Consider the following 72,089-nt stretch of genomic DNA (forward strand, 5'->3'; position numbering starts at 1 on the left):
CACCACTCTTTATGGTATTAGGAGAACTCTACAAAAGATAAGTTTCACCAAGGGATTATACTTTTATTACCTTTCAAATTCAAAAAGCCCAACCAAGTTCCAAAAGTAGCATTTGAAGACAGGACTAATGTTTAGCTTTAGGTCCCCAGAAGCTTTTGAATTTGTATAGGAGCAAAAGAAAGGGGGGAAAAAAGTCCAACCTGGCATCCACATTTTGAAATATTGCCAACCCCATGTATTTTCTGACAGTTTTATTCTCCATTAAAAATTTACATCTGAATTGTATAGGATTGACATAATTAGTTTTAAAATGACACGCTAGCCAAATTTTAAATTTACATTAAGTAGCTAGTTTATTGCATACTGGTCAATCCCACAAGATTTTATTTTCAGTTCAATTCAACAAAGGGATTTAGAAGACTTATGTTATTGGAAGTTATACAGCTTGTATTCCCGTATGAATTGAATGTATTTTTCTTTTATAAATCTCATTTAAACATTGTAGGAAATAAGCAATATCTTAAAACTGATTTGGACACAAACCACATTTTGGACAATAGATGTACTATACTTACTACATGCAAAATTTATTTTTAAGTACCTGAATTATTGTCAGCCCTTAAATATTTACATATCCAAAGTAACAAAAATCTTATAGATACAGAATTTTAAATTTTGTTTACAAATTGAAAATCACAAGTTAACTATTTAGACTAAAGAATAAAGAAAACTCAAATCTGAAAATAAATACTGCTGTGGTTAGTTATGTTTTTTTTTTTTTTTAAACCTCCCTAGTATAGTAAAACTGCTCAGTTCCTCAACAGAAAAATATTAAGAGTATTATAAACATACTAGAGAAAACCAAAACACTTTGGTTGGCTAATTATCTTGAATTTCCTTCTTAATTTGATAATAAACTAAATATATGCAATGAATTACCTTATATGGATTACAGAAATTTCTGAAAAGTTTAGGCTGCGTGTGTGAAATTTTTGAAGAATCATAATGAGATTACAGACAATATGAAACTAGTTATCAGAATCCATTTGGGGGGTAGGGAGATCTTATTCCCATGAGAAAAGTGGCTGGAAAAAATAATTATGGAATTCTCTTACAAATTCCCAGAGGGTATGTTCTAGAAATTCCTGAGAAGATAGTGCTGAATAGAATTTTGCAAGAGAAAACAGCTGAAGCCCCTTAAGAAAATCTAGGAAAAAGCACAAAGCTTCTAGCCTACTTAATAGGAAACTTTTAGAAAAAATAACTTTCCAGCAAGAAAATTCACAAGTGGATCAAAAAAAAAAATTGTGGTAGTTAGAAAAGCAAAATTAAGCGTCTGTCTTTCTGTACCTTTTAGCTACTTCCTGTTTGATCCCTATGGAAGAAACGTATAGATACTGGTGGTGAGAAAGCTGGTCCTAGGGCTTATTAGGAGAAAAAAGTAAAAAGTGAACATCTCTCTAATAGCAGACCTGTCTCAAATAACCAGGAGAAGAACATTCAAATAGGTATTTCTTAATATGCAGGAGCTCTATGCAGGTAATTTTGAAGAGGGAGAAAAAAGGAAAGAGCAGCCAAGCAATTCTAGTCTGTAGTTCCATGTTTTTAAAAAAAATATTTTTAGAATGTTATAAAAAGTATTATAACAACACAATGTATAATAAGAGTCTACTGAATGTAAAAGTGTCCAAAGTTCATTTATTCATTTATTTAAGAAAGTCTGATTATACTGAATGGGAAAAGAACTGTTATTTGAGGTTATTTGAAACCTCAGAGGGTTTTCTATACAGGGTTCTATCCAAAAGTGGCTCTTAAAATAGTGTATTAAAACCTTTTCTTTTTATTGTGCTAAATAATTTACATTTTATGTAATCACTCAAAATTGGGTGTTAAAAACTCACTTCAATTTAAAAATTAAAAACAATCTATTTACTCTGAATGGAATTGCAATAATTTATAAAACTTGACAAACTGCCCACAGCTTAGCAACCTGGAAATCTTTCAGATTCCCTCACAAGTTTAATTTTTCTTAAAATGTCTTCTAATCATGCTTTTAAAAAATCTTTTATCAGCAAGAAAATCAAAAGTACTATTTCACCTTTAAAGCTATGTTTAAGACATTTTTGGTATAAGCTGACTAAAATATTTTTGCATATGTTTAATATTAACATGAAAAAAGGCTTTGAATAAAAACCTCAAAAGAATTTTTAGTGATGAGCATTAATTATACACCACATGTACCAGGTAATTTATGATGGTCATTTGTGTTTGAATTAGGTTTACCATTTGTCAAATATTTTTGTTGGAAGATTTTCATTTTAATTTTGTACAGATCACTGGATGTATATTATATTGTCCTTAAGATACATGTTATCTTTTATAGTTTGAAAGATGGTATAATTTCACTTGTTATTAAATAGCTAAGATTAATAATTTACATAAGATCTTAATATGAGTTTTCTGCATTTCTCAAAAAAAAAAAAAAAAACCACTTAAGATATGAGTTTGAATCCCAGCTTTGCCACTTTTTAAATAGGGTACACTTGAATGAATCACAGCCTTTTTGAGCTTATCTTTTCATTAGTAAATGGAGATAATATAATTTTAAAATACTATCTACTTTCCCAAGGTTATTATGAGGAAAGTGCTTTGTATATCTTAAAAGCCTACTTTGCACTGAGATATCATTTTTCAGTGATATCTGGAACTAACATTTTTCTAACTCCTTTAAAAATCCATCTCATTATTGCTTTATTCTATTTGGAAAAGTTATCTTTTCTCAACATGTTGATTAATCGCAGAATGCTAATGATATCAACTACAAATACTAAAAATCACAATCTTGGAAATAAATCCATAATTTTTATTCCACTAACAATTAGCTATAGATATGGCTAATAATTTTTTTAAAAAGGGTACAATACACTTCATTACAATCCAAGACTATTATAAAAGAATAAAAGGAAGACTCATTAGATTGCTAAGGAAGTGCTTTACTTTCCATCAAAAATTATGGTTACTACCTCTGTGACCTGAGACAAGTCCATTCACCCTTACAGGGCTCAGTCAGATCCTCTAGTGAGTAGCACAAGGCCTGGCCTATAGCAGGTACCACACAAATGCTAATTAATTAAGTTAGGAGTCCTAATCAATAAGAGAAGTTGCACTAAATCACCAAAGGGCTCTGATAGGTCTAGAACTAAAATCAAACAAAGATGCTTACCAAATAGTGCAGAAAAAAAAATCTGTAAATGGAAGAAAATCTTAAATTTGGTTTTTATTTTTAGATATATTTAGCATAGAAAAAATAAAACACAATGAATATGTGCAAACTAATATTGTTTTAAACTCAATATAAATGCACAGCATAGTACAGAATCGACTCATGGAAGATATTCTGAACTCCAATTTGGAAAAGCTACTTTCTCATCTTTAAAAGAATAGATATCAATCAGTTCCTATAAATTTTAATGGTTGAATTGTAATTAACAGATTAAATTTAGACCAGTTGCCACCCAAGGTCTCAATCAACTGTGAGCTGCAGTAGCTATTATTTATCAAAACAAAAATACTTTTAAGGCTACTCCTGGGTACACAGTATAGATATTGCATTAAAATCACCAATAAGTTATCCTGATGTTTACATAGTGATTTCCTCATATATGAAATTTAGTTGTAGGAAATGAATGTTAACTTAATTTCAAAGGAAATTAAACCTCAAGTATAAAAAAGTAAACGGAATAAATGACAGCCTAATACTGCTTCCAAGTTTTATAAAGAAATAAAATTGAAAAATTATAGGATCTGGAGATAGTAGTAACTACTCTCTTTTAAATTATTTATTCTGTCTTAAGTTATCAATAAATGGATTAAGCCAGAAATATTAACACTATCAACCACAGGCCTTGGGGAAATAATTTAAGAAGAATATTATAAATGAAGCTGAGTTAATGTTCCACTGCCTAGATTTCAATTACATTTCTCTCTGCTAGAAATACTAACCTGCAATACAGTCAAGACAATGTGCAAAAAAAAAATCTCCTTCCTGTAATTTATAAAGCAATAACCAAAAAATCCTATAGACTACATAATCCATTAGCTGTTATAGTCACTGAGAAAGTTTAGTTCATTTTATTTATCAACATATAAGCTACCATGTATAGTTTACTTCTAAACTCCTCAGAATTTTCTCAACATAAGTTAAAAAAAAAATTCCCCTAATTATGTCATTGAAGATAGAGTTATCAGTCCTATTTTTATATCACAGTATACATGGCATTTCTTAATTCAGCAACAGAAAGGCACAATTAATAAGCAGTAAAATACAGTACCTGAATCATTATAGAGAAATCTAGAATGAATGCAAACCAAAATACTTTAAACTGTACACAGAACTAAAAGAAAAAACAAAAAAGTTTTTAAAACCAAAAAATTTTGAATGCAAAAGTTAATTTTACTTCAAATTTGGTCCATTAAATGTAGATCAACAAGTTTACCATGAAAGGTGATAAGAGGAGGCAATAAACAGATAAATGGTTTGCATACTAATTTTGTTTTCATTAACCTTGTAATTAAATTAAGAAATGGCTCACATTCTAGATAAAGAAAAAAATTTTTTTTTGCCAGGCTATCACAACGTACCTGGATTAAATCCAAATACAAAGGCATAACTGAAGGAATATTATTTGTTTATTTATACAGCCCCATTGTTTATTTAGACTCATATATAATATATTAGGTACATAAATATATAATTACATACCTTAAAATATATTATATGTAGATCTACAACCCAAATGTATAAAATACCCCAAAACATCATACTTAAGGGATGTCCATAACGTTCTCGATGTTGAAACTTCTCGGCATTCTCCAAAACAATATCCAGATGCAGTGGTAAAAAGCACTCTCTCTGCTTTATGTTCACTTAAATACTTATTTAAGTAAAATTCCTGCAAAAGCATTAACTGACTTTTGCCTCAGAATTATTCTCACATACTGCCTTTCTCATAAATGACAGGCCATCAGGAAAGGCCAATAAAGAAAAATAAGCAAGGAACCAGAAATGTGATAGAGAAGCCAACCATTCCATAGGTTATATAACGATAAGTAAGTTCAATTTCCATGCACTGTCTTGCTTTTCGAATATCATCACTTTTTATACCAAATATTTTACAAGCCAATGGGATGGTGATCTTTTTCATTACAATTCTAATTAGTAGCAAAAATACCATTCCTATTAGAATCCTCAATATGACTTTTCCAAAACGAGTCACAGTGATGAAGGGAACAGTTAATGGCAATGTATCAAGAGGAGGATCTGACATTAGACCAATGCAGTAAGCAGCATGAGATCCACATGCAATTCCTGCACCACTGCCCAGGATCTGAGCTGTATCTCCTCGTGATGTACTCCAAGTGTCAAGGGTGAAGGAAAAGATCCCCAAGGCTAAATGTAAACTGATGATAATTAGCGGAGAATATTTGTAAGTTTGGTTGAAGTTATCAATCAGCTCCACATATGGATAGAAGACAGCTAAGATAAAAATTGCATACAGGAATCCAGCAATAATGTCCTGAAGATAGAAAGAAAAAAACAGTTTTAGTCAGGTGTAATTTTGCTCTTTTAAAGTTAAAACTTTTTAACATTCAGAAAACTAAAGGACTATTAACTTTAGGAAAACAATAACACGAAGAAAACAATCTACATAATGGATACAAAACAATAAATAGAAGATAAAAAAATTCTGCCATTTTTATATTAAACCAAAGCTTAAGAGATACACTCTCAAATAAATGAAATCTTCTCTAAAATTTAAGGTGTAAGTTGTCATAATAAAAAAAAAATCATAGAAATATGAATTGTAAAGAGTTCAAAAAAAGATGTTGTTTACCTTTTAATAAAACATTCCGATAAAATTTCTATAGATATTAGTCTGGATAACGCAGTAACAAATGAAAGACTGAATCTTTGAGCTATGGAATGACTAGAGGAGGGATATGTCTCTTTTGTCAGATCTGGTCTGAGATTCAGGTCACCCAAGATTATGGACAGCCTTAATTAACTTCACTAAAAAATGTTAGAGATGAGATGAAGAGGGATTAATTACTATAGGTATTCATTATCTTATATTAAAGTGATGATTTCTGTCATAATTTTTTTTCTTAAAAATATATCAATTTCTTTTAAACATTATTCAATTCCTAATAATCCTCCTCTGCCCCTTAAGAATTTCCCTTTATACAACTAGGGGAAAAAACATGTGACTCATCATTCCCCACTAATAAATGGTGAAGGAATATGAACTATAGTTTCCAGAAGAAGAAAGCCAAGCTATTAATAACTATGAGAAAAAAGTGGTTTAAATCACTAATAATCAGACAAATGAAAATTAAACAATTTTGAGATTCTACTTCATATCTTTTATTCATTCAATGATTTTTTATTAAATGCCTACTATGTGCCAGGCACTGTGCTGAGAACTGAGGATGCAAGAGGCAAAAAGGCAGTTCCTACTCCTCAAGGAGTTTACTGTCAGACTAGTAAAGGCAACAAAACAGAAAAAGAGCAAATGCTAGTGAGGCTGTGGGAGAATAGATTTAATAATGTGCTGTTTGCTTGTGGAGCTATGAATTTATCTGACCATTTTGGAAAGCAACTGGGAAGTTGGCTCAAAAAGCAATTAAACTGTGCATACTCTTTGACCTAGCAATACCACGATTAGGACTTCTGCATAACCCAAAGCTGGAGTAGCTAGGTAGTTCAGTGAATAGAGTCAGGGCTGGAGTCAGGAAAACCTGAGTTCAAATTTAGCCTCAAGATACTTTCTAGTTGTATGAACTTGGAAAAAGCACTGAACTACTCTTTTGCCTTAATCCTATAGAAAAGGAAATGCCAAGATCTTTGCAAAGAAAACCTTATGGCTGCTGCACTGGCATGCTAAGGTCTATAGGATCAAAAAGCCAGGTCTGAACAATAACAGCAATGTTTAAGAAACAAATGTTTAAGAAACTCTGATAAATACAGAGAAATATGTAAAGATTTACATGAGCTGATAAAAACATGATGTAAACAAAGATATGGAAACAATCTAATGATGACAATGGAAACGGAAAGAACAACCATAAAATAATCAAAGATTAATGTTCAGAAATTATAAACAACAAAATAAATAGAAGACATTTTCAGAGCCTAAGAAAGTATCCTGATATGTAATTGGCATTAACATTTTTTATTAATGATTAAAAGAATTTCCATGGAACAGTAGACATGAATGAAAGAAAATAGCAAATCATCAGCCAACTTTTAAAAGGCTTATTCTGTTAAAACTTTTAAAAAATGAAAAATTGCAAATGAAAAATTTACAAAATCTCATATCCTTAAGTTGCCTTAAGAGTTTTATATGAATAAATTTCAGAGTAAAGATTCTACTGTTATAATAATTTCAAACACTCATAAAACTTTAATCTTAAAAAGTACTTTACCTATATTAACTCATTTGTTCCTAATGACAGCTCTGTAAGAAAAGTACAGCAAGTGTTAAGAGGACTAATGATCAGTGTTATCCAATCATGTCTATTTTGTAGATAACAAAACAGGCTTAGAGAAATAGACAACTTGTCCTAAGATACACAGCTAGTATGCATCATACCCGCAATTTCTAGGCTTCTAAGTTTAATGGGCTGTAGGTTTCCATTATATCATGCGATTTATCGCTTTATTTCAAACACAACTTTATCTGACTGCTATAGGAATCGGAGAGGGAAATACTAGGTAACATAGGGCTCTAGATCTAGTCTTTAAACCTCAGACTTCAGATACTAAAAAACAAAAAAACAAAAAACAAAACCAAAAACAAAAACACCCCAAACCTCCAAAGTTTTATATCAAGTGGAACTATGTGATTTTGTTCTCAAAAATCAGGAAAACCTGGGAAGAAATGTATATTAACTGTGAGGCCTGTACTTTGTAGCCCTGACTTATTTAACAAGCCAGTAAGAGCAAAGTAAACTGATAAAATTAGCCTAGAATTAAGCAACAAATAATGAACATAATGAATATGAAGGACCCTGTATTTGAGCCAGTAAAAAGTCCATCTGATGCCAAAAATTAGCACGAAAGTATAAACTAATAATAAAAAGCTCACTATTTTATTAAATTTAATTAAGATTTCTGCAAATAAGCACTCCAACAATTAAATTTATGATTAAAAAAAATTTTTAAGTAAAATATATTGCATAGAGTTAAGGTAAGTATTGTGGAAAACTTTTGAGCTCTAAAAATAATCAGAGGGGTCACAGGATGAATGAGCTAAAAAGTTTTAGAAATAATTTGTCCAAACTATGACTCATGAACCTTCTATATGATATACTTGACAAATTATCATTCAGCTTCTATTCAAATATCTTCAGAACACTAATGACCACTATAAAATTTATGGTATAATACTATTTCCAAAAAAATTCATAATGTCAGATTCCTAGAAGACTCATAGAATATTGGAGCAGGGAAAGATCTGAAAATCATCTTATTTTACACAAAAGAAAATTGAGGCCTCATAAGATTAATATGTTGCTTTTTTCTGTCTCAAGGAATGAAATTTCTGATAATAAAATATATTGTTACAAGACAGCTCTTTTATTAATAGAGGTACTGCCATAGCTTAATAATTTCAATATCCATCACTATTTTCCCAAAATAGTTGTATAACTACAAAAAGACTTTTAAATATTCTGTAGTTGTAGGCCCAAGATATAATACATTAAAACATTAAGCAGTAATATCACAAATGCATAAGTACAAAATAATTCTTTAGAGATGATTTGATTCAAATAATTTTAACATAAGGTTTGATTTTTTTAAGTAATTAAAATTTGAAAGTTTGTTTTAAACAAAAAAATTATATTAAAGCTTTCTACTACTTTCCAGTAGACTATGAAAACTATTACAACTAACAGCAACACAGAGGAAATATAATAAATTATTATATGTTGTTTCCCCCCAACAAAATGTTCATGAGAAAAAGATTCCTTCATTTTTGTCTTTATATTTCCAGTGACCACAGTACTACTTAGGAAGAGGTCAGTCAATACTTTATATTTTAATTATAAATTATATTTTATATTATATTTTAATAAAAAAATAGAGCACAAAATAAATGCTGAATAAAGTTGCCATTGTGGAATTCAGAGTAGATTTTTACAACTCCTAATCATTGAATTCAGATAACTGCTCTAAAAAGTCATATAGTCATTCATTCATAAATTATAGATAAATCACTGCTTGCTCTTCCAAACTAATTCTAGAGTAAACACTGAGGAGAGTAACACAGTATCAAAGAAACTGGCTTGAATTAAGAAAGATATTAAAATTTAAAGTATTAGCAATTTAGGAAAAGTTATCATTTGTGGTTCTGTCAAGTGCCATAATGTAAATAAAAAGGGTTTATCAGTAACAACTCAAATACTGAGTAATAAAAATTGGTAAGATAGAACCTTGCTGATTTTGCAGAGTCATGTGTACACAATTATAACTGATAATTCTTTCCACTTGTCCTTGATATGAACTTTTTAATGTCAAGAAAACAAAGGGCATGTTCCATTAGTGATAACACATAAAAGCCTAAAAAAAACAGTAGCTCTTCTGAATGATAGTCTGTTCTGTAGAACTGACCCTAAAAGTCAAAGGAGGAAGATGGTCAAAATCATTGATAATGCTATCATATACTCATTTTATTCATACGTCTTTTTTAACTTATTCAAAGACTCAAGATATAAAAAACTTCTTAAAATGATCTTGGATCATAGGATCAGAAATATCTCATACTTCACTAAATAATGTACACACAAAGCACGATCTTAGGGAACTACATCAATGTATATTTCTTTTCTACTTTTCAACAACTGTTGGCCATGTCTGAGTCTCAGTTTTGCCACTTATAAATTGGGAATGAAATTTACATGACCTATTTCAAGTTGTGAGAAAATCCTTTTGTAAATCTCAATGAGCTATATACTAATTGATTATTATAATTACTACCTTTTAATGCAAAATTTAAAGGAGAACATAAAATCTGTGAGGAAACAAATCATTTAATTTTTTTTATTTCTACTGTCCAGAATAGGACCTAGCACATAATAAATGCCTAATAAATTCTGTTACATTTAAAGAGATACAACCACTCAATCAACAAACATTTATTAATATGCCAAATATTAAGCTAGATGTCTGGGAAACAAAGACAAAAAAAGAAGCAATCCCTATCCTCACAGACTTTATAATCTAATACTAGAAAACATGTACATAGACAGGCAGACAAAAAAAAAAATATGCCAAAAAAAAAAGTAATTTGGAATAAAGGCAACTGGGGAAAATCAGGAAAAGCTTCGTGTAGAAGGCAGCTTTTGAGCTGAGGTTTGAAAAAAATAAAGGATTCCTATTTTATAAGGCAGAAGAGAAAATGAGCACATTTCAGGTATGAAATATAGCCAGTGCTAAGGCACAGAGATGGATTTACCTGAAGAGGAGTAATATACTTTAAAGCTTGAAAGGTAAGCTGAAAGAATTTGTAAAGGGCTTTAAAAACTAATCAGAGGAGTTTCTCTTTATGGCTTGAAGTAACAAGAAATCACCAGAGTTTATCAAGTTGGGAATTGACATGGTCAAACCTGTGCTTTAGGAAAATCACTTTGGCAGTTAGTTATGAGGAGGTTAGATTGTAGTGGGGAGAAACTATATTTAAAATGGCAGTTATTCATGAGAATATGTAAGTTTTTAAAACCAGATTTCTTATTTATAGCTAATAAACATGTTTGAAAAATAATTTTCAAATCAAAAAGTTAAAAAGGGACCTTTCTGGGGCAGCTAGATGGCACAGTGGATAAAGCACCAGCTCTGAAGTCAGGAGGACCTGAGTTCAAATGTGGTCTCAGACACTTAACGCTTCCTAGCTGTATGACCCTGGGCAAGTCACTTAACCCCAATTGCCTCCAAAAAAAAAGGGCCCTATCAGTCATTTGTCTATCTCAAAGAAATATTTAAAACGTTACTACTTAGTTAACCTATCCTATTTTTAAAAAATTTTTTTAAACATGTTATAACTGATTTTCAAGAAATCCATTATATGAAAACGTTCACAATTTTCAGAGAAAAACTAAAATAAAGGACATAGGGTATCCAGATAATACATTCACCAGCTGAAACATTATATATATATAAAATAAAAATTATTCTGACCATAAACTTAAGGGAAAAGGATCAGAAAGAAAAATATTCCGGAAATAAAATGGCAATTTAAAGGATTTATAAACAATTACAAGCAAACAAATTTGTCATTAAAGTGCGGTTTGATGCCTTCTAGAAATCACTCAGTAATAGTAAATGCTATCTGGAAATAAGGAATCTGAGTGAGAATTAATGATTGAAATTTTTTATGGTGGCGCAGTAGATAGAGCACTAGCTCTGAAGTCAGGAGAATGTGAATTGAAGTCTGCTCTCAGACACTTAGCACTTCCTAGCTTTGTAACCCTGAGTAAGTCACTTAACCCCAATTGCCTCAGCAAAAAGAGAGAGGAAGAGGAAGAAGAGAGGAGGGAGGAGGGAGGAGGGAGGAGGGAGGAGGGAGGAGGGAGGAGGGAGGAGAGAGAAGGAGGAGGAAGAGGAGGAGGAGGAGAAGAAGAATATATTTAAGAATATCAGAATTCCTTAGAACACAATCTCTTCATGTGCAAAATGAGGGAACTAGACTAAATCTAAAGTCCCCTTCATTTCTAATGTTTTATGATTCTAAACACAGCCATAAAACCTGAACCTTTCCTTAAGACTGCTACAAGCTGAAAAGCACATGCCCACTAAATCACCTGATACTCTGTCACATAAAAGATCTCACCTACTAGAGAAAGTATTGAACTATGGCCAATTAGCAGTAACTGAAATAGGATTTTTTAAAGTATGATACTTTGGGTTCACTTTTTCAGCTAATCACTGAGTTCAGGGCTTTCCTTACATTGCAACTGTCAGTTTTCATAACTAGACCAGGGCAAGGCTTGAATAAGAAGAAAATTAAAATCTGGAAGACTAGGTGAATGTCAGTAGATGGAAGGAAATCTGAAAATCTCTTCCTCATTCACAGGCATTACCCTTCCCCAACTGATATTAGCTGATTGTTACTAACAAATACTTGAGTATCCATAACATTATAAAAAGCTAAAATCTTTACCTTTGAGAAGTTTATATTCTAAATGAGACAAGGCAGATACACAAGTATCAAAAAAGTGCTTTTTCTTCTGTTCCTATTTTTTTCTTTTCACTTAAATTTTCATTCAGTTGCTTTAACCTACAAAAAAATTTGGATATTCAAGGATATGTTCCCATTAGATTTATTTTAAAATTATGTAAATCAAATTTTCTTTAAAACTTTGGCAAGGTTAAAGCATAACTATTGATTGACTTAAAGGTACTGCTAGAACTGATTTATAAGCCTATTTAGTGAAGGGAAGAGATTTTAATTGCTGTATTTAAATTTTGGCAAGCTGCACTAACATGTTGATATTTTTGGAAAACAAATTAGAAGAAATACAAATTATTTTCCCATTTAGATTTCATATGAGTTTATCATTGTGATAAAATTACTTGTTAATTCTGCAAGATATAAGAAGTATGAAGGGCAACATTTTTCTTACCAGAATGGAGTGCATTCCCAAGTAAATCCTACTCAGACAAACCAGAGAACACCAGCAGGTAGCAAAAACCAGTCCATATATAAGAGGATACTACAGGGGGAAAAAAGAGAAAAAGTTATATTTGAATTGAGCTTAATATAATAAATGCTCTAATATTCTAAGATGTAAATAAACTACGGCTCCTTTTTAGTATTCATTTCTAGAAAAGGCTCCAGATCATACTAGCTCATCAGTCTAAGAGGGGATAGGGTAAAAAATAAACAGATACAATAACAAGACTAAACTTTGGGAATCTTTTAGGATTATGACATTGACTTCCTAACTTTGATCTTCCAGGCCTGAATTTTTACCCACCACCAAGTCTATGTGGCCCTCTCTCTCAATCTATAATTTGACCTGGCTTCTCAGTTCATACTTTCTCTTCTTTTAATACAGATTCTTTCTCCCTATTTCTAGGCACATATGGGTCCTCCTTTTACCTCTGGAATTTGCCCAATCACAAGCATTGGTCTGTAATGCCTCAGATGGAATATGACATAAGTAAACTATAGACATTATCTATGATTACTTGCCCAGCAGAAAAATCATAAACACATTAAAGACATGAAGATTTATGTAAGGATTGATTAAGAGAGTCCTTGTTCAATGTGATAAGTTTCTCAATCAATATGATGAGCTTAACTTTGCTAAATGAATTTGTATAACTATGTCAGAGAAAATCTTCTCCTTTAGTTATGGGAACTCTGGATCCTCAAAAAATCCTGCCAATTTGAATCGAGGAATTTCTAAGAACCATATATTTTATGGAGAATGGGAAAGGCAGTCAAGAAGAAGCTAACTGTAAGAACCTCCCCAGTTAATGACAACAATAATTGTTATTTCTAAAGCTCTTAAAAATTTGCAAAGCACTTTATAAATTTCTGTAAAAACCTTGGAAGGCAGATGCTAGTATTGTCCCTGTTTTATAAATGCAGAAACCAAGGCAGAGAGAGGTTAAATGACTTGTCCAGGATCACAAAGCTAATAAGTTTCTGTGGCCTAATTTGAACTCAGGTCTTCTTGATTCCTGGTTCAACACTTAACTAACTCTGCCAGCTAAGGTACAAGGAAGCTATTCTTAATTATCTCTCTCATGGATCATTGTGGCTTAAAGCACCAAAATTTGATTTTCTGGAATAGGAAATATTTAACAGAAATGAGAATATAAAATATAGTGGAGGAAAAGTGTTGGTGAACAGTGAAGATCCTGTTCAATTTGATGAGTTTCCCAACCAAGTTGATGAGAACAAGGGATAATGTGGCCCTTTGGCAGCATGTGAGAAGCACCTTGCCAAGGAGTACATGTGTAAATTCTGGCACTTTAGTGATTAGGTATCAATGAAGACACGCTTTGAAAGTAATGAGATGCCTGAGAATTAGGAGGATTAATTCACATCAGAGGAACCACTCTTTCTTGTGCTCTACACAAGTGAGCCAGTAATTGGTCCTTCTCTCCCTTAAGGACGTGGAGTTTTAGGATTTATGTCAAAATGGTGGCTTGCTACAGAAGTACATGGTTTATGGCCTGAGACGAAAGCTCCTGATAGACTCCCAGCTCAATAGGTGGAAGCAATCAGAAGATATGGATTTCCCATAGAAAAATGTGACAGAAATAAATAGATGTGCAGCCTTTTAGCATATGAGAAGTTCATGAACAATGTCTGTAGCACCAATTCCTGGTGAAGATAGAGGCTTTTGGATTTCCTAGTCAATGTGATTCTAGAAGCAAGCATTTCATCAGAAGAGGAAAATGTTTTGAATAGCACTAGCTTTGGTAATTACTTTGTAGGCAATCCCAAGTTCAAGATTTAGAGGATTTTATATTCAAAAGACGAGAATTTTTTTTGATTCAGGATACACTTCAGAAAAAAGGGAGAAAGCTAGAGTTGTAGCATGGCCATGCACGACTCAGACAATGCAATCCAATGAGAAGGGAATAGTTCAGCAGTCCCTCAAAATATGTTTATGATGTGGTATATCATTTTGGGAGACTGTATAGAACTTTGTGAAAATAAGGACTTTACTGGAATGTCTGCAACCTTTGAATTGCTGATCACCCAGATTAAACTTTCTAATACTTTCAAGTGTCTCTCTGGATTCAGTAGGGCCCTCTTTTCTAATTCCTCTTTTTATTTCTTCATGTGGTGATCTCATAAGTTCTCATAGATTTAAATATACCTATCTTGCCCCTACCTATTGTGGCTGACCTCCAGTCTCACATCTCCAAATGACTTTATAAGACATCTTGAATTCAATGTGTCCAAAATAGAACTTACGTTTCCCCCTAAATCATTCTCTCTTCCTAACTTCTCTATTATCTCTCAGTTTCTCAGACTCACAATATCCACATTATTATGGATTCATTACTATCTCCCTCCCCCCATATCCAATCTCTCTCTCTTTTTAAATAAAGGCTTTTATTTTCAAAATATATGCATGGATAATTTGACAACATTGACCCTTGCATTGCTTTGTGTTTCAAATTTTCTCCTCCTTCTCCTCACCTCTTTCTCCAATGCAGGCAATCCATTATATGTCAAACATGTTAAAATATGTTAAATCCAATATGTATAAACATATTTATACAATTCTCTTGCTGCACAAGAAAAATCACATTAAAAAAAGAAAATAAACGAGTAAGAAAACAAAATGCAAGCAAACAATAACAAAAAGAGTGAGAATGCTATGTTGTGATCCACATTCTGTTCCCACAATCCTCTCTGGGTGTAGATGATTCTCTTCATTACAAGTTCACTGGAGCTGGTTATCAATCTTCTCATTATTGGAAAGAGTCATGTTCATCAGAATTGATCGTCATATAATATTGATGTTGCCATGTACAAGGATTTCCTGGTTCTACTCATTTCACTTAGTATAAGTTCATGTAGGTCTCTCCAGACATCTCTGAAATCATCCTGTTGGTCCTTTCTTACAGAATAATAATATTCACAACATTCATATACCATAATTTATTTAATCATTCTCCAAATAATGGGGAGACATTGTTTCCAGTTTCTAGCTACTACAAAAAGGCTGTCACAAACATTTTTGCACATGTGGGTCCCTTGCCCTCCTTTAAGATCTCTTTGGGATACAAGACCAATAGAGACACTGCCGGATCACAGGATATATGTACAGTTTGATAACTTTTTGAGCATAGTTCCAAATTGCTCTCCAGAATGGCTGGATCCGTTCACAACCCCACCAATAATGTATCAGTGTCCCAATTTTCCTGCACCCCCTCCAACATTCAGCATTATCGTTTCCTGTCATCTTAGCCAATCTGAAAGGTGTGTAGTAGTATCTCAAAGTTGTCTTAATTTGCATTCTCTGATCAATAGTGCCATATCCAATATCTTACAAAGGCCTGTAAATTTCTGTTAGAATGCTTACAAAGTGTTAATTCATTAGAGTTGATAAAAACAATGCTTGTGTTTACACCTTTAAGAGTTTACACATTAGAGCTCACACCTTTAAGAGAATTTACACATTAGAGCTCACACATTGGAGTTCACAAGTACAGGAGATATACAAAGTTAACTTTGTAACTTTGTGAATTCACACCTCCCATAATCCCACTCTCAGAGGAGTTAACCTTTGAGTTTACACCTCTAAAAGAGCATAAAAAGAGCTGAGCTCAGTCAGGAAAAGTCAGCTGAAAAAGATTTAAAGCCAGAAGTCAGTGAGTTCAGGAGATTGATGAGCTAGAGACAGCAGTTAGGCAGAAAGAAGAATTCGGAGGAATAGAACCAAAATTCAGAGAGAGCTGGATGCTGAAACTGGCAGACAAGCTGCAAGAGCTCTTGGAACCAAGGAGGGAGATAGGCCTCTAAAAAAACTAACCGGGCTATTTTGAAGAAAACAATAAAGGACTTAAACTTCTAACAGCTGGCTGCATTTGAGGTGATTATTACTGGGAAATGAAACTAAGGCTGCCTCCAGAAAACCTCCCCAAGAAACCTGCTCCCAAAGAACCATCATATTATACAAAAGAAGAGAACACCACAAATTTCACCTTTGAAACATCTCTCAAATACATCCCCTTCTCAACTCTGACACAGGCACTACCTTGGTGTAGGTCTTCATCACCTCACATTTGTACTACTGCAATAATCTGCTGGTGGATCTGCCTGCCTCAAATCTCTCCCTACTCTAAGCTATTCTATATTCTGCCACCAAAGTAATTTTCCTAAAACTCAGGTTTGATCATGTCCCCCTGCCTCTACTAAATAAATTCCAGTGGTTCCCTATTACCTTAAGGATCAAATATAAAAACCTGCATTTGTTATCATAATGCCCTTCATAACCTAGCCTGCTCCTACCTTTCCAGTCTCCTTACACCTTACAAACTGGTTGATTCTGGCTGTTCCACAAAAGACATTTTTGGTTCTGGGCATTTTCTCTGGCTGTCTCCTATGCCTTGAATGCTCCTTACTCACCTCCATTCACTGATTTCCCTGGCTTCTAAATCCCAATAACTCTTTTCTAACTTTTCTTAATTCTATCACCTTGTCTTTTAATTATTTCTTACTTATGCTATATATGGCTTATTTGTATATGTTTGTTTGCATGTACATCCTCTATTAGATTGAAAGATTCTTGAGGTCTGGGACATTCTTTTGCCTCTTTTTTTTTTTTTTTTTTTTTTTAAATCACCAGTGCTTAGCACAATGCCTAGTACAAAAGGTGCTTAGGAAATGTTGCTAAATTGGTTGATGCACAAAAGGTGTCCTGAAAGAAACCTAAATTCAGTTCCTTTCTTGGGGAACTACTGATGGGTTGAGTAACAAATTACTTTCCATATATCTATCTATTCTTGGGCTTCTCTGGGTCTTCTGCATTTTATGCATTTTATGTTGAATTAAAATAAAGGTTATGTCAGCATTTCCACTCTTTCTATTATTATCTGCTTGCATTCTTGTTTTCCTTCTCAGATTATTTTTACCTTCTTTTTAAAGCTGATTTTTCTTGTGAAGCAAGATAACATATATCATATTTAACATATATTTTTAATAGATTTAAGATGTATTGGACTACCTGCCATCTGGGGAAGGGGATGGGAGGGAAGAAGGGGAAAAGTTGGAATAGGAGGTTTCGTTATTTGCTATTATTTTGCTATTTAGTATTTGCTATTACTTACAAATAGTATTTGCTATTACTTTAGCTATTCATATTATTATCTACCTGATAGAGTTAAGATAAAACATAATATATGTAAAAGTATTTTGTTAAGTATTATTATCTCTAATAAATTTGTCATTCAAAAAGAAACTTTTGATACTTGAAAGATCTGAAATGACTTGATTTATATTAAATGATCTTATATAGTTCTTTGTTTGAGAAGATCTTGCTATTCCTTATCCAAGACAGTTAAATTAAAAATGAAATGGACAAGGAACATTTTTGCTCTATTATATCACTTACCAAAAAAAAATCCTATTTTTCTCCCATCAACTTGTCCCTCTTTGATTTTCCCCTGGATTTTTAAATGAGTGATATATTTTTGAAGTAAATGATCCAAAGTTTATATTTATTTTAATTACATAACATTGGGTTTTTTTTTTTTAAGTTGCTAGTCTCATACTCAAAGCCCTTCCTTATAGTTAGAAATCTATTATAACTTATGCTACATCAGTTTAAGTTTTCAAAAATCCAGGGTGAGCACCTAATGGTCATGCGGCACAGAGCATGGTCCCAAGAACTGAGTATATATGCTTTCTGATGATCAGCACAAGTAAGTATAGTAAGGCTCATCTCACCATAACTTACAAAACTAGGAAAAATATCAGATAGCCCACCCTGAGGGCAAAATGTGCTTAGAATTCCATCTATAAACATTAATTTAGCTCTTGATACTCTTAAGTGTGAGATTCTTACTTATCCGCCCAGCGACATAACATAGCATTGCAATCTTATCAAACTTGACTTCTCTGTATAAATGAAAACAATTGATCAGTATTAAGTGCTTACTATATGCCAGGCACCATGCTAAGTGTAGAAGGGGGAAAAAAAAAAAAAGGAACTTAAAAGCTAAATGAAAGGTTGGTCCACAGATTATATTTAGACAAGTAAATAAAGGACTCTGGATTTTTTTTTATGTGGTCTAAAGACAAGAAACAATTTTACTGGTCACTTGGTTGTCTCATATTGTAATGTTTCAATTACCAAGATCTATAGCAGAGGATGAAGAGGTAGAGAAAAACTATGAAGAAATCAATAAGATTACAAATACTTAAATATTTAATGATTCTGGGCACATTTAGCATAAAGAAAGAAAGCAAAGCAATAACAATTATTATTTATATAGTACTTTAACGTTTGCAAAGAGCTTTCATGTTATCTCATTTGATCCTCATAACAATCCTGTGAGATAATCTCATTTTATAAATAAGGAACTGAGGCATTAAGTTACTTGCCTAGGGTCACAGAGCTGAGGGAGAATTTTAACTCAGGTTTTCCTAACTCCAAGTCCAACACACCGTTCACTGTACCACCTAGATGTCCCACAGAGCAGGAAAAGGAAACCAGAGTATAGTGACTCGTAAACTATACTATAATTGTAACCGGAATACTATTATAAGAAAGTCAAGAAGTACTGGACATAGTGAGCACCAAATAACAGCTTCCTAATTCCAATGAAATAGTTTATATTTTAGTAGATAGGCAATAACTGATTTATATAGGAGTCATTTCTTCATGAATTCATCAAACGCCTAGCATAAAATAGGTAGTATGCTATGCTGCTAGATTCACAGACACAAAGATGAAAGAATCCCTTTTCTCAGGGAGCCTACATTATATGGTGGAAACAATACATTCAAAGAAAAATAATTATAACATACATACAAAGTAGTGACAAAGTAATTTCTTGGAGCATTAGTACCTGGGATAGGGTGGGAAGAGAGATCAAAATGGACTACCCTATCCCATCTGCAGGAGGTGGCACTTTGAAAGGAGGTTGGAAGGAAGCTAGGAATTATTTATAAATTAGCTATCCATGTAACATTCAGGCCACTGAGCCATTAGAACAAAAACCATAATAATAAGAAAAAATAAAAATGAGAAATTATGGCACACAACTGAGACAACTTCAACATGACCTATTTAAATAAGCTACTAATGCTGAAAAATTGTAAATTGTTAACAAAAGACACAAATAATCACCTCACCGTTTTCTAAAGAAATTTAGCCTATATAAGTCAACTGCCACAACAAAGACAGCACTGCTAAAGCAGTCCTCATCTAAGTAACACTTGGTTTTTCAGTCAAGAAGGGTGATGTATGTAGCCAGAACAATATTGGTTTAGAATAATGGAAGAAGAATGAATGGGAGTTAATTACCTCATGAATAAAACAAGAAACAAAGGATGGAAAAAACAAGTCAAAGAAAGTTTGATGAGAAACTCCAACCATACCAAAACATGTTAAGGGAGGAGGGAAGGAGGGAGGGAGGAAGGAAGGAAAGAAGGGAGTGAAGAAGGAAGGAAAGAAGGGAGGGAGGGAGGAAGGAAGGGAAGGGAAGGAGGGAGGGAGAGAGGAAAGAAGGGAGGGAGGAGGGAGGGAGGGAGGGAGAGAAATAAGGAGGGAAGGACAAATAATGAACAGACAAAAAAATGACAAAGATCTTAAAATATTCCTAAGATAAACTTTTCACCGACAATAACAATAGAGGTAATGATGCGGGTTGTAGTCCCTTTAAGAAACTAAATTCATTTATTCCTTTCTGATTCCCAACCCCTCCTAGCTGATGTATTATCAATTCAGGAAGCTAGGACCTTTGATTCACAAATCCTGGTCAAATCCCTTTGAATTCCAATAGGAGATCGGGCTCTCTCAGCCCCTATGGGATTTGAGCCAACTTGGGTTGTCCCAGCCCCCATTCTAATGATCTGCTCAGGTTTCCCAATGCCTACCAAGCAAACTCTAGCCCCCCACTGAAATCCAGCGAGAAGCCAACTTGGGACTCCACCCACGGGCCCCTTTATAGCTAAATCTCTCATTATAAAAGAGTCAAGCTGGAGGCCTCTCTTTCCAGAGGGTTGAAACATGTCAGCACCATATCTAGCACTAAGGACTCTCTGTCCACTGGAATCCTGTTTCCGGTGCCCTCCTCTCTTTTTCCTCACCTATTTCCTTAACTATACTTTAACATTACTTCCAAACCCCATAATAAACCTCTTTTATCAATCTAGGTTTTCAGGCCTGTAAATTCCTTTGCAGGGGACTCTCACTCCACTACTAGACCTCATTTAATTCTGTATCCTTGCGCCGAATCCAAAGGGGTTTCAGGGAGCTCTATTTGACTCCCTGTACCCCAAACCTGCCAATGGACCTCAATTAAACCTTAATTTCAATTAGATACCCCATATCTAGACCTCATCATTACTACATTTGGATTCCAACATCACAATGTTGTAAAGAGGAAGGAAAAATGGTACTAAAAAAAAGAAAAGAAAAAAAACCCCAAGATGGGAAGAACAGTAGAATGAGACAAGATATATAGAAAACAGGTCCATGCTAGTAAATCTGAAGTTCACTTGTGAAGATGTCGCAGGATTAATTTTCAAAGAACTGTATTAAAAGAGGAAACCAAAAAGTAGAAGAAAAAATCTTAATATCTAAAGGTCATCACACACATAAAAGATAAAGAAAATGTAAATAAAGAGAATTTTGGAAGAAAATGGCGGGGGGGGGAGAGAGAACACTCAAGTTTACCAAATGAGGATTTCTTCTATATTTGACAGACTGTAATCTTATCAAGGGAAAGATACTTTCTACAACAATGCAAAACACAACCTTATCCTGTCTATGTGCCTAATCTAAGTCTTTCTATATAAAAAGGCCACTCAGTGTTTTGAGGGCTTTCTCCTGAAGCCCTTAACTTTATATATGTACCACTGGAACACATGACCTTGGTTTTATACCTTATGTCACTATGAGTGGCTCATTTTCTTTTCTAGAAATAAACCCGTGACAGCATCTTTTATGTCTTCTCTTGGACAATTATTTTTTTTTTATCATAAGTTGTGCCCCATACGTATACACACACACACACACACAGCTATACACAGCTTCAGTGACTCGCATAAGATTCTACAAGAAAATATGTTCCAGACTTCAATCTAGTCCTAAATCTAGACTAACACTTTAATCAAATCCTATGCATGGTATACTAAATTTTTCTTCATTAGGGAAATCAATATTTATTATATGCAAATATATATTACATATTATATTACATAATCTAAAAAGATTAACTAGCATGATGTAGCTTTTTTAGTAAAACTATTCAAAAAATCTATGAACTCATAAAATCTATGAAACATATGCACATAATGGGAGAGTGCTATTTTCTATATTAAATTTTTTAATCTAGTTAACTGGCAGATTTTCCACAGCAATATTCCACAATAGAACACATTTCTGCCAATAAACAACTAACTGAAAGATGTAAAAAATACAATATCCTGATTATTTATAATTTTTTTTAAAAAAAGCTTTAGATCTATTAGAGCAAAATGTCAACTTAAAATTATTTCTATATTTCTTCATGCAGACATCAAGATCATTCAAAATTCCTTGAAAGTTATATAAAGTGAAACTTGTTCACTCTTTCCAATTGTAAGGTGAGGCATAAAACAAAGAGATATATTTGTCAAAAAAGCATTCATTTTGTGATGCTCTTAATTAGCAGATAACATCTGGCTGACCTCATCAAGCCCTGGAATTCTGTAGAACCTTTTGGGAAAGGCAACTATAACCACTCAAAAGAGTTTAATATGACTCTCCAGAGAGAGAAAAAAATGCAACTAGATAAAGAACATTTAATATCCCAGATAAGATATGGTAGTATGGACAACCTAAAAAGCTGGCCTATCAGCTTCTTATCTGGGACAAAAGGTACAAATGGCAATGAACTGAGGTCAGAATTAACTACCTGCAGGAGAGCAGCCTGGATAGACTTCAGAAAATTGCAGTTATTTTATTAATTCCAAACTTGTCCCAGAAACAAAGGGCCATCTTTTTAATTGCAATAGTCTAGCAGTGTTCAAAAGGTTGTGGGACAAGAAACACAATGGTTTCTTAAGAACTGAAACTGAATACTACACAGAGGGCAAAGAGGAGAGGTACATGGTAGATGGAAAAGAATAAAAATATATTACAAATAAGTGAATTAGATTAAGAACAACATATTAAAGGATGTCACCAGAAAATGTATGATTGAGAAAGAAGATGAATGGGTCACACTGAGAGGAATGACAGTTTGAATGTTCCATCTTTCAACATCAGGAGAAAACTAGTGTGGCCTCCAGCATGTTGGGCATATTCCCTGGGATGAATTTATGAAGGATGTGAGTAACAATTGGGAGAAGGAAATGGCAAACCACTTCATTATCTTTGCCAAGAAAACCCCAAATGGGAGTCACAAATAATTATACACAACTGAAAAATGACTGAACAACTAGTGAGCAAGAATACATAGAATGGGCAGACATTGATGGGTAGTCATTTGCATCCCAATCTATTGGATCATATAGCCATTTGAATACAACATTCTATATAATAGCCAATTCAAATATGAATTTGGTCAATTTATTTTAAAAGTACTAAGATAAAGAGAGAGAAAGTAGAATTCATGGATGAAACAAAACCTATTACTACAAGTAATTGCAGTCTTTGGGCTATGATTACAAAGCTGCCAAAACCCAAGCTCACTTTTAGCCAACTCTCTGCTTCAAGCAGCTTGCTCATTTTCAGTACCTGACCCACTTTTCAAAACTTTCTTTTTAATTTTACAATCTGAGAATAACTAAATGGCATAAAGAGTTCCTCTGCCAAGATCTACAGAATTCTACTCAAAGGTAAATGAGTGCGAATTATTTTTTCAGGGAATGATGTGCATAAAATCATATAATTACATAGGCAAGAGGTTTTAGTATCTTAATTTTACAGCTGGGAAGAGATCATCTAGTCTATTAGAGATGGTCTAACATTAAATCAGTTTAATATTAGAGACCATTTAGTCTAACCATTTTATAGTTGAAAAAACTGAATTCCAATGTCTTTCCCAAAGTCAAAAAGTCAAGTGGCAGAGTTTGAACTTGAGTTTTCATAAACTGGTCCTCTGATTTTAAATCTAGTGCTTTCCAAGATTTTACATACTAAATAAATTCTGGTTTCTAGGTTGTTCTAATATTTCCCAACATCTAGAAGTAATCCTAGTATCATATACATGGCACAAGGGAAAAAAAAAAAAGAGCAGGTTTTATCTAGAATGGTTGTGAGAATTTCTCTAATATGGCTCCTTAATTAGCTCTTATTTGTGAAATAATTCTCCAGACATATCAGTCTTCTGGTGAGAATAAAGAAGCACAAAAGGGAAGAAAAAAACCAAAACATTTAAGATTCCTTAATACACCTTGGACATCCCAAATCTACAGTGGATGTTCCCGACTCTTAGAGCTCCTAGGTAAGGAGGCCAGTCTGGCACTTCCTTGAAAGCCTACATACTGGAATAAAGTTAAACCACAATACTGTTGGCCACTAGGGGGCCTCAATCTCACATATACTAAATTAGGAGCCAAAAGCCCCGCAGAACCTTTGATTCCTTGACTCAAATTCGTTATATTTTATTTCAAGGAATATGGAAACATAACATCACAAAATGTTTTTACTGAAAAGGATATTATAAGGATCTCTAGCATTAAGTATAACTACAGTTCAAAATAACCCTAATAACAAATTTAGAGAAAAGTCTATTGTAAAATTTTACTAGATATTCGCATCAGTCTTCTGGTGAGAATAAAGAAGCACAAAAGGGAAGAAAAAACCAAAACATTTAAGATTCCTTAATGAACCTTGGACATCCCAAATCTACAATGGATGCTCTTAGAGCACCTGGGTAAGGAGGCCAGTCTGGCACTTTCTTGAAAGCCTAAGTATTGGAATAAAGTTAAACCACGATACTGTTGGCCACTAGGGGGCCTCAATCTCACATATACTAAATTGGGAGCCAAAAGCCTCTCAGAACCTTTGATTCCTTGACTCAAATTTGTTATATTTTATTTCAAGGAATACAGAAACATAACATCACAAAATGTTTTTACTGAAAAGGATATTATAAAGATCTCTGGCATTAAGTATAACTACAGTTCAAAATAACTTCTAACAAATTTAGAGAAAAGTCTATTGTAAAATTTTACTAGATATTAGCAAACAATTTTTAGAATTATATATAACATATACGTATGTATACATATATGTTAGATAGCTTTATATACAAAACATATGCATGGGTAATTTTTCAACACTGACCCTTGCAAAAACTTCTGTTTCAATTTCTTCCCCTCCTTCCCTCTACCCCCTCCCCTGGATGGCAGGTAGTCCCATACATGTTAAATATGTTAAAGTATATATTAAATATAATGTATGTATACATATTTATACAGTTATCTTGTTGCACAAGAAAGATCAGATTTAGAAAGAAGGTAAAAATAACCTGAGAAGAAAAAAACATAAATGCAAGCAAACAATAACAGAAAGAGTAGAAATGTTATGTTGTGGTCCATACTCATTTCCCAGTGTTCTTTCTCTGGGTGTGGCTGGTTCTGTTCATTACAGATCAATTGGAACTGATTTGGATCCTCTAGCAATGATACTTTTTGAAATAGTTTATAATACCTTCCTTAAAAAAAATTACCTAGAGTATGAGGGAGGAATAGAGAAAAAGAATCCCATGCCTTGTAATCCATCTTCCAAAGCCTCACCCTAGGCTAGAAATGCTTTTTTCCCCAATTCAGTATTAACTACTTCCACAAAGAGCCAAGGCCTTTAAGATTACTGGGCATAAGATTACTGAGCAATTTCCTGAAACAAGTTTATTACTATGGCTCATTCTTGGTCTACCCTCTTGGGACTATCCAAAAAGATAGAGACATAGAGACAACCCCCACAGGCCATCATTTTACTTAATTATCCTATAGGACATTACATGACTCACTTGCAGTACAGTAGGAACAAATCCAATTCGAAGCTCAGAGAGCAGCATTCCAGACTCTCAGGGTGCTTAATAGAGGAGATGGGACAAGAAAAATTAATGAACTTTCAAGATATAGAAACAGAAACTATAGATCAAATCTAGCTCCTTCCAGAATAGGAAGTCCGAATGTTCCAAAAGAAGGGGGCTAAGGAAGAAAATTTGCTTTTTGGAAGAAGCAGAGTTGGATTAATATAGGGTAAGCCCTCATCAACTCCTTTTTCCTCTATTTAATCCCATCTTTGTTGGCTATTCCCACTTCTTCTCTAAAACTTCGCAGTCTCTTCCTTCACTTTTTTCAAACTAATCAAATATTTTATTCTATTTGTGTTTAACAACTGTCATGAATGCAGATCCTATGGGAGTAAAGACAAAATTGTTTGTAACTTGTTTTCTAAAAAAAGGGGGCAAATTTAGGCTTAATGTCTGTTGTTATAGAAGCCACCTGTTAATGGCTGCTAGGGATCTAATTATGACCAGCAAAATAGATCTCTTCATGTGAGAGGATAATAACACAATAATAACACAAGGAGACTGAGAGGCAGTTGCATTCTCTGACCTCTCTCCTCTTGCCTCTGATTTCATTCCCAATTCACTAGCAACATTTGAGTCAGTAAAGGCTGGTTTGCAATTCCTTCAAGCCCCAAAAGCTGTGGGGCTTTTAGAGAACTAACCATTCACACTTAGGTTATGTGACAGAGTCCATGAGAGAGAAATTTCTACTAATCAAAGATGCCCAAAAGGCAGAAATTAAAGAACACAAACCCTCTCTGCTAGTCCTCCCTGGACAACCATATATCCTAAGAAAGTGTAGTAAATAGTTTTGGCAACTTGGCTAAGCCAGTTTGAGGGTAACCAACAAGTTTCAAACTAGTCTCTGAGTCAGGGGTATATCTACCCCAAGCGTGTTAGAACTTTTCCCTGGCAGAAGGGGCAGATGAAAATGTCAAGATGTTAGGAAACACCCTATTTTCCAGAGCTAAGGCCCAACAAGCAAGCTGTTCCCTAAGCTTAGTATAACAACTGCCCTTTGTACTCACCCTTTGGATGATCTCGGCCACAGCAAAATCCCAGAATTGTTTCATATAATTACTGTATTGCTTTGACCAGTACCAGGTGTTCCCTGAGTTCAGACATGCGATATCCATGTTCAGGTCATGAAGCCCTGCTATAAAATAAACTTGTCACATTGTTGCTGTTACCCCTCATTGTCAGGACTACAGCTCACTGTACAGCTAATTGGTAGAAGTACTGAGATCTCCCCACATTAAAGTAGGGACCCCCCTCACAAGGGGGAGGACTCCAGCACTTAAGTCCTTGTTTACAAGCCATTTCCCTTACTTTGAAATTAAGCTTCTCTGACTCTTGTCTCTAGCCAGTTCTGAAACTGGTCACAGGTTAGAGCCTGCTTCTGTCCTTTTGATTAGAATAATTTGTTTCAACTGCCAAGAAGGTGGCTGAAGCAGACTCCATGAAGTGCTGAGATCTTAGATCTCCCACTGCACTGAATCCTAGGCTATCCCAATCACCCTAACTTTTGTCTTGCCACTGGACTTCGATGCCTTTGAAAGAAATAGTGAGACTGGTAACTTTGTGCAACTCCACTCATTTAAATCCAATTCATTCATAAGTCAAGACATCTAGTCCTCTTTGAAAAACACAAACAACAAACAACAATATTGCTCCTGGCTCTGCCCTCCAGAGCCAAGAAGAACACATCTAATCTCTCTTCTACAAAAAGCCCTTAAAATATTTAAAAATAATTATTGAATCCTTTCATTAGTCTTCTTCCCAGGGAAAACATTCCTAGTTTCTTCAATGAGACTTCAGATGGTATGATCAAGGCCCTTCATTTTCCTAGAATTTCTTCTGAATGTTCTCCAGCTTATCAATGACCTTCCTAAACTGTGGTGCCAATAATTAAACGCAATACTCTCATTAATGAAAATATAGTCTTTACTTTCAAAGTGAGCATCCAACATTGGATTTTTAAATGTTTTTAAGTTCAGCTCTGGGATAATAATCATTCTCTGATAACAAATCATAAAAATGTAACAAATAGATGGAGATTATTATTCATAATAGTTTTTATTTATATAACATTTTTAAAATACACATTTTATTAATATCTTTTGCTTGCATCAGTTATTTCTAATACACCAAGTTCCCTTCTCCCACCCCTCATGACTGAATCCTTCCTTATAATAAAATTAAGCACAAACTCATAAAATATATAGCACTTATTAGAGCTAGAACCTAGAACATTACTTGCAGAACTGATGAAGTAGTCTAGAAATCACACAAGAAACTGTAAAGCACTTTACCACAGGTCATCAAGCTCTATTGAGTGACTCTGGATATTGTGTCTGTTGGTAGTCCTTGGATTAGAGAAGAAAGAAATGAAAAGGAGATAGATCTGGGTTCTCATGCCTAACTACAAAATTTGATTCTTTATATTATGAAACTATACAACTTAAATGGCTAAAGCTAAGAGGTGGAAATGTATTAAAGAACACTAAAAGAACATAATTCATTGGATGCCCATCAATTGGAGAATGGCTGAATAAAATGTGGTTATATGAATGTGCTATGAAATATTATTGTTCTGTAAGAAATGGCCAACAGAATGATTTCAGAAAGGCCCAGAGAGAGTTACATGAACTAATGCTGAGTGAAATGAGCAGGACCAAAAGATCATTATACACTTCAACAATATGATATGATGATCAATTCTGATGGACGTGGCCCTCTTCAACAATAAAATGAACCAAATCGGGTCCAATAGAGTAGAAATGAATTGAACCAGCTATACCCAATGAAAGAACTCTGGGAAATGGGTATGAACCACTACATAGAATTCCCAATCCCTCTATTTTTGTCCACCTGTATTTTTGATTTCCTTCACAGGTTAATTGTACACTATTTCAAAGTCCGATTCTTTTTGTACAGCAAAATAACTGTATGAACATATATACATATATTGTATTTAACATATATTGGTCAATCTGCCATCTGGGGGAAGAGGTGGGGGGAAGAAGGGGAAAAATTGGAACAAAAGGTTTTGCATTTGTCAATGCTGAAAAATTATCCATACATATACCTTGTAAATAAAAAGCTATAATAAAAAAAATAAATTTTTTAAAAAAAAGAACATAATTCATTTCACTTACCAATCCCCCCCATCAGTAAGAAGTCAAAAGAGTATAAGGTAAAAATTAGAGAGGGAAGGGTATCTACATTTGGTGATATCAAGAAAAACTACATAAAGTAAATGAAGCTACAAAAAACACAATGCCTATAGTTGGTGCCAGAAAAAAATTCTATTCACTTTTATATTAGGCTAATCATCTAAGAGCTTGAATTTCTGTTAATAAGACACACTTTATCTCCAAGTATTTATTAAGACATTTGAGTATCAGGCCTAATGCTAAGTGAAAATACAAAGAAGGCAAACTATGTGGTCCCTGCTCTCAGAGGGCTCAAAATCTAATAGGGGAGATAATAAACAAATAACTATATACAAACAAGTTATTTGCAGGATAAATTGAAAATAATTAACTGAAGGAAGCCATTAAAATTAAAAAGGATTGGGAAAGACTTCCTATAGAAAGTGGGATGTAAATTGGTTTTTGTGAAGGAAGCCAGGGAAGTCAGGAAGCAAACATGAAAATAAAGAGAATTATAGGTAGAAGGGAAAACCAAAGAAAACACCTAGAGCAAAGAGATTTGAATGTCCTATTCCTGAAACAACAAAGTCAGTATCACTGGATCAAAAAGTAAGAAGATGGAGTACTTACTAAGACACTTTAGAAGATATGAAACTTTGGAAGGAAGGGTAGGTTATGAAAAGCTTTAAATGCCAAAGAGATGATTTCATATTTGATCCAAGAAGTGACAGGGAGCCACTGGAATTTATTGAGTATGAGGGTAACATGGTTGGATTGGCAGTTTAGGGAAACAACATGTAGACTATTATCTTGTATATGTTCTAGTCTACAGAGTTCTTGGGGGGAACATTATATTACTAGATATAAAAGTCCTTGATCCAAAGAATGGCTCATTCTTTACTTTCTCATAATTATATCATGACTTTGTGGCAAATTTATTTTGATACATCTTTCATACTAAAAATTCTTCATCCATACTATAAATTCTTAAGCTTCACAATGTACTTAATATACATAGGTATTCTATAAACATTTTAAAAACTGTACATCCAGTATGAACAGAAAATTTTCAGATGATGAAATTGAAACTATTTCCACTCATATGAAAGTGTTCCAAATTACTAATGATCAGAGAAATGCAAATTAAGACAACTCTGAGATACCACTACACACCTGACAGATTGGCTAAGATGATAGGAAAAAATAATGATGAATGTTGGAGGGGATGCGGGAAAACTGAGACATTGATGCATTGTTGGTAGAGTTGTGAATGAATCCAACCATTCTGGAGAGCAATCTGGAATTATGCCCAAAAACTTATCAAACTGTGCATACCCTTTAATCCAGCAGTGCTACAATTGGGCTTATATCCCAAAGAGATACTAAAGAAGGGAAAGGGACCTGTATGTGTCAAAATGTTTGTGGTAGCCCTGTTTGTAGTGGCTAGAAACTGGAAAATGAATGGATGCCCATCAATTGGAGAATGGTTGGGTAAATTGTGGTATGTGAATGTTATGGAATATTATTGTTCTGTAAGAAATGACCAGCAGGATGAATACAGAGAGGACTGGTGAGACTTACATGAACTGATGCTAAGTGAAATGAGCAGAACCAGGAGATCATTATATACCTCAACAACGATACTGTTTGAGACGTATTCTGATGGAAGAGGATCTCTTCGATAAAGATAGCTAATTTAGTTTCAATTGATCAAGGATGGACAGAAGCAGCTACACCCAAAGAAAGAACACTGAGAAAGGAATATAAACTGCTTGCATTTTTGTTTTTCTTCCTGGGTTATTTATACCTTCTGAATCCAATTCTCCCTGTGCAACAAGAAAACTGTTCGGTTCTGCACACATATATTGTATCTAGGATATACTGTAACATATTCAACATGTAAAGGACTGCTTGCCATCTGGGGGAGGGGGTGGAGGGAGGGAGGGGAAAAATTGGAACAGAAGCGAGTGCAAGGGATAATGCTGTAAAAAATTAGCCTGGTATGAGTTCTATCAATAAAAAGTTATTTAAAAAAAAAAAATGACCAGCAGAATGAATAATACAGAGAGGCTTGGAGAGACTTACATGAACTGATGCTAAGTGAAATGAGCCACGTGATACCACAGGAGATCATTATATACTTTAACAATGATACTGTATGAGGATGTATTCTGATGGAAGTGGATTTCTTTGACAAAGAGAAGATCTAATTCAGTTCCATGATGGACAGAAGCAGCTACACCCAAAGAAAGAACACTGGGAAATGAGTGTAAACTGTTTGCATTTTGTTTTTCTTTCCAGGTTATTTTTACCTTCTGAATCCAATTCTTCCTGTGCAACAAGAGAACTGTTTGGTTCTGCACACATATATTGTATCTGGGATATACTGCAACATATTTAACAAGTATAAGACTGCTTGCCATCTAGGAGAGGGAATAGAAGTAGGGAAGGAAAAAGTTGGAACAGAAGTGAGCGCAAGGGATAATGTTGTAAAAAATTACCCAGGCATATGTTCTGTCAATAAAAAGTTACAATTATTAAAAAAAAAAAATGTACATCCAGGCTAATCATGCTATTTTTAGTGAAAGAAAAACATTACTCATAAAAATATACTGCTCAGCATATTTCTTCAAAGATCTATTATTTCATTGGCATAAACACTTCACTATTCAGATAATAATTTATAATTTAGCAGTTGCTATATTTTTTGATAGAAAAATTCATTTATAGAAAATTATAATGCAACCAACTTGAGGATTCCTTCACTTTAACTAGACTGGCCCTTAGACAACATACATACAATCCACCAACTGGAACTATGCTCAAAGCCTTTCCTGTTTGATAGCACCTAATGCAGATTGCAGTCCATAGGCACAACCTTTCAGAAGTCAGGATCACTTCTGTGGTACAAGACAGTAGAGTAGCATGCACTGAGAGCTTGGGAGAAAAACATGACATAATTATGTCTTCAGAAGTACAAATCAGTATCCATAGTACTTATAATGGCTATGTTGTTCAAAATGGTAGGGAAAGGGAACAGATGACAGAAATCCAGATAAGACCTCTTTTTTGTTTGTTTGTTTTGTTTTTTGCTTTTTACTGAGGCAATTGGGGTTAAGTTACTTGCCCAAGGTCACACAGCCAGGAAGTGTTAAGTGTCTTGAGGCCAGATTTGAACTTGGGTCTTCCTGACTTCAGGGCTGGTGTAATACCTCTTTTTATAGACACTTTTCCCATCTACTCCAAACTGATTCAAGAAGCATTTTATTAAATGCAAGGTAGAGTTAAAAAAAATTTTTTAAAAGATTCCTGATCCAGAGTAGCTTAAATTCTAGTGAGGGTAAGGAATAGGATGTAAAAAGATAAGCAATATAGATGGTAATCTTAAAAAGATAAAGGGAGTATCAACAGCCATGGGGAACAGGAAAAGTCTTCCCATATTAGGTAGCACATGGCCTGACACTTGGAAAGAAATTAGTTATTCTAAAAGGCAGAAGAAAGGAGAGACTACATTCTTATGTATGAGAGATCTCCTGTGAAAGAGACAGGGATAATAATAGTAAAATGGTGAATTGAGAAACAAGTAGACCAGTTTTTAAATAGTTCATTCATTGTAATGGTCAGGAAATTACCTTTATTAAATGTAAATAAGCCCCACCTCTTCCCCTAAACATTGAACTCATATTTCCCCAACTGGCTAATATAATTATCTAGCAACTGCTACTAAGAGTCCAAAACAGTCTAGATCCCTCCCATTCCAACAGAACATTCCTGCATACCACACCAGTCATGTTTATTTCAAGCACCTCATCTATTCCAAAGTCACTCCACATGCAGAACACCTAAATGCATCTAATCTCCCTCACACTCATTCCAGCAACATCTTGTTGTTGTTTAATAAGTAGTAGTTGATGAATTATAATTATTGTACATGCTGACCTTTTTTTAATCTCTAAAGTTTGCATTGTTTTCTTTCCCAAGGCTGCTAAGTTTCAGTGAAAATTTAATCAAATACAAATCTGATTTAATTGTATCAATTTGGAAACAGTCACAGTTAAAGAACAAATTGGCATCTATGAATAGAGAAAAATAACAGTGGGCTGAGTCACTGGTCTACACTTAACAGATAAGACTGCTACACTCAAAGAGAAGCATAAAAGATGAAAGTGCAAGAAAAGAAGAGTTGATCAAAGAAGAGTTGATCCTCTGTTTCTTCTCAATTTTGCATCCCTACGATTCCTACTTAGATGGCAAGAACTATTTAGCACATAAGACCTGCCAACCAAAGAAGAGGATGAAGAGGCAGCTGGTTGTATAAATCAATAGCCCAAAGGACTTGGAATCTAAAAGACCTGAATTTAAATCCTGCCTCAAATAATTATTAGCTGTGTGATCTCGGCAAAGTCACAACCTCTGCCTGTTTCAGTTTCTCCCTCTATAAAAAGCAAACAGCACTTACTAAGAAGGAGTTTTATGAAGATAAAATGATTTAATATTGGTAAAGTACTTTGTAAACGTGAAAGTGTCATGTAAATTCTAGTTATTTTTCTAGCTTCTCAACCTGCTTGCAATTATCTGGAAGAGAAATGGTAAAAATGGGAATAAGTAAAGAGTACGTTATTAGACAGCAAAGATAGAGGGTGAATGAAGAAAAGCAAGACAGAGAAGAAAGGAAATAGCAAAGGTTTTTAATATAAGACAAAAACTCAACAGTGAAAAATAAATAAGGGGAGAAAAATGAGAAAGAAAATATGGGGGAACAAAAAAATGGCAAACTGAATTTTGCATATAATAAAATTTTCTCTTAGATGAACCGAAATGAAACAATTTATCAAAATTTCGAAAGTAATTTTTTAGTCTTTAAACCAGAAAACCAGTAACACTTGTCAAATGCGGACATACTTTAAATTTGTGATGAATGTCCTCATTTGACAGATGTTCTGTAACTATCTTTGTTCTCAGGAAGTTGAATCCATTAATCCATTAATAAATTTATGTATGTATCTCAAGAAACTTGCATGATGAAATTTTGGGAGGATAAAGGAAAGAAAGAGGAAATTCAGGATCTGTGATTTTCATGGGCATAGGGATTAAAAAAAAAGTATAGAGCATGTACACAAGGTAATCAAGACCAATGCAGATAAGCAATTGCTTTGCAAATTCATACTTGGACAGTATGCATAGACTTCTAATGTCACATGCCTCGAGTCATAAAGTCAATATGTGTCAAAGGTAAAGATTTGAATCCAGGACTTCCTAACACTGAGGCTCAATTTATACACATGCGCATGCACACAAGCACACGTATGCATACACACACACACACACACACAATTTAGCAAATCTTTTGTATATATGTAAAATGACCTCTTAATTCAATTTTAATTTATAGCATATTGAATAAAAACTATTTTAAAATTTGTAAAACATTGTACACAGTGAAACCAAAATTGTCAGTATCTTTCCCTGATAATTAAAACCAGTTACCTAAATGAAACCAGTTGGATATTTTCTTTTTTTTTTTTTTTTTAACCACTATCTGATCTGCAGAAAGCATATTCTATAAAGAGTAGGGACAAATTTATCAAAATCTTTCCTTCACTTACTAAACTAATCAGTTTTCTTATCCTTATTCTAGAGCATACATATTCTAGAATATAGTTTTCTACAAATATTTGTCATGTATACTTAGAATTCACATAAGTAGTTTCCAATTTAAATTTCAAAGTAATTGAAGACCCTTCTTAATGTCTAATTATCTATCTAGCCTACTTATAAAGAAATTATAGCATTTTAAATACTTATGATGAACAGTTATATTTAATAAGAAGTCTTATGGACCTCAGCTCATATTGTAACAATATGCCTCTATTGTATATCAAGTATAGGGAAACTTTTACCTATATCTATGAAAGCCTTTTAGAATGAATTATCTGAATCTGTAATGATTCCAATATTAAAATAAGGATAATTTCATTTTTTACTTATCTTTAGGACCTAGAACAGTGACTATTAGTGTTATGCCACAGTTCTCCTTTATTATCCTGACTCAGTTTCCCTAATTATCCTGACCCAGTCCTGCCTCAGTTTCCCTAATTGTTCTGTCTCAGTTTATAATTGCTCTGCTCAACTACCCCTCCCTCCTAATCATGATGATCCAGATAAGGAGAAAGACCTTCTATCTTAGGTATCATCAGAATGTTGGGAGCCTCTCCCCATTCTGTAATCCCAATTATCCACCATCCCCCATGCCTCCCCTCTCCCTGTTAGAACCAGACTGTCAGAGTCCTGGTTCCCATTCTCAGCACCCTGACTTCGCCCCTGCCTTACTCTACCTCTGAGTCTGAGCCACGTGTATGTATATATGTCATTGAGAACTCACATTGTTGGCTGGATTCTGAGAGATGATAGTCCCATTCAGCCCTGCGACCAAACCCTGGATCCATTTGGTCCCAATAAATCTCTCCCTTTTAAATAAGTTATTAAATACTCTCTAATCTCTATCTTGCCTCAGTTTCTCTGGCATTACAATAGAAATTTTTAAAAAGACTTGTTAATTAGACTATTCATTCCCATTCGATGAAGTGACCTATGAAATTATTTGGCCCTATTTCATCAGGTGTTCCCCTCCCTTGGAACTTTCAGCAATACTGAGGAGAGATTTCCCACTCTTATAGAAAATAGTGATTTGTAGAAGAAGCCTATGTTCAGCAATATGTTTTGCCTAATTGGTCTGGGGTTCCTGGGTCTCAGGTACCTGACAACTTCTACTTTTGTTTCCTTTCCTGAGAAGAGGTTAGAGAATTCCTGAGAATGGGCTCACCCTGCCTTAAGAGTTAACATCCAAGTTTGAGAGTTCTAGCACTAGATGTCTAACTTGAGATTTTCTTTAATGGTATTCTTGGAGAAGGAAGAGGAATGCCAATATCGGCCATCAGGCTGGAAGACTTGGGCCATATCATGGCTAGAAGAGAGAAGCATGAGTTACTGGTCGTGACAACTCTTCCCTGGTATTATCATAAGTTACTCAAAGGAAAACAGGTCCCAGATGAATTGGAGGGGGAGGGGACAACAGAGAAGGATTATATTCAGCTGCCTCCAAACTGTCTTCATATTCCAGAAGGAGTCTAATGGACTAAATGCTTTGTATTTCTGAATAGGACTCTCATGGAGCCTTTATATCTTAAGCATTTTCTGTGTTAGGTGAAATAAAGGCTTTCTCCTAAAGCCAAAGCCCATTTAGTATACTGAGTGTTCTTTGGGATGTAGAAAACTTTTCTTCATTAGCTTTTTTTACTTCAGGGATGTAGAAAACTTTTTATCCACATCTGCAAAAGGCTAAATTTTGTTTTGGAGATTTACCCAAAACAAAGCTCTGGTGCTGGGGCAACAAAACAAAGAGAGAAAATGACTGAAGATAGGCTTCCATTTATGATATTCTATGACTGGGGGAAGGCTGTTACAAATATAACACCAACTAGATTTCCCACCAGAAGTTACCTTCTTAATTTTGATGACTTTCTCTAATTAAATTTTGTGACTTCTTTGAACAGCAATATAAATCTGGAAGTAAGTATTTTATATTATGTTTATATTATGATCAATGGTGGGAATAATGATTTAACTCTGATTACATTCAAATGTATTAATATATCCAAAAAGATACACATGAATCTATGATGTTTCTAATGTAGGTGTTCTCTTTATTGATGGAGGATGCAGCTCATCCAAACCTACCATTTTGTCCATGTCCTCATAGACAATTCTGAGGAGAAAAACAGAGATAGACATCTAAATTTGGGAATCATCAGCAATGTTAAGGAAGGGAAGTAAAGGAAAAGGAAAGGGGAGATAAAGAAGAGGGACCAGAACAGAATGCTGGGCAATAAGACATGGCAGATGATAACCCCACAAAAGAACCTAAAATGTGGTTAGAACAGAAGAACTGAGATCATAGTATTGTAAATTTAGAGCTGCATGAGATCTTATAAGCCATCAAGTCAAACTTCCTCTTTTTAATAAATGAAGAAACTAAGGAAGAAGTTAAGTCATTAAGTCAACAAGTATTATTAAACATTTACAAAGTGCCATGCACAGTCCTAAATGGTGGGGATACAAAGAAAAGGGGGGGCGGGGGGAAGGGGTTAGAAAAACAGTCTCTGTTTCCAAGGAGCTCACAGTCTAATGAAAAAAGAAAACATGCAAACAAGTACAAAACATTTAAAGGAGGAATTGAAGGTAGGTGACAACTTGCTTAAAGGCACATAGCTAGTATCTAAAACATGAGTTGAACTCAGGTCTTCTTGATCAAATCTAGCATTCCATCCTCTATACCGCTTAGCTGCCTCCTAAAAAAAGAAAAGTATCATAAAATCAAAGGAAGAACTAGAAGGAGGAAGCAGTATGAAAAGCCATGGAAAAGCAAGAAATCTTAGGACTGAAAAAAGGTCTTGAATTTGTTAACTAAGACAAAACTCATTAAATATTAAAAACAAACATATATCTAGAGCAAAAGATTGGGTGTGGATTAGGATCTAAGTTAAGAACAGAAGGATATAAATTATGCTTAGAAGTTGAGAAGGGGAAGGAGACCTAGAAGGAAAGAATAGGCCTGCAGGGAATCCTAGAGTAGGGCGCTAAGAGTTTGGCAGCCTTACAAGACCATCTGGGGAAAATGGGAAGATTTGATGAAAAAATATCCTGGAGGATATTGGAGGAAGGAAAATTTGGAATACACATTCCCTACCAGCAAGTAGGCCTTAAAGAACAAAATCAGATTGATTTTTAGGACCTATCTGAATTATGAATTATGAAGTCCCAAAACCCATAAAAATCTTTCATACTGGATACTGATGACAGAAATTCTTGTAACGGAGGAAAAATTTTTCATTATCTTCTTAGAGATAAAAGACTTAAGCAGGAGTCCTCAAACTACTGCCTGCAGGCCAGATGCCGCAGTTGAGGACGTTTATCCCCCTCACTCAGGGCTATGAAATTTCTTTATTTAAAAGCCCACAAAACAAAGTTTTTGTTTTTACTATAGTCTGGCCCTCCAACAGTCTGAGGGACAGTGAACTGGCCCCCTATTTAAAAAGTTTGAGGACCCCTGATAAGGCATAAAGCCATACTTGAGTTTCCTGTGAATGAGTGATAATTATCCTGAAGCTCAAGAACAGATTTTTAAAAATCCCAATCATATTGTCAAGTCCTTTCCCCTTTTTGATTGGGAGAGAAGATGATGTAAGCAGAGAATTAGCTACAGGAAACAGGGATTCACATCATCAGATGGTAGTCTAAGGATAGGAGAAAAAACAGGCAAAACTTCTCAGAAAGCAAGTTGGTCTAAAGTTATCCTTTTACCTTCCATTTAGCATAAAGAAAATAAAAGCTATGTACTAAAGTACTTTTTAATGCAGCTTCACATGATTTATGAGGTTTTTACCTTTTTCTTAACACTTCAAATGAAGGAGTTTTTTCCCCAGGGAATTCATTAATCAAAACATCACTTTAGCGTAACTGATTCTCATGTAGCCTATTACAGTTTAGTGATTCTTTTCCTTTTTTATAGGATTCAACTATTTTACTTCACAGAATGTAGACTGACCATCCATCCATCCATCCATCCATCTTACCTATTTCCTTCTTTGAATAAAGTTAACAAGACAGAAACATTTGAGATTTTTTTTAGGTTATCAGAAACCTCTAGAATGGGAATTTTCTTGACCATTGATGGAGGGTAGGGGGCTTAAGGTTGATGGGAACTTGCCAATAACTTTTATACTTGGAGAGTGGTCTGAGGCTGAGAGATTTTTCTCTCACCATGGAAATTATTTTAAGTGTCAAAGAAAGGAGCTGAATCCTCTTCTTTCTAAACAGAAGTGTAGAAATATCACCCTTGCCATATTGTCTCTCAACATTTAATTTTCATTGTGTTAAATTAAAAGTTTTCTAAAATTTTTCATATCCATCCCAGTACTTGCTTGGGCAAGTAATTTAGATTTTTTTTCGGTTTCTTCAACTATAAAATGGGGATAATAACACATAATAATTCATGATGGTTGAAAATTAAATATTTTAAATTAAATATTTAATTTATCAGTTAAATTAAGTATCTTCAAGCCTTTTGCAAGGCTATATAAATGTTAGCTATTATTATGAGAATAAAATGAGATTAAATTTTGTTTTATGAACTTTTAAACACTATTATCAATGTTAGCTTTATTGTTACTGGAAGACTCTTTTACTGTATTCATCATTCTTTTTAACTTTTTATCTTTCTTCCTGATTGTCCATAATTACCCAAGTCCAAGCCCTTTTTCACTTTGAAAAGATTTGAATGAAGGGTTAAATCAACATAGATCTTGGACTACTCTTTAATATCTGGATGCTATTATTATGTTAAAATATTAAAGTATAAACAGTTTTTACTTTGCATAAATTTGCATTATGGAAATTTGACTTTAGGAAAAGAATTCTGAAAGAAATTGATGTTCCGAAAAAAAAAAAAAACAAAACAAAACCTAGGTTAACTTTACTGTAGAGTACTGTGCCTCCTGCCCATCCCCTTGCCATTCAAACTTTCCAAATGAAAGCAGAATAGTGGACAATGAGAGAGTCCACAACTGCCAGATATCTGGGTTGGCTTGAGTCCTTCTGAACCCATCTATATCCATACCACCCTTCTAGTGTCTTCCCCTGTCATCAGACCTCTCCTGTCTGTGTCTGGCCTCAAGGTAGATGGCTTCACCCCTACCTCCATGTGTACTTCCTCCAGCTCTGGTTCCTCTTTCTCTGACCCCAATGTGTCCCTCAATCTTGTACAGGCTCCTTCCCTCCACCAGTTTCTGGGCCTATTTCTTACCTCCCTCGCTTCCCTACCTCAGAAGGTAAAAATTAATGTATGTAAAAATCACTTAGAGATTTATAGAACTGTCCATTTATATTAAGCAAGAATTGTCTTCTTATAATCTATTACACTTGTTAAAACTTGTACTTACTCCTCTGTGCCTCAATTTCATCTATAAAACAAAAATATTTAAATTAACAATCTCTAAATTAACTGCTCACTCTAGATCCCATGGTCTTAGAATATGTTTAATGCTATGTCTGCCCTTTATAAGGAAATATAAGAACTGGTCTTGTATCATTAAAGCCACATGATAAAAATTATATATACTATACATATAACATATCTATATAAATATGTGAATATATATACATATTATATATACATATACATACACACACATCTTACAATTTCTGAAATTTATATACCAGTAAGACCTGTGACACTATGTGCCATGGTTATACCTAATTGACAGATTCATCTAAGATCCCAGTATTCTAGAGTTGGTAGGAACCTCAGAAGCCATTTAAATGGTTCAAAATATAGAAATGACTAATTCCTAGTGAAGAATGATGAAAAGTCATTTGGGTAAAGAAAAGCAGAAAGAGAAACAATTTTCCTTATTGAAGCATATATTACAAAGTATATGTACTGAGTATAGTAGGATGAGGAGTTGGCAAGCCTTGCACACAGCAAAGTCTAACGATAAGAGATTCCAATTACACAGAGATTTCCTGGAGTTCTTTCTCTGTCTGAAGGGTTTCAAGTTCATGTCTTATTAGGATTAGTTAAAAGTAGTAGTTATATTTAGCCTAGAGAAGAGATGACTCAAAGAGGAAGAAGGATCATAATAATGATGTTTAAGCAATTGAAGAACTATTACACAAAAAAAGGATTAAACTTGTTCAATTTAGTCTCCATAGACATTAACAAAAACAATGGATGGAAGTTACAAAAAAGAAAATTTAAGTTTGATGTTGGAAAAACCTTTCTAGTCATTATTGTTGTTCTATCATTCAACTGTGTCTGATTCTGTATGACTCCACAGACTCCAGCATCCCATGGGGTTTTCCTGGCAAAGATCCTAGAATGGTTTGCCATTTCCTGCTTCAGTAGATTAAGGCAAGTAGAAGTTTAATGACTTATGTATATGTCATACATCTAGGAAGTGTCTGAGGTTGGATTTGAACTCAGGTCTTCCTAAACCCAGCCCAGCTACCCTGCTACTGAGCGGCCTCTTTCCTAGTTATTACAGCTATCCAAAAAATGTAATGAGATTCTTTTCAAATAGTTTTCAAACTGAAGCTAAATGCCCACTTGCTATTTTACAGTGGAGGTTCCTTTCCAGTTTGGGATTGTGGGATTCCAATCTAACCCATCCCTGAACAAGAATCTTCTATATACATACATACATAAATACATACACACATACATACACATACACACACACACACACACACACACACACACACACACGGTCCTCACCAAGCTTTTGCTAAAAATCCTCTAGGCAGAGGGAAATCACTACCTCCCAGACAGCGCATTACACTTTTTAAAAATATCTAATCATTTGGAAGTTTTTCCATGATGCCTCAACCTGTTTTTCTGAGATTTCTATCCATCAAAATCAATTCTTTCCTTTGGGAGCAAACAGAACTACTATAAACATTAGTACATTAACATGTGTATCTGTGACAGGGCATTTGGGTCCAGAAGTAAATAGGATAAAGAAAGCTTTATGGACTTGGGAAATCACTTTTAATAATTCCAACCTCTTCACAAAGAAAACCAATCCAGCCAAGATTAGAAGAAAAGCAACAAACAGCAAATCCTCTGGTAAAGACCTCATTTCTCAAACGAACACATAGAGAAACAAGTTAAACTTAAAAGAATAATGAATCATTCCTGAATTGATAAATGGTCAAAGGAGATGAACAGTTTTCAGAAGAAATCAGAGCTATTTATAATCATGTTAAAAATGCTCTCAGTCACTAGTGATTAGAGAAATGTAAAGTAAAACAACTCTGAGGTACCGCTCCATACCTATCAGATTGGCTACTATCGCAGAAAAGGAAAAGAACAAACACTGAGAGGGGATGTAGAAAAATTGGGACACTAATGTACTACTGGTGGAGTTGAGCACTGATGCAACCATTCTGGCAAGCAATATGGAACTATGCCCAAAAGGCTACATGATATGAAAAGGTATGCTAATCCATACCCTTTGACCATTACTAAATATGCTTTTCAAAGAGATCAAAAAAATAGAAAAAAGTCCTATATGTACAAAAATATTTGTAGCTTATCTTTTTGTGGAGGCAAAGAAGTGAAAAGTGAAGAGTCCATCAATTGGATAAATTTGTAAAAAGAGGATAACAACATCTATCTCAAGAGTTGTTGTCACAATCAAATAATATTCGATCAAACGATATTTGTAATGTATTCTACAAATTTTAAATTGCTTTATAAATGCTAGTTATTTTAAATCTCTAGACTTAAGGTTTATATTTCAACTAAGCCAAAAATATCATGTAAAATTTTAAATCAAAAACTTTGGCTAATACATATGTAATCTCTGTATTACTAAGTCTCTGGGTATATATTTGACAACTAAAAATTGAAAATGAACTAATGGATCCAGTAGCAAATTAATAAATTGTGCTTCATCCTATAGAGAGAATAAAGCCCTTAACCCAAAATACTTTTTTAGCACAAATATTCCTTTAATAGTACTCTATGAAAAACATCTTCCCAAAAATCAAAATTATGGCCAATTATAGATCAATAGCAGACAAAATAGCCTATATTACCAAGAATTCAAGAACTAGAATGAAAGATGTGTTTGAGAAAACATATGATTAGAAAAGGAAGTTATATAATACAGACAGTTTTGAGTTCTGCACTGATATTATTAAAAAGTAATAAGACCCAGAAGAGGACCTTCAGTACACTGGGCAGACCCTCTGTGATGGAAATATAGGAGAACAGGATGCAAAATCACATAGAATGAGAAAGTATGAATGTATTTCTGTGTGTGTGTGTGTGTGTGTGTGTGTGTGTGTGTACATAGAGATAAAGAGAGAGAGAGACAGAGGGGAGGGGGAAGAGGGAGAGAGAAAATAGCTATATTCATGAAACTGTGGAACTAGTGAAAAACTATTTAACATTTATATGTTTTCAATTTACCAAATGCTATCTCATACATTATCCCAATTGAAGTTATCAACTTGGTGAAATTGATAGGGCATGTAATATTTAAAATCAACACTTGAAGGGAAAAGTTATTACTGAAATACCAAAAATAACCAACCTTAGCTACTTCTTACGTTTTCCTTTCCACAACTGGATCCCAAGTACTGTATTACGACAATTAACTTGCTGACTAGGTTTTATGGTTGATTTTGGCTTTTTGTTTTGTTTTGCTATTTTAATTTTCTATTTTTAAAATCTGTTTAAGTTGGTGATGATGTAAAGGCATGAATTTTTAGAAGCAAAAATAATTATCTATGCTATCTCTTCTAGAAAAACTTCTTAGATGAAATGTGATGTGAGAGGGTTTCTTACATGTATCTATGGAAAGCAATGAATGTAGGTACAAAAGAGTTGTAAATCATGTGATTAAATATTGAGTGAGGCCAGTAATTAAATTTATTTGCAATACTGGCTTAAAACAAAGTTAAAAAGTTATCAATGGAACTGATTAAATTTTGATTATTTAAAAATATTTATTTCAGGACACAGATATACATATAATGATTTTTTTCAGTCATTTCAGTCCCCTCTGACTCTTTGAGATCCTATTTGGGGTTTTCTTGGCAAAGATAACCAGAGTATTTTGTCATTTTCTTCTCCAGCTCATTTTACAGAAATTGAGGCAAAAAAACAAAACAAAAAAACCCCTTAACTTGCATATGTTCATGTTTCTAAATCTGAGTTTTTGAGATTTACACTCAGGCAGATGAGTCTTCCTAACTCCAGGCCCCTGAACTATAATCGGTATGCCACCTAACACATAAAAATCCACAATAAATACCTAACAATAGATATTGACATGTTCATAAAGAGAAATATGCTTTCCAATTCATGCTATACACAAATCTAACTAATAAAATAAGAATAATAATCATTAATATTAACATAAGACAATGATTCTAAAAACTCTTCATGCCACAACTGCCAACCCCCAAGACTGTAACAAATGCACTAAAGCAAAATGTTCTGCCTTAGTAACTGCTTGAGGCACTACAGTTTTAATCTCTCATTCTGATGTCACAAATAACTGAAAGGATAGCAAGTTAGTAAGGCAGACAAGTAGAATGGTAATACAAATGACATTTGAGATTTATTCCCAGAGCTAAAAGAATTTTTTCCATAGGATCAAGGAGGGTGGGGCTCAGAAAGGAATACTGTTACTTGGGAGAATAACATTCTTTCCTCAAAGTGTATTTTTGGAATATATGCACAGAGGAAATCATACTAAATAAATGAACCCACATAAAAATTAACAGTCACTTTGTGAAGGGGTTAAGAAGGTAAAATAAATGGATTCCATGAATTGGGTTAAGAATGGCTAATCAAAAAAAACTTCAAACATTCAATCTTGAGGAAAATTTTGACAACTGAAAGGGCTGTTGTTTCACATATATGAAAACAACTTTTGAGAGTAGAGTTCATGAGAAATAGTTATAGCAGATGTTGGGCAGAGGACTCAGTTCAAACTTGTGAGCTATAGGTTCATGAGACTTTTTTTTTCCAATTGGGGAAGGGACTTCAGATTCCTATCTTAACAATTTCACCTTCCCTTCACCATTCCTCCTAGAAATATGAATGAAAACCCCATGAGTAGCATCAAAGCAGCTGATCTATTATATACTATTTTAAGGAAAGGCAGAACAGGCATATAGCTTTTCACTTGACTAAAAGACTAGAAAATTGCAAAGATCAGGTAGGCTTTTTCTATTATAGTCATATACTGATTCTGGTAGAACTTTCATTAGACAAATTTTCAAAACGACTAAGAATTAAATTTTTCTTCAAATGCGAAAGCATTTAAAGAAGCGGTTTTTTAAAATGTAAGGGTTTTAAAATTAAAATTAATTTTAAAGCTAATTTTATAAGATTTTTAGTAATTTTAAAGTCAATAAAAAGTCTTCATTATAACCATGCCCCCCAAAATTTAAAAGGTCAACTTACAAATAAAATATACTAAATTGGACAAAAAAGTTGCACCTTAACTCAGATAAACATGTCAAAAATATCAAGATTTACACTTCATAAATGATTCATATTTCATGGCAGTGTCTAAAGACCAAGGAACAGCATTTGCTTTGCATGAATAGCCAAAAAACAGCTTTCTTATCTACACTAAGATGAATAGAACATAAATAGCTACTGACTGAAGGAGATTAAGAGAATCTGCATAGAAATACTGTACATCTGGAGATGTGTTGTAACCTGGAAAAGAAAAGACTTTTAGGTTGGACCTATCCTCAAGTGTCTGAAGGGCTATATAATATGGAAGAAGGGTTAGACATGTTTTGCTGAGCCTAGAAGCCAGAACTAAAATAAATGGCTGAAGATAGAAGTGAATTTAGGCTTGATATTAGAAAAAATTCTCCAATGGTTAAACTATCCAAAAGAGGAATGGACTGTTTTAAAAAATAGTTTGTTTTTCCTCACTGGAGGCTGTCAAAGACTAGATGATGAGTGCTTGAAGGCCACATAAGGGATTCTTGTTCAGGTGGGTATGGGTTTAACTATATGGCCTCAGAGACCCCATCTATCTTAGTTTCGTCAATGAAAAAATCTGAAGATAGCAAAAAACAAAATATCAGCATTCCAAGACATTCTAAACCCCATTCCTCAATAATTAAACTTAAATTAGGAAGTGTTAATTTTACTTTGAAAGTTTTGCAGATATATTCTGATGGAAGTGGATTTCTTTGACAAAGAGAAGATCTAACTCAGTTTCAATTGATCAAGGATGGACAGAAGCAGCTACACCTAAAGAAAGAACACTGGGAAATGAATGTAAACTGCTTGCATTTTTGTCTTTCTTCCCAGGTTATTTTTACCTTCTGAATCCAATTCTTCCTGTGCAACAAGAGAACTGTTCAGTTTTGCCCACATATATTGAATCTAGGATACACTGTGACATATTTAACATGTATAGGACTGCTTGCCATCTGAGGGAGGGGGTGAAGGGAGGGAGGGGAAAAGTCAGAACAGAAGTGAGTACAAGGGATAATGTTGTTAAAAAATTACCCAGGCATGGGCTCTGTCAATAAAAAAGTTATTAAAAAAAAAGAAAGAAAGAAAGAAAGAAAGATTTACAGAGTTCATCTACACAAGCAAAAAAATGTGAGTACCACTTTAAGATGTGAATTATTACTTAAAAACTGCTTCCTATGTAGTAGAAATCTATTGTCATATGTAGCAGATATATCACATTATTACAGTACAATCCTGCTACTAGCACAAGTGAATGGAATTCCACCTTTGAAGTCAGAAGACCTAGTGAAGTTTCAGTCCCAGCTCTGTCAAAATACTTTCTCTATAGTCCAGGTATGTAGCTTAAATTCTCCAGACTTCAGTTTCCTTACACTGTAAAATGAGGTTTGTTGGACCAGATCTAAAATTCTGCAAGTAAGTGATTAGTGCAGAGAGATGTCATTTTTATAAACTCTTGTTACATCAACAGAGATGCACCATAGAATACACAGGGGAAATTATTTCATTTTTCAGTATTAACCAAATCTATGATAAAGTGAGGCAGCTTCTAATGGGATTTTTAGTAAGAATGTATCTCTAAACTTAAGATGGTTTGTTTGTTTTTTGAGATGGAAAAGAAAAGTCTTCACTCTTAGAAAGATCATCCCAAAGCTCAACTAATCTGCAGTACCTCTTCTTTAAAATTTGGGAAAGGACACATTAAGCAGATATAATATTCTATCAAAATATATATATATGAAAAAACTGGTTGTAAAAACAAGAATATTTATGAAGAAGGAAAAAGGGGGTATAGGAGGGCAAGATAATCAAGAATTTTAAAATCTACTTTTTGGAGCTGAGTTAGTCCCTCTTCTTAAATAACCACTGTAAATTAGAACCATATTTTTCTAATCTGTGTATTCCTTAAAATTATCATAGCATGAATAGTTTGAAGTCGGAAGACACAAGCTATTCAAAATACATTTTTTTTAAAAAACCCACATTTTACAGATTTTGAAATAAAAAGTAGTAGTTCAGCACACAAAACTAATTAGTGATCCAGAAAATAAAATGCTTTTGCCTTTAAAAGCAAATAACCACACCCCTTTAAAAAAAAAAAAAAAAAAAGGAATTCCTAAGTCTACTAAATTTCATTAGTTCTAAGTGCATTTTTAGACTGAACTATAGTCCTTCACAGTATGCCTATTATTCCTGACTTACAGAAGTACATTTGAAATTATACTCAGGTTGTGTTGTCACAGAAAAGAAATACTTTGCATCTCAATTCACTTTGTGGACTGAGCCATACACTGCTTGGGTCTTAACTACGTTACAATTACCTTGAGGAATGGGTTGATTTATCTGGGTCCTCCCTAAGTAAGCTTAAACTATGATCAGAAATTTTATTAAAAGCATATCAAATAAGCAGCCATTTAACATACTAAGAACTGTTTGCTTCCTTTAGATCTAGAGGAAGATTTGTTCTTTTGATGTTGGGATATATAAGTGCTCTCTGAATAATTGCATACTGACTGGCAGTTAATCGTGCAAAACTACGGGAAAGAGCATTTGGAAGGGGGCTCGTTAAAACTCAAAAGGGCAAAAGTTACTTAAAGCTTCGGATTTCTACTAAACCTTCCACCCACTCCACCCCCTTTCTAGCACCTCATTTGCGCCTCCAAGTTTTGCAGATTTCTTCAAGTCTAGACTCCAGTCACACCTCCTGCAAGTCCTTAATCTTACAGCTTTCCCCTTAAGACCATTCCCAATTTAACAATTTATCCTGTAAATATCTTATCTGCACCTTAGGTTTGTTTTTTGTTGTTTTTCTGTTTGTTTGTTTGCTTGCTTTTTTGCACTATGGTCTTCCTCCAACAGACTGTGAGTTCCTGGAAAGCAGGGATTGTCTTTTGCTTTTTTCTGTATCCCCAGGACTGAACTCAGTACCTGGCACATAAGTATTGATTAGTGCTTTAGTTGATTAACTTCTCAAACCATATAGGAACTTCTCCCCCAGTTCAATTTCAACCATCCAGCCGGATACCAATCGGCCCCCAAACAAATCTTCGAGGTGGCAGAGGTGGGAGAGGAAGGGACTGCACGAGATAAGGGAAGGGGAGAGAAAAGTGAATAAGGTCGAAGGGAACTGAAAAGAAGAGAAAAGAAGGGCAAAGAGAAAGGAAGGGATAAGAAGGGAACGGGAAGGAAAGGGGAAAGAAGGGAGTGAGAGGAAGGGGCACGCTTACCTGCCAGCGGCCGTAGGTGAGGAGGACAAGGGAGAGGGGTATGGCTGTGCCAGACATGGCATGAGTGGAGGGCATGCTGTATTCTGAGTTATAGAAAACCTCTAACTTGATCACCGGCGGCGAGGCGGGCCGGGGCCATCGGATGACGTCTTTGGCACACTGGCCCAGGTACATGACCAGGACCCACATGATCACGAGCCTCCGGCCCACCAAGGCATCCAGGTTCCAGATCCAGAAGGGGAAGAAGGTGATGTAGAAGAGCTCGTTGCCCAGCTCGGTGCCAAAGCAGAACAAGTAGAAAAGAAGCCAGTTCCGCACTCCGTACACTTCCCCTTCCTCCCCGGTGAGGGAGTTGCGCCGCAGACCCTGCACTCTATTCCGAAGGGTCGCCTTGCTCTCGTGCTCCCCGGCCGTGGTCGTGACCGGGTCGCCGCCGGCCTCCGGCAGTCCGTTCCTCACGCCGTTCCTGGCGCCGCAGCTTCGGGGCTTGCCTCCGCCGCCCTCCGAGATGGCCGGCCGGTCCGGATTGCGGCCACCCCCCGCCTCCGGGGCCGTGCAGGGCTCCCCCCCCGGCAGAGCTTCAGCCCCGGCCGGTCGCGGCTCTTCCACCCCGCACAGCCGCTGGAAGCTGGCCACTTTCTGCGGGTCCCGCAGGCAGACCAGCAGCGCGGTTAGGCGCTGTCTCAGCGACATGATAACGGGATCCCCCGGAGCTCTTCGCGCTGCCCCGCCGCCCTACCCAGGGGTGGGGTGAGGGCTCTGTCCCGGCGCTGCGGAGGCAGCGGCGGCAGGAGCAGCAGCAGAAGCGCGAACCCAAGCGGCCGCAGCGCCTCCCTCTGTCTGTTCGGTTCCGCTGGATGACGACGGCACCCCAGGCCTCAACGGCAGCCGCCCGCGCGCCCGCCCTCTCTCCTCGCCCTCCTCTCCCCCGTTCCTCCCCCTGTTCACTTGGCCGCAGCCGAGGCTTCTAAGCCAGCACACGCTCGTGCGCCTCCCGCCGGTTCTCGCCCCCACAGAAAGGGCGGGGGCGCGCAAGGGACCGGGTGAAAGCGGCGCGGGCTGGGGTGGGGGAGGAGTGCGTTCCAGCGCAGCGATTGGGGGATGGGATTGCTGCTCTGCGTGGGAGGGATGGAGGGAAAGGGTTGTTTGGTTGTTGTTGTCTGTTTGTTTTTTGTGTTTTGTTTTACTTCCTAGTTCCACGAAGACGGGCGGGGCCGGACACTATTTAATTGATCATAATATCCTGGGATAATTTGTTTCGAAAAATAACTATCCCCATTTCTATCCCAGCTCTTTCCCCCATGCTCCTAGGGTATGTTGGTTTCATTTTGTAGGAGGATTGAGGAATCATAGCAACTTTAGTATCAATTTGGGGGATGCCAGTGGAAGCGGGAATAAGCCCTACCCTGACCTTAGTGGCAAACATCGAAGTGCACTTGTACCTCTTGTTGATGGAGAATCAAAGGCGAACTAAGAGGAATTACAAAATATGCACCTGCTGCAAGAGGTTTTATGAAGTGACTTGCAGTGGATGGCCATAAAATATTAACGTCACCGTGGTGGTAAAACCAGTATTGGAATTCTAAAATTTCCCGGAATTTACTAGGAAGGTTTTGTGTTGAACATTTTATTTAAAAGACAGTTTCTGTTTAAAAAAAAAAAAAAGTTTCTGAATGGGGGAAGGGAATGACCCCCAATTTTCAAAAATTTCATTTCAAGAAAAGGAATTTGTGGAAGTCTAAGTACCTTTGGCCACAATTTAAAGCATGGAATTTGGCCAGTTCACCCTGACTGGGATATATATGTACAATTTCCCATTCAAAAAACTCATTTAGCTAAAGGCACAGTCTACATATGGCACAAAATGCTTTAACACTTTTGATTTCATTTGATCCAACAGTCCGGTGATGTTGAAGCTGGATATTTACCCCAGTTTACAAATGAGGAAACTGAGGTTGAGAGATTAAGTCACTTGTAAAAGGTCAAGCAGTCAGTAAATTATCTGAGGTAGGATTGGAATTCAAATATCCTTGACCCTATCCATTAGACCACTTAACTACATATGACTGAAACTTCGAATAGATTTTTGGATTTTTTAAATCCCTTTCAGAGACAGTGTGGTAATTTTTACTTGAAAATTCCTATATTCTAAAATCGCAGAAAATTAGTTCTCTTGTTTTATTTGAATAGTAAGAAAAACATTTACCTGGAAAGCAGAACAAATCATTAGTCCAAGTTCTGCTATTAACTGATTGTTATTTTACAGAAGTCAGGGAGATTTCTGGGCCTCGGTTTCATCATTTGTAAACTATGGAGTACACCATAACATTTGAAGTTACAATTAGGGATAGTTTGAATCCATTTCATCACTGTGAGAAAAATTGAGTGAACAATCTTAAAAGTCGAACAGAGAAAACAACTTAATTGCTCAAGAAATATAAAAAGCATGTCATTACTTAAAAGGTTGGAGTTGATCTCTGAGATTCCTTCCAGTTCTTAACAATTTCTTTGGACACATTTACTTTCTTCTCTTCTTCCAAAAATAAAAAAAACAAATACTACTTTCCTTCCCCTTAGTTCCCCCAGAAAATACTGAACTAGTTCAATTTCAGTGAGAAAATGCAGTATTTGTAATTCAGGATAATTAACAAAATGTAGGATAAAATTATATAAAGACTTAAAAGACACCATAAACAAAAATAGGTGGAAAAGCTGTATGAAATTGTAAATGAGGCAGAGAATGGGATTACTGCATATGATGGGAGTAGTGATGCCTTCCAGAGAGGTGACACCATGGATGAAGGGCTGGATCTAGAGTCAGGAAAATTCATCTTCTTAAGTTCAAATCTGGCCTTAGGTGTTTATAAGTTGTGTGTCCCTGGGCAAGTCACTTAACTCTGCCTCAGTTTCTTCATCTGAGGAGAAGGAAATCACAAACCATTCTGATATTTCTGCCAAGAAAACCCCAAATAAGGCCATGAAGAGTAGGACACAACAACTAAAACAATTTTTTTCCTGACTTCATGAAGCAGATTAACTTATAACCTTACATTTGAAGAAGAGGAAGAAAATTAGTTTGGTAAAAAAGGAAGGGCTCTTTTTAGACAAGGCCTTTCTTTTCAAATTTTGCCCAAGGAATTCTGGATCACATGCACTTTTTAAGACCAAAGATAATCGAGAAATAGGGAAGGGCTTAATTTATAGTAGGCTGACTCATTCTGCTTCTTAGGGCAAAATTTTAGTTCTTTGCCTTAGCAGATTTTTCTTTTCTTAGAATGTAATGTTCTCTTTGAAGTTAATAGGGGCAGAAAATGAGGGATGGAAAGAGCGTCTGAACCTATGAGTTTATTGAAGGGGAAAAAATTACAAACTCTGTACTTCTGATTTGCTTGACAAGGCTTGAAGTGCCTGGTATTGTCCTTTTGGTACAATAAATATTTGTAAATAATGATAAAGTTTTAATTATAAATAGCAGGAAGCCTGGAGAAAAGAACAAAGATTAGTACTTTTACTTTTTTCCACATTGGTCTATTGTAACAATTGCACATTAAAATTTAATTGAATTGAAATATACTATTGGATTCAAATACATATAATTTTGTAATAGGCATTTCTTTTTTTGCAAGAAGGAATTCATTTTTTTAAATGAAATTTGTAAGTAACCTATGTTTGATTTGTAGAGATTCTTAGTGGAGAAATTCTAAGACTAAATGGATTTAAGGATATTGGTTAGAAGAGTTGTGTTGTACTCAGAGGTCTACAACTAGCTAGTTAAATATCCTTTCACTAGTTGAAATGAAAGTTATAGGATAAAAATAGAATATTAGACAGAGACTGGGATATTGTACACTGGAATTTTGATTCCCTTGGAGGGAAATCTAAACACCCAGAAAGCATTATTTTTGTTGTTGGTACTTTGACTTCTCTATGGATTTATTTGAAAGAAAGAAGCAAGTGCTAAAAAAAACAAAACAAAACAAAACAAAAAAAACCAACAACAACAAAATACTTTTGGCCTTGAACATTTTATCTTCTTAGGAAAGCAACTTAAAAAACTAAAATGTAAACATCTCCTTTGACCTCTGAAGATTACTGTATTACTACTGTACAACCACTTTTTCAAAATGAACTCAAACAATACTTTAGAAATATACCTTTAAAAAAAACCCACAAGTCATTCATATGAAGTTCAAAAAAAAAAAACATTATTCAGTAGGAAAATATAAATTTGCAATTTAAATAGTGTGCGGTTTAGTATTCATCTGTTACCTAATGCCTAACAGGGAAACCTATTGTATGATGTTTAAACTATGAACTTTCTTTTGTTGTCATTTTCAGTTGTGTCCTACTCTCTGTGACCCTATTTGGAGTTTTCTTGGCAAAGATACTAGAGTGATTTTCCATTTTCTTCCCCGGCCCATTTTGCAGATTAGGAAACTGAGGCAAGCAGGGTTAAATAACTTGCCCAGGATCACAAAGTTAGAAAGTTTTTCTTCTATTTTCCTTTCCCTTGCGGCCTCCTCATCTTTATCACTATCTATCCAAGCCCTACTAAACTTATTTTAAAACTCTGGCCATGCTGTTCTTTATAAAGAAAGGAAATGAACAAGCTCATTTTGTTTTATATTGCCTTTCATATATCACTATATAGATTTAAAGACATGTATTCTTGTCACAAACCTTCCCATAAAAGTGTCCTACAAGTCTTAGTGGTTTTTATTGCTTAAAACTCCACTCAGATGCTTGGTACACCCGGAATTAGTAGAGGTTTGAAGAGGGAGCTTGATTGAATCAATTAAGGGCCTGAAATTATTTTTATCTCATTAGGAATTGAATTGTTTTCAATCTTTGTATTTATGATGATGATGTATTAAAACTTTAACTTAACACCTTCAACTCTAAAATATTTTAAAATTTGTTTTAAATTTTGTTAAAATATTTCTATTTTTGTTTGTGTTATCAATATGGCTTCCCTCCATCAAAACAGATTACAAGATTCCTGGCCTCCGCATTCTATTCATTCTCTTCAATATTTTCTTAATAATCTTCCATAAATGATCCACTCATTTTTATTAAATGTCTCTTAGAGCTTTTCACATTTTGTGGGTACTAACTTTTTCGCTGAGGCAATTGGGGTTAAATGACTTGCCCCGGGTCACACACCTAGGAAGTGTTAAGTGTCTGAGATCACATTTGAACTCAGGTCCTCTTGACTTCAGGGCTGCTATGCTATCCATTGCGCCACTTAGATGCCCCTTATTAGATGCCACACAAGTATAACCTATATTGAAATGCTTGTATTCTCAATAAAGGGGAATGGGAAGGAGGGAAGGAAAAAAATCTGGAACTCAAAAGTTTTTAAAATGACTGTTAAAAATTGTTTTTACATGTAATTGGGGGAAAATAAAATACTAAATAAAATTTTTGAAAAATCATTTCTGTATACTTATCATCATACTTCAATGATCACCAAAAAGTATCTTAAAATGTTATAGTAATACTATTATAATTATTTTATCATGTAATAATACTAATTTTTTTTATTCCAGAATCGATGAGTTAGAATTGTCTTTCACCATTTCAGCCTCCTACACAAAAATTCATTAGAGCTTGCTTTTTCTTATTACATCAAATCCAAACTCCTCTAACTGGTTTTCAAGGCTCCCTACAATCTAGTCCCATCCTATCCAAACTTATTTCTTACCATTGCCTAACATATATCTAGTAATCCAACATGGCTTATCTAGATCATAGATAATAAAACTGTGTCATTTTTTTAAAAAGCTTTTTTATTTTTCAAAACATATGAATGGAAAATTCTTTAACATTAGTCCTTGAAAAACCTTGTGTTTCAATTTTCCCTCCCTTCCCCCCACCTTCTCCTAGATGGCAGGTAGTCCAATATATGTTAAACATGGTAAAATATGTTAAATCTAATAAATGGATATATATTTATACAAGTATTGTGCTGCACAAGAAAAATCAAATCAAACCATTAAAAAGAAGCAAAATAAAATTCAAGCAAGCAACAACAAAAAGATTAAGAATGCTATGTTGTGAACCACATTCAGTTCCCACTGTCCTCTCTCTGAGTGTAGATGGTTCTCTTCATCATTGAACAATTGAAACTGGTTTGAATCCTCTCATTGTTGAAAAGAGCCATCAGAATTGATCATCGTATGATCTTATTGCTGTGTACAATGATCTCCTGGTTTTGCTCATTTCACTTAGCATCAGTTCATGTAAGTCTCTCCACACTTCACTGAAATCATCCTGGTCATTTCTTACAGAACAATAATATTCCATAACATTCATATATCCTAACTTATTCAGCCATTCTCCAACTAATAGACATCCACTCAGGTTCCAGTTTCTTGCCACTACAAAGAGGGTAACCACAAACATTTTTGCACATGTGGACCCTTTCCCTTTTTAAAAATCTCTTTGGGATATAAGCCCAATAGAAACTCTGCTGAATCAAAGGGTGTGCACAGTTTGATAGCATTTTGGGCATAGTTCCAAATTGCTCTCCAGAATCGTTGGATTTGTTCAGTTCCACCAAAAATTTTCTACATCCCCTCCAACATTTGTCATTATCTTTTCCTGTCATCTTAGTCAATATAAGAGGTGTGTAATGGTATCTCAGAGTTGTCTTAATTTGCATTTCTCTGATCAATAATGATTTAGAGCATCTGTAGAATAGTGACATTAAAAGAACCTTAAAAGTCATATAGTCAAATCCCCATATTCTACAGAAATTGTGACCCAGGGATATGCAACAATTTGCCCCAGATCACACTGTTAATAAGTAGCAGAGGTCTCCTGACTTCTTGTTCAATGGACTTTTCACTCCACACCCAGAATACTCAGTGCCTTTGCTCAGGCAGCTCTCTCATACATTCCTTTGCATGAAATATCCTATCTCTTGTTATCCATATTCATCTTACCCATTTCTCAAAAATCAGCTCAAGTTTCACAAAAATCCTCCACAAAATATTCTCTTACTGCTTCAATCCATGTTAAGCACTCTTTTCTTTAAAGATTTATTGTGATTAAAACGATAAATTGAGTGTCATTAAATTGCCATCTGTTTTCATGATTTTTTCTCTAACTAGATTTTAAGTTTCTTGTAGCCAGGGACCAATTTTTATGTTGTTGTTTTTGTTTGTTTGTTTCATACATAGTGCCAAGAACAAAATAGAATAAAAGCTCAACAGATTATGGATGTTTATAATAGGTGTTTTTAAAAATATTTTAAAAATATTAAATATTTCAAGGCCCTGGGATTGGGGCTTTTAATTCTAGTGAAAAGGAGAGATTAGAATGCAAGGCAACATGTCATGGAGATGCTTGGGAAGTGATTCATCTGATTTCAATTTGTTATGGTATGTTATGGAAGCATTTATATTTTCAGTACACCTAATGGGCACTCATAGTTTGTCAGATTTCATGATTAATGTTGTCTTCACCAAAGCATTTCCAGCAAGTGAAGGTACTGCTATTTTTCATTTGTTCTACTATATCTTGCCTTTTTCTGTTCCTTGGTATGAAGGAGTTCCAATTGTTACCCTTTCTTCCATGTCATATTACTCAATGTGACAGTTCTGAATGACTTTACACCATTCTACTTATTTGGCACTAATTCATTCAGGAATATTGTGAAAGCCTAAATTGCCCATGTTTCAGAGTTCCTGACAGACTTTCCCAGATATTTTAATGATCTCAGGGCATATTGTGTCTATATGGTATATTACCCTGACAGGCATTCTTTTACTTTTTTTTTTTATTACCTCCTCCTTCCACTTTTACTTTATGATCCTTATGAACTATGACTATGGGTTGGGTTTTGAGAGAAGTATCATTATTAGTAATACCAAATGATAGGAACAGGGACAGAACCTGTGCTTTCATTGTCATGGAGAATTGCTGATCAAGAAATTTCCTATGCCAATGCAAGTTGGCACCTTCTCAGCAAATTAAAGCTTAGAGAATTGCCTAGCACACTAAGTATTTGAGTGACTTGTCCAAAGTCATATATTGTCCAGATGCTTTAGTTGTGTCCAAATCTTTGTAACCCCATTTGGGGTTTTCTTGACAGAGATATTGGAGTCATTTGTCATTTCCTTCTCCAGCTTATTTTACAGATCAAGAAACTGAGGCAAATAGAGATGTGACTCTCCCAGGGACACACAGCTAGTCAGTGTCTGAGATCTTCCTAACTCCAGGTTTGGCATTCTATTCCCTGTTCTACCTAGCTGGTTAAGGTTAGGTAGCTAGAATATTTTAGGGATAGAACTTGAACTTAGGTCTTCTCAGCTTGGAGGCCACCTCTCTATCCCTTATGTCATGATGCCTCAACCATTATCTCTTCACTGTCTCATCAAACTTTTTGGAGATTCTTAGTCAAAGTTTTCCACCTTACGGTACAAAACATTCAGTTGTCCCTTTATAAATATCTATCCTTAATACTGGATTTTTGTCTTTCAGTTAATCAAGAATTAGTTAGCAAGTCAACATTGAGACAATTCTTTACAAGTTTTACTATGAGGAGATCCAAAGGAAATGTTTTTAGATAAGCTCTTCATTTAGAACAAAACGGTGTAAACAACTTCAGAAATTTTATGTTTAGATACACAAATACAGACATACATATCAATACATAAATAAAATAAAGAAATACATACTTTTAGACCATTTGGGATTCCTAGAAAACATATTACTGTTTTGGATGTTAATCTTCAACCATCTTTAGTATCATTTTAAGTTTCTAACCAGATTTCCCCTATCTTGTCTGCAAAGTAGCATATTATACAAGAAATTCTGGAAATTTTAAATTTTATTTAGAATATAACCATTTCATTGCTATCTAAACTAGGTTCATGGCAGTTCACTGCTCAGGGTAAGTAATATAAAAATGGCTACTGAATGGCTGCCAGGATGCTTTAAATTGAAAGGTAAACTATCCTTAGAATTATGGTGCCCAACTCAGTAGCAGAGTGAGATGATTGGTAAGAAATTATCTTAGATTTTTTTTTATGTTAGAGGGAGAAAAAAGCTACTATGATAACTATGAAATTGAGACAAGCATAACAGCAACAGAAACTACAAAATAGCCTTCGTAATATTCAGATGTTGAAAATGAATAAGAGATTCATGACTCATTTATAGTTGATTATTGAGTAAATATATATTTTTAACACCCCTTATGAATACTCTCCAAAGGGAAAGAATAATATTTTGTCTGGTTATTACAAAAAATTTGAATCATGGTCTTCCTTGTTCCAAGTCCAACACCCTATCCATTATTCCCCAAATTCTACCTTGATAAATGTCATTTAGTATTCTTATATCTTTTTATGAATATATTAATGAAGCTGGCTGACTTCACATTTTCCATTTTTAATAAATTTTCAAGGAAGGTATCTGTGATTTAATAATGATTTATGTATAGAATACCTCAAAGTTTATAAAATGCTTTCTTTGTGACCACCATATAAAGTAGATAGTACTGCTATTTTTCATTTGTTCTACTATATCTTGCCTTTTTCTGTTCCTTGGTATGAAGGAGTTCCAATTGTTACCCTTTCTTCTATATCATATTACTCAATGTGACAGTTCTGAATGATTTTACACCATTCTACTTATTTGGCACTAATCCATTCAGGAATATTGTGAAAGCCTAAATTGCCCATGTTTCAGAGTTCCTGACAGATGTCAATAAATTCTTTTCAGAAGTTAAAACTGAGGCATAGAGAATTAAAGTGACTTGCCCAGGATCTCAGAGATAGGAAGTGACAAAATCAAGATTCAAATACAAGTCTTTAAACTCTTTTGGCCTGACTTGGGGGAAGAGGAGGCTGGTCTTAGAGTCTAGATACTTAGGTTTGCTTTCTGGCTCTAAATTCTATGTGACCATGTTGAAGTAACTTTCCAACTCTAAGCCTCAGCTTCTTCATCTGTTAAAAACAAAAACAAAAACACTCATAACTGTACTATCTATATATGATCTACTTCACAAGATTATTGTGAGGATCAAAAAAATTATATAAATATGAAGCTTATCATTTTAAAATTTAATAATTATTATTAAAGTTTGTTACAATAATACTTTCACTAAGAGACTATAATTGAGAGAGAAGTTAAATAAAATAAATGTAGAGTATAGAAATTTAAGAAAATTGGAATGTAAATAGAATTATATTCATGGTCAGAAAAGTATCCTTGTGGAAGTTCAAGATCAGAATATATCAAAGATAGATTATTCTACATGTTTTCTAGCTGTTCCTTAACCTACAAAATCTCAATATAGTTCAGAAATGCATTTGCATATAAGAGATGGAGCTAGGAGAGTATGGCCTTGGCTCATACTGACTAGAGAGAGCCAGTTGTTAAATTTCCAGTGTGACAATTTAAAACTTGGAAATCTTTAAATGGTACAAATCATGGCTTAATTTATCATCATGTTGATTGTCTCTACTTATTGTGATGGAGTAAATGTTTATAAGGTAGATTAACCTTAAAAGTATATTAAGTATTAACTCTCCTCCTTCCCCCTCCCCCTCCCCAAAGGTTGTTAAATATGTACCAGCATGCTCCTGGTTCCAGATCATTAGGATCTGGAGTCCACTTCTTGGGATACTTAAGAGATCTTCCTCTTTTGCTATGGGTGAACTAGATGATCTCTGAGATTCCTCGACTAACTGTGACATTCTGTGAGAGACAATACTTTGCATAGGCAATTATATAAAATATGAGAAATTGCTTGTGTAGAAACTCCTTCCATGAATACAGTTCACAATGTACCTATTGCCTCATAAGATAAGTTCTAGGAAATTACTTGCAATAAAATGTACATTATACTTGACAGAATAGGGTATATTTAAGCAATATGCTATTATAAAAGTTGTGACTAGCTCATAGTCATTCATCTGGTAATTGCCAAAGGTAGAATTTAAACCAAGGTCTTCCCTGTTCCAAGCCCAACACTCGCTCCACAATGTGTCAATTCTATTATCCTATGTATCATTCATCATTCTTATACTTTTTGATGAATATATTAATGAAACGTATTGAAAGCTTAACTTTAGATACACTTCAGCTACAAAGCTGAATGCAATCTTCCCCATTCTAGAAAGATAATATTTCTAGAAATGATTTTTTTTTCCCTCTTGCACTGGACTTGGTATTTCTGGTTGACTGAGATTTTTATGGATGATAACATGAAACAGTCACTATTGTTAAAAACTAAAATAGTATTACCAGAAACTTTACCAGAACTGTTTATTCTGAGAATCAGTATTAGTCCTAGAACAATTAAAATTTAGTTATAAAAACATAAATCATTCCCCAATTGATAGATGGTCAAGGGATATGAACAATCTTCAGATAAAGAAATTAAAGCCATCTATAATCATATGAAAAAATGCTCTATATTCCTATTGATTGGAGAATGTAAAACAATTCTGAGGTACCACCTCACACCTATCATATTGGCTAAAATGACAGGAAAGGATAATGATAACTGTTGGAGGAGATGTGGGAAAACTGGAACACTAAAGCTTTATTGATGGAGTTGTGAATTGATTCAACCATTATGGAGAGCAATTTGGAACTCTGTCCAAAGGACTCTTAAATTGTGCATACCTTTTGATCCATGAGTATCACTACTGGGTCTGTATCTCAAAGAGATCAGAAAAAAGGGAAAAGAATCCACATGTGCAAAAATGTTTGTAGTAGCTCTTTTTGTAGTGACAAGGAATTGGAAAATAAATGGATGCCCATAAATTGGGGAAGGGCTAAGTTATGGTATATGAATGTAATGGAATATTATTTAAGAAATAATGATCAGCTAAATCACTATTGATCAGAGAAATGAAAATTAAGACAACTCTGAAATACCATTGCATACCTCTTAAATTGGCTAAGATGACAGGAAAAGATAATGACAAATGTTGAAGGGGATGTGGGAAAACTGGGACATTGATACATTGTTGGTGGAACTGTGAACAAATCCAACCATTCTGGAGAGCAATTTGGAACTATGCCCAAAGTGCTATCAAACTGTCCATACCCTTTGATCCAGCAGAGTTTCAACTAGGCTTAAAACCCAAAGAGATTTTTAAAAAAGGAAAAGGGTCCACATGTGCAAAAATGTTTATGGCAGCTCTCTTTGTAGTGGCAAGAAACTGGAACCTGAGTGGATGCCCATCAGTTGGAGAATGTCTGAATTCGTCAGGATATATGAATGTTATTGTTCTGTAAGAAATGACCAGGCTGATTTCAGAAAAGCTTGTTAAGACTTACGTGAACTGATGCTGAATGAAGTAAGAAGAACCAGGAGAATATTATACATAGTAAAAGCAAAATTATGTGATGATCAACTATGATAGACTTTGCTCTTCTCATCAACACAAGTGACCTAAGGCAAGTTCAATTAGATTTGGGAAGGAGAGTGCCATCCACATGTATAAAGAGAAACTATGCAGCCTGAATGCAGATCATACTATTTCCACCTTTTTTTGATTGCTTTTTCTTTCTTGTGATTTTCGCCTTTTGTTCTGATTTTTCTTTCACAACATGACTAAGATATTTAAAAGACCCCAGCTTTTGGAATAAGAATTCACTGTTTGACAAAACCTGCTGGGAAAATTGGAAATTAGTATGGCAGAAACTAGACATTGACCCACACTTAACACTGAACACCAAGATAAGGCCAAAATGGGTTCATGATCTAGGCATAAAGAATGAGATTATAAATAAATTAGAGACGTGTGGAGGAGGAAGGAATTTGTGACCAAAGAACTAGAGCTTATTATTGATCACAAAATAGAACATTTTGGTTATATTAAGTTAAAAAGGTTTTGTACAAACGAAACTAATGCAGACAAGATTAGAAGGGAAGCAATAAACTGGGGAAACATTTTTTGCAGTCAAAGGTTCTGATAAAGGCCTCATTTCCAAAATATAAAAGAACTGACTCTAATTTATAAGAAATCAAGTCATTCTCCAATTGATAAATGGTCAAAGGATATGAACAGACAATTTTTAGATGAAGAAATTGAAACTATTCCTAGCCATATGAAAAGATGCTCCAAGTCATTATTTATCAGAGAAATGCAAATTAAGACAACTCTGAGATACCACTACACACATGTCAGATTGGCTAAGATGTCAGGAAAAGATAATGCACAATGTTGGAGGGGATGTGGGAAAACTGGGACACTGATACATTGTTGGTATTATGAATTGCATCCAACCATTCTGGGGAGCAATTTGGAATTATGCTCAAAAAGTTATCACACTGTGCATACCCTTTGATCCAGCAGTGTTGTTACTGGGCTTATATCCAAAGAGATCTTAAAGAAGGGAAAGGGACCCATATGTGCAAAAATGTTTGTGGCAGCCCTATTTGTAGTGGCCAGAAACTGGAAACTGAATGGATGCCCATCAATTGGAGAATGGCTGAATAAGTTGTGGTAGATGAATGTTATGGAATATTATTGTTCTGTAAGAAATGAGCAGCAGGATGATTTCAGAAAGGCCTGGAGAGACTTACATGAACTGATGCTGAGTCAAATGAGCAGAACCAGGAGATCATTATACACGGCAACAACACTATACGATGATCAATTCTGATGGATGTGGCTCTCTTCAACAATGAGACGAACCAAATCAGTTCTATTTGTTCAATAATGAAGAGAACCAGCTACACCCAGCGAAAGAAGTATGGGAAATGGGTGTGGACCACAACATAGTATTTCCACTTCTGTTTTTGTCCATTTGCATTTTTGTTTTCCTTCTCAGGTTATTTTTACCTTATTTCTAAGTCCAATTTTTCTTGTGCAACAAAATAATTGTATGGATATGTATACATATATTGTATTTAACATATACTTTAACATATTTAACATGTATTGATATACCTGCCATCTAGGGGAAAAGTTGGAACAGAAGGTTTTGCAAGGGTCAATGCTGAAAAATTACCCATGCATATATCTTATAAATAAAAAGCTATAATAATAAAAATACATTTTTAAAAAAAGGACTGTATATGTTTAACCTATATCAGACTGTTGTCATATGGAAAGGGGAGTAAGGGACTGAGGGGAAAAATTTGGAATTCAAAATCTTACAAAAATGAATGTTGAAAATTATCTTTATATGTAATTTGAAAAATAAAATATAATTGAGGGAAAATTAATCAAGTTTTTGATATTCATGATTTTTATCTTTTGGTTGGTGGCTTTAAATTTTATTTAACTCATAAACAAAAGTAATTTCTGAAATGCTATCTTATTTGTTATTTAATAAAGCAAGACTAAAAGTTTTGTGGCATTCACCAGAATGAAGCTAAACTGTAATATAGAATTGTGCTTTCCAAGTTATTGATTCAACATACAATTATTCAATACTAAGAAATATGCATGTGTTTATTTATACATATATGTGCATATATATCTAGCAAATAGTCTCTGTATTCAAGAAGTTTATAATCTATATCAACATTTAAGGAACACATTGACTCTATTTCTCTTCAGTCATTCAGAATTGAGAAATCAAACAATAATCTGAATACAGAGATTTTGTAGCTCAATTTTATTGAATCAATGTGTCAATTAAAACATTTCCTAGAATAAATTAGGCATCCACTTTTCTGTGATTAAATGTAAAATCTGCCCACTAAAAATGTAGAGTGAGAAAAAATATTTGTCTCACATAATAACATAGGAATTCCCAGAATTTCTTGACTCTAGTTACTTCACTTGCAGAGAAAACCCATGAGGTTGAGTAGTGATTACACAGATCATTGTAATCCCATCAAGTTGTCAATATAGATATATATGGGTGTGTACATATCTACACATTTATATCTTTAAGAATAGACCTTAAAGAAACTTCTTTCAAAAACCCAAAGCTTTAATATACTTATAGAAAACTATTGTTATTATCTATAATATCACTGAATATCTTGCTGTAGTCCCTAAGGGAATTTTATTGTAAAATTTCATCTTTTATATACATGATAATAATTGCCTGATTATCTAAAGAAGTTAGTAATGTTGATTCAGAAAAGTAAGCCAAGAAAGTACAGATCATTATTCAACAGTCTCTCTTCCTTCCCCTCCCTTTGTCCATACATACATTATAGTATTATTCTGTGGTTAGATATACATTATGCTTAATTGAATAAAATATATTTAAGAAAGTGTTGTTATATCATGTAGACATTATTTTAAAATTACCATGAGCATAAAGAAAAAATTATGAGAAAAGATTTCCTTCCAAAACACCTTGTCCGATTTTATCAATTTAAAACCATTTCTTTAATTTTCTCTCTGGCAAACTCTGACTTGACAAGCATCTGTAATATAGATGCTAGGTGATCATAATGCGATGTTTGTCCACACATATAGGTAAAATTAATAGTTCTTGGAGTCCTGGAGTCCTTTGAAATCCTGGGATATTTGGAGGCCTCATTTTACCTAAGAACTGCATTAATGTGCTCCAGCACATTCTAGAGGAGTTCTTATTGATCTGAGATGTACTCAGAGTATCTGGTTTAGTCTATAAAAAGTTTCATAGTTACATGTTAAAGGAGGAATCTAGATCATTGTGAGTCATTTCATAAATATCTCTGGTTCTATCCTTTACCACTTAGTTTCCTAGGATTCTCGGGACAATATAAAAGTATCCTGAGATCAAACTAAGCTATTGAGATCAGTCCAGATCTCATGCTCTTAGGAGAAATAAACAAAAATCCCCAGAGAAACTCTGGGAACATATAGACAATACAGGAAGGTGAGTGGTTGAGACACATAATTGAGCCAAAGTCACTGAATGTTTGCATAAAAGCTATTTCTAAGAGTTCATGTAATGAAGCCTGTTGACATTTGCCACAATTTCTTCTTACAATTGTTATGTTTTAGAAGACATATATCTCTTGTATATGATTAATAGTATTTATTAATGTGGATGGAGTCATAGATTGCCTTGATCTCAAAAGAATGGAAATTGTAGGCAACTCAAATGCCATGCAAAATATGTGAGGAAGACAAGCTGGCTACAATAACAATTTTTTGTTATTGGTAATAACCAATGTCTTACATTACTATATATAATACAGTTGGTATAGCGGATAGAGCACCAGCACTGAAGTCAGGAGGATTTGAGTTCAAATTTGACCTCACTTAACACTTCCTAGCTGTGTGACCCTGGGCAAGTCACTTAACCCCAATTGCCTCAGCACAAATATATATAAATACTTTTTAAAAAACCTAGTCATTGAGCTAATAAAATGTATAACAGATATCCTGCATGTCTGAATCCTGCACTAGTATCAATGGAATATCAAAAATTCCAAAGAAGACTCCAGTGTGCTGAGTAGATATTTTATGAAGGATTTATGAAAATACAAAAATCTCATTGCTTGAGAAACTAAATTGATGAATTTTGATCCGCACACCGAGGAGTATTGTCCACATTGAGGAAATCAAGGATCTTTCACAATAATCAAAGTGATTTCCTGAGAATAGTAATAAAAATAAACAATTCCAGTGTTTTATCCTTCTTTTATATCTCCCTTAAACTATGCCTACTTTGGCAAGGAGGGCAGCTCCATAACAGCATGGAGCTGAGTATGATCCCTGGGCTGCTTGAGACTTTATGTCCTGTTGACATTCAATTAGCAGTATGCTGGGGCCAGCTCCACCAAGCAGAGAACTGACTGTTAAATTTTCATTGGGAGTATTTACAACTTGAAAACTAACAAATGCTACAAATCAGGGCTTGATGTATTATTTTGTTGAATTGTAGACTTAAGAAAGTGATGGAGAAAATAGTAAGAATGAAGCTTGAATTTAATAGTGTGTGTGTCAGGAGTAAGCTTGTTAAACATTTATCAGCACACTACTTCATTGAACATATTAACAACTACCATCCAACTAATTCTGAATCTATCTAACTGTATTATCTTCTAATTCACATCTCCCTTTTCTCCTATCAAAAGATTTACTAAAATCCAGGTAAACTATGGACAGGTAGCTGGCAAGGTGGATAGAATGCTGGACCTGGAGTCAAGGAAACTTGATTTCAAATCTGGCCTCAACACTAGTTTTGTGACTCTGAGCACCTCCCTTAATTCTATTGACTTCAGTATCCTCATCTGTAAAATGAGTAGGAGAAGGAAATGGCAAACCACTCTAGTATCTTTGCCAAGAAAACCTCAAATGGGGCCACAAAGAATGGGACATGGTTGAAACAATTCAACAAGATCAACCATATACACAGCATTATCTTCATACTAGGTTAATAATCCTGTCCAAGAAGAAAATGAAGCTAGTTTTTGAAGCCATTATGGCTTTGTTGTCTTCACCATATCTCTTTCCTGTAGCTTACCAACCATCTTTTTAATGATCTGTTACAAACTTTTCCCAGGAATTGAAATCAAATTCATCAGGCAAGAGTTTTCAGGTCCTGTTTTCCTTTTTATGAAAATTACAACAAAATTACCAATTTTCCAATCTTTTGGTCCCTTTTCTCTTTTTATTTTTTTAGTATTCTTTTTTTAATTTTATTTTTTAATTAATCCATTTATTTAATATTTTTATTTTTTTCCAATTACATTTAAGACAATTTTTTTACATTTGTTTTTTAAAACTGTTTTCCAGATTTCTCCCATTTTTAGTGATCTTTCTGATAGTATTGACAGGAGCTTGGCAAATCATACCTGATTCAAAGATTTCATTCTTGTGAATCAGGTCACTTGTATTCATCAAGAGCAGCTGTCTATCTCCTTATTGAATTTAGTAACCCCTCCCAGTTAGTCATTTGTTTTGTCCTTTCTGATGCATAGATTAATTTTCCTATGGAAAGAAAACTAAATTATAATAAAAAGTAAATAGCTTTACTTTCTCTGTTGTAAGTTATTACCATTCCATCTTCCACAAAGGTCTTATTCCTTCTTTTATCATTCCCTTTTCTCAAAATATAACAAACAAAACCAAAGAAATCTAGGTCTATTTGTCCTCAGCTTTCTTTGATCATTAATGAGGTTTAGCATTTCTGATACTATTTCTACAAAATTGTGCCACACTTTTATATTCATCTCCAGATATCTAACCTTGCTTCCATCTTCTGTATATTCCATTTAAATGTAATTTGGTTTGGTTTGTTGTTCATCTATGTCACTTTCTTCAAACAAATTACACTTTTTCTTCTCATTGGAAAAGTTTCCTTTTGTTTCTTCAGAATTTCATTCTTGAGCATTTCTCATGCCTTTTAAATCACCTTTCTCTGAAATATTGTTCTCCATAGTGTCCTACTATCTTTTTCTGAAACCTTTAAAAATCTATTTTCTCAAAATCTGGGATATATATCAGACTGTATCCAGATTTTCTCCTCTATCACAAACTTTCTACACTAGTAATTAGTTAAGGATTGAAGGAGCTAGGCAGGTTTAGCATAGAAAAAGAAGACGAAGTAGGGGAAGGGACTCATGATAATTGCATTCAAATATTTGAAGAGGTGTCATTTGGAGGAGGGATTAATCTTGTTCTCCTTGGACCAAGAGAGCTATGGATGAAGTCACAAAGAAGAAAATGTGTGCTTTATGTCAGGAGAAGTGTTGTAACAATTAGACTTGTCCAAAAGTGGATTGACTTGCCAGGAGAGAAAACTTTAAAACAGAGCTAGGATGATCATATGTGGGGTCTCATACAGTCCATACACAGTTCTAAGTAAATGGCTGATGAGATCCCTTCCAATTCTCAAATTCTGTGATTCTTCTCTGTTGGTGAAAATCAGATCCCTAATAAAATTTCTCCTTGTAAATTACTCTATCTTTGTGAAAAATTAAATTATGATCAATTCAAGCCAGGAACCTATTAGTTGCTCTGCTTTTGGCAGAGATACCTCCAAATGATGGCTAGATTATTGAATTCTTCACATCATATGACTCTGTGCCTGGTTTTTGATATTTCCCCAAACTCCACATCTATTTCCTTCCCAGGCCATCTGTAATTTATTCCAATGGCAAAATTATTTTTGTTTCTTCTTCATTTGACCTTCACCCAAATACTTTCATTTATGCTTCCCTGGATTTCCTTACAAGTGTATTCTTAGTAAACATTTTTAATCTAAGATGACAGGAAGAAAATAATGATAAATATAGGAGGGGAAAGGGGGAAAACTAGGACACTAATGCATTGTTGGTAATTATGAACGAATCCAGTCATTCTGGAGAGCAATTTAGAACTGTGTCCAAAGGGTTGTAAAACTGTGCATATCCTTTGATTCAGCAATGCTCTACTGGGTCTGTATCTTAGAGAGATCATAAAAAAGGGGGAAAGACCCGTAAGTGCAAAAAATGTTTGTGGCTGCCCTTTTTGTAGTGTCAAGGAACTAGAAATTGAATAGATGCTCATCAGTTAGGGAATGGTCGAGTAAGTTATGGTATATGAATGCAATAAAATCTTATTATTTATTTTATAAGAAATTATAAACAGGCTGATTTCAAAAAAAGTCTGAAGACTTACATGAACTGATACTATGTGAAGTGAACAGAACCAAGAAAACATTTATATATAGTAGCACAAGATTGTGTGATGATCAACTGTATTAGACTTAGCTCCTCAGCAATACAATGATCCAAGACAATTTTAGTAGCCTTGGAATGGAAAATGCCATGTGCATCCAGAGAGAGAGGATGATGGAGACTGAATGTCAGTTGAAGCATAGCCTTTTCACCCTTTTTTGTTTATATTTGTTTGTTTGTTGTTGTTTTTTCTTTTTTGTACAACATGACAGAGAACTATGTTTCAAAGAATTGCACATATTTAACCTACATCAGGTTCCTTGCCGTCTTGGGGGGAGGGAGGAGGTAAGGAAGAGAGGAAAAAAATTTGGAATTCAAAATCTTACAAAAATGAATGTTGAAAGTTATTTATAAGTGTATTTGGAAAAATAAAATACAATTATATTACTACCCTCCCCAAAATAAAATTTTAGAATATAAAAAAAAATACAAAAAACTCCCAAAATCCTAAACAGTTTTAGTACAGTGTTGCTCCTCATCCTCTTTATTAATCCTATTCTTTTGCATATATTATACTTTTCCAGAGCTATCAACAAAAATGGGTTTCATCCCACTAAATCTCAGTGATAACTATAAGGTCAAATTTTCCCCTTCTGCCAAGATTACCTCTCTCTTTTCACTCCTGTCTGTTTACTATTTTCTAGAACTAAGGCCCAACAAGTGTTCTGGCAAAATGTAATGTTGATTCTTTTACACTCATCTTCTGGATGAATTCTACTGCAGTTAAATCACAGAATTGCTTCATACAAGCCTCAGGTGGTCCCTGAGCTGGGACTCAACTGCAGGAACCACATTCTAGTCGAAGATGTGCTAAGACTAGAGATTCTGTCAAATATATATATATATATACACATATACATATATGTATATATATACATATATATATACACATATGTATATGTGTATATATATATATACATTATTTTATACATATATGTCTAACGTATTGCCTCACTGCCTTGGGTTTCCATCTAGAGGAGGTCTCCATTTGGCACATATATCTAGTTTCCCTCTTCTAACCAATAAAGAAAATTTTTTGCCTATAACCTCTCTGAGCCTTTTGGTTTTATTTTCATTTATTTTATTTTGGTTTACTTTATTTTTCAGAATTAACGGTTTGCTATAACCTTGGTGGTTTTTTGGTTTATTTACACATAATTATATATAAATAATATATTACAATTAAATATATTACTATTTATATTATCAACATGTAATTTTGTATTATAATATAATATATAATTAATCATTAATAATGTTAATTATTAAATTATTTATTGATTGATGTTTGTTTTAATATTATTATTTTTAAATATATTATGTATGTGTAATATTAATAATATTTTTGGCTTATTATTTATTTTTTAAAGTTAACAATTGGTGAATAATCTCCATGACAATTTGGCCACTTATTTTCAAAATTTGACAGCTCTGACCAGAGTAATTTATTTATGTTAAACAAATAATTGACACAAATAGCTCTTTTTAAAAAATAAATTTTATTTTATATTGCTTAATTTCAGTGGTGCAAGGGCACTACTTTCCACTCACAGATATCAATCTATTATAACAAATCTTTTTTTCTCAAAAAAAAAAAAGAGGAACAAAAAAGCAGGGTTAATCAATACATAGGGAAAATCTGACATTGTATACAATATTCCACACCCATTGTTTGTCATTTTGTCAAGTTAATTCTTTGTGATTTTGCATTCATTTTTTAAAATAAATTTTTTAAAAATTTTATTTTCTCCACTTACATGTAAAAAGCAAAATATTTTTTGGCTATACATATACATTCATTTTTTTTCATATTTCCATATGGATTTTGTGTGGGAGAGAAAAATCAGAACAAAAGAGAAAAACTACAAGTATTTAAAAAAAAAAAAAGGTAAAAATACTATATATGGTTCTACATTCAGCCCCATGGTTCCTTTTTTGGAAGTGGATAGCACTTACTATCTCCCAAGTCTATTGGAATTGTCTTAGATCATGATATTGTTGAGAAGAGCTAAGTTTATCATAGTTAATCATCATACAGTTTTGCTTCACTATGTATGTTTTCCTAGTTTTGCTCACTTCACTTAGCATTTTTCCAGTCTTTCCAGGTTTTTCTGAAATCAGCCTGCTCAGCATTTCTTATAGGACCAAAGTATTTCATTATATACAATATATTCAACCATTTCTCCAAATGATGGGCTGACACAATTACAAAGGGCACTAATTAAAACTAAAGAGGAAGGACAAGATATGTCTGATTTAAAAATAGAAATGTGTTCTGTGATTGAAGAGTTTGATTCTTCAGGTCAAGAAAAAAGAAATTACACTCAGTTTAATCTAGAAATTATCAAAGATCTGAAAAAGGCTTGTACTCTTTATGGATCTACATCATCTTATATTAAGATGTTATTAGAGAATTTGGCTTTTCAAGTTTTAACCCCTAATGATTGGAAATTTATAGCAAGGACATGTTTAGAATCTGGACAAAACTTATGGCTTTTGGGGTATAGTGACCTCTGTAGAATATAAGACCAATGAAATAGGCAATCTGGAGTTAATATACAAATCGCTTTTGATCAATTAGCAGGTATAGGTCATTATACAGACACTTTAGCCCAGATTAGTTACCCTTTGATAGCATATAAGCAAATTGCTGCTGCTGCTGCTATCAAAGCATGGGGCACCCTCCCAGGAAGGCAAGTTAGAGAGGAAGCCTTCACAAAAATAGCACAAGGTCCAAATGAACCCTTTGCTGATTTTGTGAGACATCTGCAGACAGCTATCTTACGAACTATTGGTGAAAATGTAGTAACAGAAATTATGATAAGAAAACTTGCTAAGGAAACTGCTAATGAGGTTTGTAGAAGAATTATACTAGGACTACACAAGGATGCTCCTTCAGATGAGATCATAAGATGCTGTGCCACAGTGGGCACAAATACCATTTTTACCCAGACTATGATGCAGACTTCTTAAGATCTGAACATGGGAAGACAGGGTCCCTTTTGGCAAGGGACTTCCAGAGAGACTCGTCAATGCTTTTAGTGTGTTAAAATAGGGCATCTAAAACTCAATGTTGGCATAGAAATAAAGCAAAAAAAAAAAACAGGGTAGAAGAACAATACCCAGTACCCCAAATGTAGATTGATTCAGGGAAACTGAAAGTGGGGCTCGACCCCAGGGCCCCAGGCAAAAAACACTTGACGCATAATTGCAGCTGAGGTTACACCCAGAGAGTCTTTAGAAGTTCAGTCTTCAGACATGATCAATCAGCTGAGAAGCAATCTAATGGGAGAAAGGGAAGGAAGAATAGAGTTGTATGCAGCTGGGACTACTGAGATATCTCCTGGAAATGTGAAATCTGTCCCTGTCCAGCACATGGATCCTTTGCCTCCAGGCACAGTAGGCTTGATCATTTTACCTCCTGAGAGTGCTTACAAAACAATCCATCCATCCATACATTGATTTGGGAAACCAGAGAATGTGTAGATAATATCCCAGTCACTAATACAGGTAGACAATGTGTGACTTATCACCCAGGAGAAGTAGTAGCATCAGGTTTACTGATACAGACTCCTAATAGGCAATTTGGTGGTAATATTTACGCAGATTTTGACTCCCAACAACAGAATCCAGTAATGTTCTGGATTGCAGCTGTTACAGCTGACCATCCTATGCTTATGTAAATGGCATGCCATTGAAAGGGTTGATAGACACCGGTGCAGATTGTACAGTCTTTAGAGGTGACAATTGACCCAGTCATTGGCCAAAGATTAAGGCATTCACTCATATGTCTGGCATAGGAGGATCAATAGCAGCTAAAGTTAGTGCTACTCCTTTGAGATGGATATTTGAAGGTGAAACAGGAGTTTTTACTCCTTTTGTAGTAGAAAAAGTCCCATCAATCTATGGGGAAGAGACATCTTACAACAGTTAGGATTACAATTGAGTACTTTGGCTTTTTAGGCAAGGCTACTGTTGAAGGCCAGCCTGCACTCTCACCTGTTCCCATTCAATGGAAAACTGATACACCAATGTGGATAAAACAGTGGCCCTTAGGTAGTGATAAAATCCAGGTCTTATTAGATATAGCACAAGAGCAACTTGACCAAGGACATTTACAACATTCTCTAAGTCCTTGAAATTCTCCCGTATTTGTTGTAAGAAAGAAATCTGGAAAATGGAGGATGTTGACTGATTTAAGAAAAGCAAATAAACAGATGGAAACTATGGGAACTCTTCAGCCTGGACTTCTACCTCCTACTCAATCGCCTAG

The 72,089-nt window shown here is 34.4% G+C and overlaps 1 protein-coding gene across 1 annotated transcript; it reads right to left on the reverse strand.

Annotated features, from left to right (window-relative positions):
* Positions 1-327: 327 nt before the first annotated feature.
* SGPP1 (sphingosine-1-phosphate phosphatase 1) lies at positions 328-49,244 on the reverse strand. Its single transcript, XM_051977804.1, has 3 exons — positions 48,226-49,244; positions 12,682-12,771; positions 328-5,576 (listed from the first exon to the last, which is right to left on the reverse strand). The coding sequence occupies exons 1-3, from the start codon at positions 48,916-48,918 to the stop codon at positions 5,025-5,027; spliced, it is 1,335 nt and encodes a 444-aa protein (XP_051833764.1). The 5' UTR covers positions 48,919-49,244; the 3' UTR covers positions 328-5,024.
* Between the last annotated feature and the right edge of the window lie 22,845 nt (positions 49,245-72,089).

Source organism: Antechinus flavipes, chromosome 2 (assembly GCF_016432865.1).
Source record: "Antechinus flavipes isolate AdamAnt ecotype Samford, QLD, Australia chromosome 2, AdamAnt_v2, whole genome shotgun sequence".
NCBI classification, from domain to species: domain Eukaryota; kingdom Metazoa; phylum Chordata; class Mammalia; order Dasyuromorphia; family Dasyuridae; genus Antechinus; species Antechinus flavipes.

What these genes read in the sequence shown, in the direction of transcription:
- SGPP1 (XM_051977804.1), bottom strand. Translation starts at nt 48,918, where the DNA reads ATGTCGCTGAGACAGCGCCTAACCGCGCTGCTGGTCTGCCTGCGGGAC. An exon ending in TCACCTACGGCCGCTGGCAG is followed by an intron (nt 12,772 to 48,225) that starts GTAAGCGTGCCC and finishes TTCCCCCTGTAG; the next exon opens with TATCCTCTTATATATGGACT. An exon ending in TGGGAATGCACTCCATTCTG is followed by an intron (nt 5,577 to 12,681) that starts GTAAGAAAAATG and finishes TTCTATCTTCAG; the next exon opens with GACATTATTGCTGGATTCCT.